Source organism: Garra rufa, chromosome 3 (assembly GCF_049309525.1).
Source record: "Garra rufa chromosome 3, GarRuf1.0, whole genome shotgun sequence".
NCBI lineage: Eukaryota > Metazoa > Chordata > Actinopteri > Cypriniformes > Cyprinidae > Garra > Garra rufa.
The window spans coordinates 15,336,287-15,408,375 of NC_133363.1; the positions used below are offsets into that span (position 1 = coordinate 15,336,287).

General features: G+C 47.3%; 1 protein-coding gene across 1 annotated transcript; it reads right to left on the reverse strand.

The window, feature by feature from the left end:
- Positions 1-1,837: 1,837 nt before the first annotated feature.
- Positions 1,838-30,353, reverse strand: LOC141330949 (guanylate-binding protein 1-like). Its single transcript, XM_073835762.1, has 11 exons — positions 30,221-30,353; positions 27,656-27,873; positions 27,441-27,568; positions 27,252-27,361; positions 26,967-27,160; positions 26,603-26,845; positions 25,441-25,589; positions 25,001-25,132; positions 3,295-3,507; positions 3,089-3,191; positions 1,838-2,921 (listed from the first exon to the last, which is right to left on the reverse strand). Exons 2-11 carry the CDS (start codon positions 27,843-27,845, stop codon positions 2,527-2,529), a joined length of 1,857 nt encoding a protein of 618 aa, XP_073691863.1. The 5' UTR covers positions 27,846-27,873; positions 30,221-30,353; the 3' UTR covers positions 1,838-2,526.
- Between the last annotated feature and the right edge of the window lie 41,736 nt (positions 30,354-72,089).

Below are 72,089 nucleotides of genomic sequence, written 5' to 3' on the forward strand. Positions count from 1 at the left end.
ATGGAAAAAAAAAATAGCAATGGATACATGCTGGATTTATATAATATATTATTGCCATTACTACTACTGTTATTATTATTACTTATTTCTTACATGTATTGGAGGATGGGGGAGTATTGTTATTCAACACATTGCATGTATGTCCATTTGTCTGTCATTTGGTTTGTTTGTTGTTTATAAATTATATTGTCTTTTGTTATGTTTATTGTCAATAAAAAAAAAAAAAAAAAAAAAAAAAAAAAAAAAAAAAATTAAATTCTGCTCTCATCCTACTGCACCTCAAACCTACAGTATTCCGCCAGAGAGGACTGTGGCTGCAGACGCATCGTTATTTGGATTACTTTTTTGTACAGCTGTTGACATTTTTGCAATAAATAAATGATTATGATTGCACTTTCCTGTCTTTTATATTTTTATTACTGTACAGTCATAGTTAACGTTAGGTTTAGTGGTAGGAGTGAGATTAGCAACTTTAAAAAATATGTTTAGATATATTTGAGATATAATTTCAGATTGTGCGTATATGTATTGTACCTACTCTGTAACTTCGTTGAACAAGGGGGTAACAATCGCCACTTTAATTTACAGCCCGCAGATGTCTACTTACCCTGTAACTTCTTTGAACAAGAGCGGAACAATCGCCACTTTAATTTACAGCCCGCAGATGGCGCACTTACCCTGTAATTACATGGAACAAGAGTGTATTTTACCAGTAATTTAAAAAAGCTTACGTGTAAATACACCAAACGTATGATTTATGCCTGGCACAGTAATAGAGATACCTGTTAACACCGTAATTTAGGTTTGCTTACAGTTTTTTGCAGGTCGCGTATCTGGTTGTTATTCAAATTATAAAAATGTAACATATGTTCTCCCTACACGTACGTGCTTTAATACTGTAGGTACATTATAATTACAGAAACGTACACCGTAATTTCAGTATAGTTATGTAGTTCTTTGCATGTTGCATATCTGGTTTGTTACCCCCTAATTACACAAATTTAACATATTCTTCCCTTATACCTACATGTTCGTTATATATAGGTACACTATAATTACAGAAACTTACACCGTAAATTCAGTTTACTTACGTAGTTCTTTGCGGGCTGTAATCTAAAGCGTTACCGATTTCTTCACACCAAGCTGCTTACCTATTGCAGATTTAGACTTCCCAGCCTGGTGCAGGTCTACAATTCTGTTTCTGGTGTCCTTTGACAGCTCTCTGGTCTTGGCCATAGTGGAGTTTGGAGTGTGACTGTTTGAGATTGTGGACAGGTGTCTTTTATACTGATAACGAGTTCAAACAGGTGCCATTAATACAGGTAACGAGTGGAGGACAGAGGAGCCTCTTACAGAAGAAGTTACAGGTCTGTGAGAGCCAGAAATCTTGCTTGTTTGTAGGTGACCAAATACTTATTTTCCACCATAATTTGCAAATACATTTTTTAAAAATCAGACAATGTGATTTTCTGTATTTTCTTTTTTTCTTTCTCATTTTGTCTCTCATAGTTGAGGTATACCTATGATGAAAATTACAGGCCTCTCTCATCTTTTTAAGTGGGAGCACTTGCACAATTGGTGGCTAATGCCCCACTATATATATATATATATATATATTTTTTTTTTTTTTTTTTTTTTATATATATATTTTTATATCTAGCCTAGCTAACAACAAACCTCTCAAGAAGCTTGAACAATTCCTGCCTTCTGAGTATGTTTCTTACCATGGCTGTACATTCCTGAATGTAGTTGCTGAAAATGTTGTAAAAATATCTATTTGGTATTAAGCCGCCTTAAAATACTTCAACTACTACTAAAAAATACAACTCATGCAGAATGTTTTATTTATTTTTTATTTTTTATATATTTGAATCATATGTTTAATAAAATGCTAAAATACAACCAAAACAAAGTTCTGTGGCAAAACTGCCAATGGCATAAGGACTACAACTACAAAGATGCACTTGACAACCATTGAAGTTCTTGCATTAAAAGTTGCAATGAAAACAAAAAGGTGGTATGACTATGTAGTTTCTGTAGAACAGTCTCTTAAAATAATGTTCACCAAAGACCTTATTTTACACATAAACTAAAAAACCAATAGGACATTCCTGAGAACACCTATGAAAATGTATGCCACTATGTAAGGATGACAAGATGTGGTCATTTCTTGTATCCTGTTCATAGTAAAGTTAAATCATATTTTATCTGATAAATTTAATTGTTAAAAGAATGCAATGCTGACATCTAAACAAAAACCGTGTGACACAATGTGAAATAGAAATCTACTAAACACTAACATAATTGTGAACTTGTATGTTTTACTACTTGCTAAAAACTATAGATTTCCCCATCACCAGCAACAAAGTACATTCTTTTAGGACACAGCATACAGTACACCAAGTATGTGAATTAATTCACTACTCATTAACAAACAAAACACAGTCCTACTAAATACTTTGTGACTTGTAAGCTATATGAATAAATCAATGTGTAATGTAAAAGAGATTTGCATTGAAGAGGTAATTATACTTTTTTGAGTCCTTTCATCAGCACTCTATAATTAAGGAAAGCTGGAAGGAGTTCTGTCACAGTTCCTAAAAGAGGCATTACATATTCCTTCATAAAACCACCGGAACTTTCCTTTTCTTTTTTTAGACTCGTTATCTCTTCATTCAGGAGATCAGCTCTCTCATCAAAGCCTTTCTTTACCATCTCCTGCTGCTCATTTAGTTTGCACTCAATGGCTTTCTCCATCTCCTGCTGCTGCTGCTCCAGCTCCTTGTTGAACTTCTCCTGCATCTGCTTAATTTGGTCCTCCTGCCGCTCCATCTCTGCCTTCCTCATTCGCTCACTCTCGATGCGTTTCTCTTCTTCCTCTTTCAAATTCTGTTGCAGCAGAGCATTCTTTTCCTTTTCCTCTGTCAATCAAAATAGAAAATGAGAAACATGACTTGAAATATGATGCTACTACCAAACCTCCTGAACTCCAAGAAGCCCTAGAAATGCTCTTGAGTAAGGTTTTCGGTTTGGTTTCCATTTCACATGCAATTTTTTTCTAATGAAATGCAAATAAAAAAAGATTTACCTTGAATCTTTCTGTCATTTTCAGTGATTTTTGTGTCTGTGTAGAGGATGCTGTTTGCTTCAGGTCCTCGCTCATTCAGAAACTCATTCAGCATGGCCTCAGCCTGCACATAAATATATATTAGAGTACCTTTACAGTATAGGGCCCCTCATCCCTTTATTTATATTCAAAGAACAATCTCACAAAAACACTTTAAGCATCCTTACCGAAACACCTTTATTGGGTTCTCTGCGGTACTGCTGAACGATGGTGTCTCTGTCTCTGCAGTAGAGTTTATATCCTCCAGACTGACTGTACTTTCCCTCCTGCAGTCGCTTATTCATGTCAGAGAACAGATCCTTCAGCAGACCTCTGCACTTTCTCTCTGATGCCATGTCATTCTCTTGCAGCAGACACATATAGTACGTATCTATGTCTTCCTAAACATACATAAATATACAGACACATACATCACATATACATGCTGGAACAAGTCTAACTGACTACCATAGCTGAGTTACTGTTTAAGGAATGCATGATCTGTGCACTTCTCAGGCTTTCGTAAAATAAGGGCAATATTTAAACACTTCTATCATCACAAAACTATTATTTAAAATAATGCATAATGAAAAATAAATGAACAGGGCTTTGCATTGTAGGATTTCAGCGCGAATCAGACAATTTAAGAGAGTCTATTAGAAGTTAGAACACTTCTACAGACGTACATTCCACAAGAGGCCCGTCATAAATCTGACGTTTCATAGCCTGGCGCCAGAACGCCAGCCTGAAGCAGACCTAACTAACCAAGAACTTGCAAAATTAACACAAAGACACTTCTTCATAATCAAATCCTTCGAATAAGGAGATTGTCAAATTTGGAGCAAGTAACCAAGATTAATGGTCAAAGAGATGCACATTTTGAACATCACATGATTAAAGTCATTAGCGATATGGTTGGTTTTCCCCCACACACAGGACACAACGGAAATTCCTTCCCTAAACTTTTGACCTCCCAGCTTAGAGAACAGACCCTCACAGAAGGGCACAGAAAACTGTCTATTGATGTACATATGCGCCTAAAATGTGCTAAAGAACTAAGGAGCAACTCCTCATTTCTATGTATAACTTCCTATCATATATGTAACCCACACATTTGTCTATTATGTTTTAATCACTCATTGTGTATGTCCCTTTTGATAACTATTGAATAGTTTAATGGTTTATATTGATGTTTGATATGTCTGAGTTGGAAATCGCATTCTCAAAATGTTCCTGTAATTCAATTCTTTGCGAAATGTATTATAGTCTTGTTATAGAAATCATGTCCAAATTTATCTCTGCAAAGAGCGGGAATTTGGGATCACGGGACTAATAAGATAACATTGGGATTTATGGTTGGTAGGAGGAACCAGCAGTCCACCGGACTTCGGACATTGTTCTAATTGGTCAAGACACCATTTTGGGGTGTGTCCAAAGGCTGAGTTTAAAAACTCAAGGACACCCTCAAATCTCGCTCTTATCTCTTGCAACTCTTCTTACTCCTTACAACGCTCTTCACGCGCTTCGCGCCGCCGCGTCTTGACGCCGCCTGGCCTGCATGCCAGCCTCCTCTAAAGGAAACATGAGGAGACCATTCCACTGCTGTCTTTTACTTTAATTCTTTTTATTTCTTTCCGTTGAGAGTTTCGTGTCTAGTTAAGTTTGTGCAAGCCGCGACCGACCTAAACGTCTTCGACCTAGACTCTTCTCTGACCTCAACTTCAACAGCAAGCAACTCTCATATCCAGCCAACGCCCAAGAAGACATCACATTGACCGACCACCGACCAATCAGCAACCTCGGGAAAACCCTTTCTGGAACGAGCGACGAAAGGAATTCCCTTCACAGACAAAGGCAACGCAAGTAACTTCCAGGTTCTAACTGAACTGGTGCATTTGATAAAGTTTAATAACCTCTTTGAGAGACTCAATATGAGGGTTAATTAAGTGATTGATGGTTGTTCAGGTCTAAGCAATAGCACATATTGCTAACTTGGGACCTATATTTTCATTCCTTTAAACTCATTCTTTCCTCACTTTCTCTTTCTGCAACCTGTGTGAATGCGTGTGTTTATGTTAGTTTAGTTTGTATGTGTTAGGTTTATCCATTAAAATCATATTTTTATTAGAAAAGATAAGTATCTTGTGTTTTGTGCTTACAAATTAATGTCTTAAACTGCTGATTTTGCTACTGTGCTAATATATAGTGTTTTCACTATATTCTGGATAGTAATATCCATCGCAGAGTTTCTGTTACGGCTTGTGAATGAATCGCAGGTCGACTCTTGAACAGCCGTAAAACAGCGATTCTGTAGAAATTCCCTATTGAATCATATTCGATTTCCCTTTGAGCTAAATTATAAATTATATGTGTAATTAACCCCTTTTACAATCTTACATATATTGGTGGAGGACGCGAGACAGTTTAATCTAAATTGTAAGCACAACCAAGTTATTTAATATTTTCTATTTCTGTGGATGAGAGCGTCTGAGTCTAGACTGTATGTGCGTGTGTGTGTGTGACGTAAGCAGCGCGGCCGCCCGCTTGAATGAATGAAACCTAGAGTGAATGCAGAGGACGGTAACTCGAGAACGTCTCTCTACCTTTTAAACTGTAGTAAGTGAGTTTAAAGTTAAGGTCTGAGATCGTACAATAAGGTCGAAATTGAGCGTGTCCCTCATTTTCTGTAATGCCTTATTTATAGTTGAATTAATGTCATTGCGTGTTCCAGTGCCATTCAATTGCTATATCTCAGCCACCGTTAGCTGAACGGAACTAAACTGCAGTCATTAAAAGGGAAAATAAATTGACGAATAAAGGATAGTTTGAGCGTGTCCCTCAATCTATTTAAAGGCCTTATTATTCATAGTTTAATTGTCAATGCGTGTTCCATTGTCAAAGCAACTATGTAATTTGACTCCCCTGGTTAAACATTAGAAATAATGCTTGCCTGTTTGTGTCTGTTCACTAAGTGAAACAGTGCGATTTAAACGGGAGTGTTTTAAATCTTGATCAAGTAAAGTTTAACTCTAAACAACAGCGAATAAAATCTGTTGTGTCTACGTGCTCAGAGAAACTGGCACGGAGATTTATGATCCGCCGAGATCATTTATTATTTTGTTTCCTCATTTGCAGCGCCAAGCTGCCACTTAAATAAAGTTTAAATCCAACTCTGAACGAACTAAGAGTTTAAAGCGCCACATCGCAAAACCAACTAGAAGTGGTCTTGTTATGTGTACAGTGTTGAAATGCGCTGCCATTTCATGTAACATTCTTAACTGAACTTGCAATGTAATGCTTCATGTGCTTAGCTCACTATAGTTTGTTTTGGTTGCCGTAGCTACGATGGTGACTCGGAAGTCTTAACCTACTTCCGGAGCAACTCTGAACTGCACGCGCAGCACAATGACGTCATACCATAAACAAACTCCACGGTGTTGCTAAGCTAACGAAACTGTTGCTTTTACATTGAAGTCTATGCTAAAGATTAGCCTCAAAGGTTAGCAGTTAGCATTAACATCCAGTGGTTGAATAAAGTGTGTGTGGGCAAAGCTAAAGTGATTTAACCCTTTAAACCCCTGAACTAATACACCTGTTGGTCTATTTTTCTGTCCTATTTCTCAATTTTCTAACTTTACCACTTTATATGCATTTTACTAGAAAGGGGAATATTACTTCACAATTATTATTTGTGACAAATTCACATTTATTTCAAACATTAAATGTATTTGGACTCATTTGAATTTCCTCATCTGGTCATTTCATATGATCATTATTTCTAGTATTCTCTCTTTTAGGTCAATCATTTTAGGTACTAATAAGCCTTGAACTTTGAAAGTTAAGGGTAACTTATTTTACCTAATTGATTTGTTACCCCTATCAACAGATTCTATTCAGAATCACACTTACTCATTTCTTTAATTGCGTTTTTACCCCTATTTCTTTCTCTCTTGGTTATACAATTAACCTCCATTTTTATTTTATTTTATTTTATTTGTTTATTTATTTTGTGTTTTTCCTCCTGCACTTAATTTCATTTTGATTATTTTGCCATTTATTACCTTTAATTTCACTTTACCCTACCTTTCTCCTTTACCTCCTTGTATCCTAGCTTGGGAACGACACACCTGAGCTTTAATAGGAGACATTGTTATCCCTCACTACGAGTTCAAATAAATTAGAAAGACAACTCTCTTTCACTCAAATTTTATTGGTGTTTCATTAGTTGTGCAGCAACTATAAACGACACCCTACTCATAGTCGGGTATAACAGCCACGCAGCCTGTGAGTGGACCCGATCCACTCAATTTGCTGAGTCTCCTTCCTTTCCCTTCTACTCAAATCTCTCCTGCTTCCTTCCTTCTTTACTCCTCACATTTGCAGGGACCTGTAAGAACCATCAATCGATTCTAAGTGAATGAAATGCAAAATCTTGTCAAAGAACAGTAATCATCCTTATGAATTTGATTGTAGACAAACTCTCCTTCGTTCTTCCTAACCTCCCTGAATTTGAAAACGCATTCCAAAATTTGGCATCTCATCCCATACTGAGATCAATTATTAGAGATAAGTGTTGAACACCAGTCGCTTTCGAAGCCTCCTTGGTAAGCGGTCCAACTGTAAGGTGTTCGGTGTCAATCCTGTCAGACTAAGAAAAGAGATACCAGCATTATTATTATATTCTCACGTCTCGAACAGAGATATAATAATATTGTTTACCTTTTTACAAAATCTAAGCAACATTCCTCCCATTGGAAAAGGGAATTGTTTTATTTCACTGAAGTGTTTTCACCTTTTTCTCTTGTTTTCTTTCCTCTTCCTCATTAGAGTGACGAAGTCTTCACATCCCTAGTCTACCTAGACACCCTGAGACCAACACTATCATCGCCACACTTCATTAGGGGTTCACAATCACTGACACAACACTTAGTTGTCCCACCACACATAGGCTTCTACCTCACACAGATCTGTGTCAGTCTCCCTTCTCCTCAGCGTGCCAACATGCCACAGACTGCAGATCCCCTTGCCCACGGGGAAGATGTGAACACTTGGCTGAGAGGCATGACGGACAGCCTCACCCCCAAGACCTTTGAACTGTTATTATTCTTAATGAGAAGGTTCCTGACACAAGATTCAAGCCAGAACAACAACCACGAAGAGCTAGTCAAAATCACCAGCTCCTTAAGTTATGCCTTCACCACCCAGCTGAAACAGAGCGACAAGCACATCACCCATCTTCAAGAGGAGCTGTCACGTGCTCAACGCCGCATAGACAAGCTGGAAGTGAAAGTTCAAGATCAACTCAAAGCACCCAACGAGAGGGAGCAGGAAACAACGGAACAAGTTAAAAAGCTCCAAGCAGCCCTGGCAACAGCTCAACTTGACCAGCAACAAGCAAAGGCTGCCCAGAGAGACCTGGTAAACAGACTCAAGTATGCCGAACAGCTACTAGAGAAAGCCGAGAACGACATCAGCGACAAGAATGCTGAAATCAGTGCCTTAGAAGACCACCTTGAAAGGTACAGCACTGAAATAGACAATCTGACCCAACATCTACATGATGTCAACGATGAGCTCTACATGGTCAGAAAAGAACTCAAAGATGCTTGTGAGCTGAAACAAGAGTCAAGAAGAGCGAAGCATCTCTCAGCCTCACCACTGCTGAGCAGAGCTAAGTCTCACATCCAAGAACTGGCATCCAATGAAAGAAGCGAAGGGCCACCACCCAAAACCTCACTGGCCTTCGCCACACAGCTCTTTCCTGTCACCGAAAGCAGAGACCCCATCCAAGCAGACCTTGGAGCTGCACATGGGTTGACCATCAAAGACCTCAACAAGCTGTCTAAAAGCATCAGCCAGTTTGACCCGAACTCCAAAGAGGGCCACGACATCCAGGCCCACCTGCAAGATATTAATTTTCATTTAGAAATGAGACCTCATGTGACTGACAGAGACAGGTTGTACCTCCTAAGAGCAACGTCAAGTGTCGAGGTACGAAACTTCATAGATCGACAACTCAGTCACACAAAGTCAAACTACCAGCTACTTTGTGAGGTCCTGATCAAAGAGTTTACAGACCCTGAGTCTGAATATGGACTGTTAACTGCCTTGGAGACCGAACAAGGTCGACAAGAGACGCCACAAGCCTACTATAACCGGCTCCGAAAAGCCTACTTCGGTGCACACAACAAACCTGACCTTGAAGAAGAGGTGAGCTTCAAAAGCCTTTTCCTGAAAAATCTGCACCCTGGAGTCAGTCGTCATCTCGGTGTCATGGCCTGTCCGCGCTCCATGACCATCCAACAGTTGCGCGATCTAACACAGAAGGCCTACACCAAGCAAAAGTTGACCTCAAAGAAAGGTAACAAAACCTCCACACTCTTGAACTCTGTAACCGAAGACTCAAGCCTTGCACTGGACGACACCCAGTGGCATCACAACACCGGAGTCTTCCATCAAGAGCAAAGAGAACGTGAGCCCCATGTCCACAACAGCTATCAGCCCAACCGCTGGGAAAAGCCATGGGACCAGCCACACTTCTCAAGAAGCCCAAAAGAAAGGATCAGCTGGAAACCTAACTGGACGTGCAAAGCCAAACGACCGGCTTGTCCAACAACAACTAGAGTGGGTAAGCAAAGACAGAACCCACATCAGCACCACTTAGACACCCACAGTGCTAAGTCTACACAAGAACAAGACTGTTCACCCTCAGAAGACATGGAACAAGTCATGAAACAACTGAAAGAGTTCCTTGAAAACCAGCTAGACACGAATGACTAGAAACAGAAGTCATGCTCGCTGTGACCAGCGACAGAACGGAAGGCCGACAATCACCTGGTACACCACCGCATCAGAGATGACAAGCACCTGTTCAACAACCACCCAGAACAAACAAGTCTCTCACGGCCAACCGCTGATGAAAACTCTGAGGTACCAAAGAACATCGCCTCAGTCACCCATCACTTCCAAAGAAACTGTCAAATGAACTTCAACTCCATGAACCACATTCATGTCTGTGCAACAGCAACCACTAAAGCACAGAAGGTCAGAAAGTCTGCCACAACCAGAAGGCATCACAAGTGAAATGCAACATAGGAGACAAAGTTTTGCACCCCAGCTTCACACAGCCATGCCAAACTACCTCCGACTGTCTGCTAAAGAACTTCCTGCCTTGCTGGACTGACCCCCATCTGAACACACCCTCACCCAAGCCAAGGATGCAGAGAGCATCTTCACCGACCTACAAGAAAAGGGGGAGCCAAAACAGACTGAAACAGATCTGACCATACATACACTACACAATTAACATTCACAACCCAGAGGTAACCACACCTACTGATAACACCTTTGACAAACATATTCTTCCCACGAGTAGAATATTCAAATCTCAGCTTAACATAGTTTTACATCCACCAGGAAGGAACATGCAGCTAGCCTCACCCCAGGTAGAACACCTGACACTATGTTAAGGTACATGACACATCAGCTGCACCTGCCATCCTAGCTCAATAGTACTCGCAACCCTGACTAGGAAAACCCGCAGCTAATTTTCTTTGTTTTGTTTTTCCTCTTGCCTATCTCTTCCCTTCCTCTCTTAATTTAGCAGGTGAAACTCCTAGCCACCCTACAAGGGTCAAAGGTCTGATATTAGGATTGACTTGCCACACCTAATATCCGTAAACCATTCTGAACTGAATGGGAGCCAGAGAGCTCCATGCAAGATAGGTCAAATCATTTTACCACAGATGTCACCAGAACATCTCTAAATTTAAAACCTTAAATAAACAAACAAATTTAATCACAAAATTTGATCAAAGCATCATTATACGAAAACAAGTTTGAACAACAATATCTAGGTGAATTCGACCATTTTCCAGGTACTACATGTACCCGAATAACGTAATGCCATGCACCGGTACAGTAACTGCCCTGGAAGTGTTGTCTTGTTGTTTGCTGTGTTTGTGTCTGCTTCTTCTGCCTTTGTTTCTCCAGCGCTCGTCGATGTCTTCTGCCAACAACACATCACCGATCGAAAGGGGGATGTGTAGGATTTCAGCGCGAATCAGACAATTTAAGAGAGTCTATTAGAAGTTAGAACACTTCTACAGACGTACATTCCACAAGAGGCCCGTCATAAATCTGACGTTTCATAGCCTGGCGCCAGAACGCCAGCCTGAAGCAGACCTAACTAACCAAGAACTTGCAAAATTAACACAAAGACACTTCTTCATAATCAAATCCTTCGAATAAGGAGATTGTCAAATTTGGAGCAAGTAACGTCTTGGTTACGTATGTAACCCTCGTTCCCTGAAGGAGGGAACGGGGACGTCACGTCGGAGACCGACGAATTGGGATATCGCTTTAGAGATACCAATCCTCTTCGTGTGTAAACTAAACGAGCCAATGCACATTGGCATGCATGATTGCATCCAGCTGTCGCGGATCACAGCGTGAGCATAAATACACAGCAGGTGCAATGCATAGACAGGATTTCGCTGAGGAGCCGAGCTTGGGTCCGGCCGCACAGCGGTGGTACAGCAGCTGAGGCGACGGGACGTGACGTCTCCGTTCCCTCCTTCAGGGAACGAGGGTTACATACGTAACCAAGACGTTCCCTCTCAGTCGGTCTCTACGACGTCACGTCGGAGACCGACGAATTGGGATCCCTAGCAAAGCGCCGCAGCTGCTGCCCCCCTCCAGTGTCCTGAGCAAGCCACCTGGCCTCCAATTTTTGCTAAGGCCAAGGGCGGATCAGAAAGACCAGTCACTGTATAACATAGCACTACCTACTTAGTGAAGCTGGAGCACTGGGAACGTGCGGAGCTCCCACCCATCCCGCAGGAGGTTCGGAGCAATACGCATATGGCTCAATTAGGACATATGGAAGAATGGAGGTGATTGAACCCTCGTGAAGATGGTAGAAGGTTACCGGGGAAACACGGTCTCTGTGGGTACCGTGGAAGACATATGGGATTCACTTAAGTCTCTCATGTATCCTAAGCCTTCTATCGGTTCTAAAGATTCATCGAGAGAGGCCTGGCGCCTAGACGCTCCGCAACGTCTGGAGCCGAGGAAGGAGGACTCGACAGGGTCTTCATGGACACTCTGGAGAAGATAGCAAGCCGACCTGAGCCAGTGCCTCTCAGTGCTTCTACCCGTTTGAGGTGAGAACACAGGAGGAGACTGGCTCTACACGAAGGCTATAAAACCTAGCGAACGTGTTAGGGGTCGCCCAACCCGCAGCTCTACAAATGTCAGATAGCGAGGCGCCACGAGCCAGCGCCCAGGAGGATGCAATACTCCTAGTAGAGTGAGCTCGCAACCTGAGCGGGCAGGGCACGCCCTGAGCTTGATAAGCCAAGGCGATGGCATCCACTATCCAGTGTGCCATCCTCTGCTTGGAGACGGCCTTCCCCTTCTGCCGTCCTCCGTGACAAATAAAGAGCTGATCTGAGGTCCTGAAGCTTTGCGTCCGGTCGACGTAGCATCTTAATGCTCGGACGGGACAAAGCAAAGCTAGGGCTGGGTCTGCCTCCTCCGGGGGCAGCGCTTGCAGGCTCACCACTTGGTCCCTGAAGGGAGTAGTGGGAACCTTGGGCACGTAGCCAGGCCGGGGCCTCAGGGTTACCTGGGAATCTGCCGGCCCGAACTGAAGGCACGAATCGTCGACCGAAAACGCCTGCAGGTCCCCTACCCTCTTGATGGAGGCCAATGCCAGCAGGAGCAGAGTCTTCATAGAGAGATACTTTAGCTCGACTGACTGTAAAGGCTCAAAGGGGACCCGCTGTAGTGCTGTGAGCACCAGAGACAGGTCCCAAGAGGGTACGGAGGGGGGCCTAGGAGGATTTAACCTCCTGGCTCCCCTGAGAAACCTGACGACCAGGTCATGCCTACCTACTGACCTTCCTTCAACGGGGTCATGGTTTGCAGAAATAGCGGCTACATAGACCTTAAGGGTGGAGGGTGACAGCCTACGCTCCAACCCTTGCTGCAAAAAGGTAAGCACGACTCCGACCGAGCATCTTCGGGGATCCTCATTTCTTGAGAAAGCCCATTCGACGAACAGGTTCCACTTCAAGGCGTAAGCATGTCTCGTGGATGCAGCTCTCGCCGAAGTGATGGTGTCTACCACTCCTTGGGGTAGATCACTCAGAACCTCCGCGTCCCGTCCAGGGACCAGACATGTAGTTTCCAGAGGTCTGGACGCGGGTGCCACAGGGTGCCCGTCTCTGAGTCAGTAAATCCTTCCTCAGAGGAATCCGCCAGGGAGGGGCTGTCGCGAGGAGCATCAGTTCTGGGAACCAGGTCCGAGTAGGCCAGTAAGGCGCCACTAACAGGACCTGCTCCTCGTCCTCCCTGACCTTGCACAGTGTCTGTGCGAGAAGGCTCACTGGGGGAAACGCATACTTGCGAAGGCCCCGTGGCCAGCTGCATGCCAGGGAGTCCGTGCCGAGTGTACCCTCGGTCAGGGAGTAAAAGAGCTGGCAGTGGGACGTCTCTGGAGAAGCAAACAGGTCTACCTGAGCTTTCCGGAAACGTCTCCAGATCAGCTGGACCGACTGGGGATGGAGTCTCCACTCTCCGGGAAGCGCAGCTCGTGAGAGCTCGTCGGCTGCACGGTTGAGCAAACCCGGAATGTGAATGGCACGAAGCGACCTCAGATGCTTCTGACTCCAGAGGAGGAGAGAATGGGTGAGCTGTGACATGCGACGGGAGCGTAGACCACCTTGTCGGTTGATGTACGCAACGGTCGCAGTGTTGTCCGTACGGACCAGCACGTGTTTGCCTCGAAGGCGCCCTTTGAGACGGTTCAAGGCAAGGCGTACTGCCAGCAGCTCTAGGCAGTTGATGTGCCAGTGTAGCTGGGGGCTCGTCCAAACCCCCGACACTGCCTGCCCGTTGTACGTGGCTCCCCAACCGGTGGTGGAGGCATCCGTGTGTACCACAGCGTGCCTGGAGACCTGTTCTAAGGGAACTCCTGCCCGAAGAAAAGCTAGGTCTGACCACGGGGTGAAGGTTAGGCGACAGGCCGAGGTTACTTTGACCCGGAGAGTGCCGCGCTGCCACGCTCTCCTCGGGACTCGGCCACGAAGCCAGTGCTGAAGTGGTCTCATATGGAGCAGGCCAAGCGGTAAAACTGCCGTAGCTGCTGCCATATGCCCCAGGAGCCTCTGAAACTGTTTCAGTGGGACCACTTCTCTGCTCTTGAACGTATTCAAGCAGTTCAGCACCGACTGAGCCCGCTCTTGCGTGAGGCGAGCTGTTTGGCTGACCGAGTCCAGTTCCACACCAAGAAAAGAGATCCTCTGCATGGGGGAGAGTTTGCTCTTTTCCCAGTTGACCCGAAGGCCCAAGCGGGCGAGGTGTGCCAACACCAGGTCCCTGTGTTCGCATAACTGCTCTCGAGAGTGTGCTAGTATCAGCCAGTCGTCGAGGTAGTTGAGGATACGAATGCCCTGTTCCTTGAGGGGAACAAGGGCCGCCTCCGCGACTTTCGTGAAGACACGGGGGGAGAGGGACAGCCCGAAGGGCAGGACCTTGTACTGATATGCTCTGCCTTCGAACGCGAACCGCAGAAATGGTCTGTGGCGCGGAAGGATCGAAACATGAAAGTACGCGTCCTTCAGGTCGATCGCTGCGAACCAATCCTGGGGACGAACACATCTGAGGATGTGTTTTTGTGTGAGCATTCTGAAAGGTAGCTTGTGAAGAGCTCGATTCAAGATGCGCAGGTCCAGGATCGGTCGTAAACCGCCGCTTTTCTTGGGTACTATGAAGTAGGGGCTGTAAAACCCTGTCTTCATATCGGCTAGAGGGACCGGCTCTATTGCTTTCTTCGCCAGCAAGGTAGCAATCTCTGCCCGTAGGACAGGGGCATCTGCTACTTTCACTGTAGTGAAGTGGATGCCCCTGAACCGAGGCGGACGCCGGGCGAACTGAATCGCGTAGCCGAGCCTGATGGTCCGGAGGAGCCAGCAAGACGGACTGGGAAGCCCTCTCCAGGCCCCCAGCCAACGTACAAGAGGGACCAGCGGGACCACTGACGTACCCGCGGGGGGGCAGCGAGGTGGAACGCAGGGACCCCGCTCGGGCGTCTCTATGCCGGTCCGAAGCGGGGTCAGAGTGTCTGTGTGTGGTGTGTGCAAGACATTTACCTGCGTTCTGGCAGCTGGTGCGTGAGTAGTCCGTCTTACCGCACTCTCCAACCGCCCAGCGCCATTTGCTGGCGGGAGGGGAGAGGGGGTGAAGCCCGGGGCTAACCCGTGCAACACCCGCCGTGCAACACCGCCCAGAGATAGTAGAAACTGCTCTTTTATTGAAAATTTGGGTGTCACCGACCGTGAGGCCGATGACGGGTTTCTTAAAAGAAACTTTTTTAAAGGAAACAAAAGATTCTCCGCCTGGCCCTCCTCCGGGGGAGGGAGTGGTGCGATCACCATCTCCCGAAGAGCAGCTTCCTCCATCTCTGGGTCGCCCGTCTCAGGGACGCTTGTTCTTGCGTTTCCCACTGGTCTTGGTGGGAGCCTGGACGGGCGGGGCGGCCGCCCTGGGACCGGCTCCACGGCGCCGCCGTGAAGGCTGCTGCGCAGGCTGCTGTGGAGCGGGGGCGGAGGCAGGGGGCCGCCCTCGGCGACAAGCAGACCGAGGTGCCGCCGGCGGCTGGGTGGAGGCAGCAGCGGGAGCACGCCGGGGCAGGATATGACTGATGGCCTCAGTCTGCTTCTGGGCGGCCGAAAACTGCTGGGCGAAGTTTTCGGCCGGTCTGGGACACGGGGGCATTCAGGAATCTGACCTTGTCTGCTTCCCTCATGTCGGCCAGACACAGCCAGAGATGGCATTCCTGGACCACCATCGTGGACATCGCACGACCCAGAGACCGCGCCGTAACCTTCGTCGCTCGTAGCGCGAGGTCCGTAGCGATACGGAGTTCACGTAGAACTTCCGGGTCGTGACCACCCTCGTACAGGTCCTTCAGTGCCTGGGCCTGATGGACCTGTAACAACGCCATAGCGTGTAGGGCGGAGCCAGCAGCGCCACAAGCCGTGTAGGCACTGCCGATCAGAGCCGACGAGTGCCTACAGGCCCGGGAGGGGAGCAACGGGCTGCCCCGCCAAGTGGAAGCGGCGCCGGGACACAATTGCATCGCCACCGCACGCTCCACCGGCGAGACAGCCGCGTACCCCCGCGCTGGTCTGCCATCAAGGGTGGTGAGGGAGGACGTGCCACTGGAGCGGTTTCTGGCAGTAAAAGGTGCCGTCCACGTCCCAGTAAGCTCATCATGCACCTCCGGGAAGAAGGGCACTGGGGTGGGACGCTGAGAACCAGCGCGGGCCACCCCAAGATACCAGTCATCCAGCCGAGAGGGGTCGGGACGTGATGGAGGGTTCCATTCAAGCCCTACCCTCTCGGCGGCCCGGGAAAGCATAGCCATCATCTCGGGGTCGGTATCCGGCACCGCTGACCGCCCAATGGACGGCAGCGATCCGGAATCGTCCTCCCCCGAGAAGTCTGGCTCACCCCCCGATGCAGCGATTGACATCCGGTCGTCAGGGGGAGCCCCAAAAGTAATGAGCGGTACCTCACGAGGAGGACCCGAACACTCTTCTGGGAGCTCCAGATGGAACGGACTGTCGGTGGAAGGAGGAAATTCCCCACCGTCACCGTCAGACCAGACCGTTTGCCGGGGGGAACGGTAGATCTGGGCAGAGGAACTGGCACCCCGCCCCTTTGCAGGAAGCGGAGTCTGGTCCGCAGCTCCGTGATGGACATGCCGCCGCAATGACAGCATGACTCATCCACAAACGCCGCCTGAGCGTGCTCAATACCCAGACACGTCAGACAGCGATCGTGACCATCACCTGGCGCCAGGTAACGACCGCATCCAGAAACGCACGGGTGAAACGGCATTGTGTTTCAAACACCTCGTCTTTAAAAAGACGTTCACCCGTGATACTCTTTTAGAAACTGCTCAGTGCTGAAGCACACAGGGGAGATGGCCGCTGCGACACAGAAGGCAGGTAGTGCAATCCTTGACTGCGCGCTTTTTCCCACCCACAGGAGACCACCACCGCTGACGCGCCGTACCGCCAACACCGCAGAGAAGAGTTCTTTGTTTAGAATGGCTCGTTGCGTCTCTCATTGAGAAGATCGGCTCCGATGCGAAATGCTGTCTATGCATTGCACCTGCTGTGTATTTATGCTCACGCTGTGATCAGCGACAGCTGGATGCAATCATGCATGCCAATGTGCATTGGCTCGTTTAGTTTACACACGAAGAGGATTGGTATCTCTAAAGCGATATCCCAATTCGTCGGTCTCCGACGTGACGTCGTAGAGACCGACTGAGAGGGAACCAAGATTAATGGTCAAAGAGATGCTCATTTTGAACATCACATGATTAAAGTCATTAGCGATATGGTTGGTTTTCCCCCACACACAGGACACAACGGAAATTCCTTCCCTAAACTTTTGACCTCCCAGCTTAGAGAACAGACCCTCACAGAAGGGCACAGAAAACTGTCTATTGATGTACATATGCACCTAAAATGTGCTAAAGAACTAAGGAGCAACTCCTCATTTCTATGTATAACTTCCTATCATATATGTAACCCACACATTTGTCTATTATGTTTTAATCACTCATTGTGTATGTCCCTTTTGATAACTATTGAATAGTTTAATGGTTTATATTGATGTTTGATATGTCTGAGTTGGAAATCGCATTCTCAAAATGTTCCTGTAATTCAATTCTTTGCGAAATGTATTATAGTCTTGTTATAGAAATCATGTCCAAATTTATCTCTGCAAAGAGCGGGAATTTGGGATCACGGGACTAATAAGATAACGTCTAGGTTACGTAGGTAACCCTCGTTCCCTGAAGGAGGGAACGGAGACGTTACATGGGAATTCGCTTAGAATCCAATCATCTCTGAGCCTTATACAAAAGGCCAATGAAAATTGGCGAGTGGCATTTGCATGACGCGCCACGCCCCGTACATACGGGTATAAATAGCGACGTCATGCGACGTCAAGCGACGTCAACGTCTCCGTTCCCTCCTTCAGGGAACGAGGGTTACCTACGTAACCTAGACGTTCCCCTTCAGTCGAATCACTTCGACGTTACATGGGAACTGACCCTATGGAACAAGCCACGTCCCTGCGCCGCGTTACGCAACGACCACGTGCCGGCAGGCGGACGTGTCAACAGGCGGACGTTAACGTAACCTTCCCAACGCCCTGGGGCCCGAGAAGGGGGGCCCCCAGGGATGCCAGAAACTGAAGCAGGGGTTGGGGGGGCGGAGACATGAATTCTGTCCATGTGAAAGTAAGAAATTCAATATATCCATAAGGGGGTTTTAGGGATATACGAGGGAAACAGAGGCCTTCTGGTTGACCCCTGGAAAAATATAGAGAAAAATAGCCACAACCTGCGGGGCGAAGGAGACCCGGCAGGAGCACAGTCAAGAGCTACTCCGCGTCTAGCCCGGACTGAGGGGCATGGAGGACCCAGGTTCGCCGGAGGGAACAAACTGGGAGATAGCGCACGGATCCACGTGGGAATGGCGCAGCAAGCCGACACTAGCCGTCCTCCCGGTCACCTGTCAGAACTCGGGAAGAGACGGCCTCTAAGCGAAGGTTGTAAAACCTGGCAAAGGTATTTGGTGTCGCCCAGCCGGCAGCTCTGCAGATGTCCGCTAATGAGGCGCCATGTGCCAACGCGTAGGAAGATGCAACACTCCGTGTGGAGTGGGCATGCAAGCCTAAGGGGCAAGGCTCTCCCTGATATAAGTAAGACAGGGAGATGGCTTCTACCACCCAATGCGCCAACCTCTGTTTGGAGACAGCATTCCCTTTCTGCTGACCTCCGAAGCAGACAAAGAGCTGCTCGGTGCGTCTGAAGTGCCGAGTGCGGTCTACGTAGGTGCGCAGAGCACGGACTGGACACAACGATGCTATAGCTGGGTCTGCCTCCTCCAAGGGCAGAGCTTGCAGGTTCACCACCTGATCGCGGAAAGGCGTGGTGGGAACCTTGGGCACATAGCCGGGCCGGGGTCTCAGGATGACGTGAGAATCGCCGGGCCCGAACTCCAGGCACGCTTCGTCGACAGAGAAAGCTTGCAGATCCCCCACCCTCTTGATGGAGGCCAACGCAGTCAGGAGCGCTGTCTTTAATGACAGAAACTTAAGCTCAACTGAGGCGAGGGGCTCGAAGGGAGGTCCCCGCAGGCCCTGGAGGGCGACGGAGAGGTCCCAAGAGGGTACGAGGCGCGGTCTGGGAGGATTGATCCTCCTAGCGCCTCTGAGGAATCTAACGACCAGAGGGTGCTTCCCTAGGGATGATCCATCCACTGCATCGTGATGTGCGGCAATAGCGGAAACATACACTTTGAGAGTCGAAGGGGACAGCCTGCGCTCCAACTTCTCTTGCAGGAAGGAAAGCACTACTGCAATCGTGCATCTCTGTGGGTCCTGTTCTCGTGAGGAACACCAGTCGACGAAAAGACCCCACCTCAGTGCGTACGCCTGCCTTGTAGAGGGGGCTCGGGACTGAGTGATGGTTTCTACCACGGCCTGTGGAAGGCCGGCGAGGTCTGAAGCGTCCCGTCCAGGAGCCAGACGTGCAAGTTCCATAGATCGGGACGTGGGTGCCAGATAGTGCCCATCCCCTGAGAAAGAAGGTCCTTCCTCAAGGGGATTTTCCAGGGAGGGGCTGCCGCGAGGGAATTGAGTTCTGGGAACCAGGTCCTGGCAGGCCAGTATGGGGCGACCAGGAGAACCTGCTCCTCGTCCTCCCTGATCTTGCACAGGGTCTGTGCAAGGAGGCTCACTGGGGGAAAGGCGTACTTGGGCCCCGGAGGCCAGCTGTGGGCCAGAGCGTCCCTGCCGAGGGATACCTCGTTGAGGGAGAAGAACTGCTGGCAGTGGGAGGATTCGGGGGAGGCAAACAGATCTATCTGGGCCTCCCCGAAATGCCTCCAAATCAGCTGGACTGTCTCGGGGTGGAGTCGCCATTCTCCAGGGAGGGTGGACTGCCGTGAGAGCTGATCGGCTGCACGGTTGAGTTCCCCCGGAATGTGAATGGCACGTAGCGATTTCAGCCACATTTGACTCCAGAGGAGCAGACGGCGGGCGAGTTGTGACATGCGACGAGAGCGGAGGCCGCCCTGGCGGTTGATATAAGCCACAGTCGCAGTGCTGTCGGTACGCACAAGTACGTGCTTCTGACGCAACGTCGGTCGGAAGCGACGAAGGGCCAGAAGCACAGCCAGCAACTCGAGGCAATTGATGTGCCACTGCAGTCGAGGTCCTGTCCAGGAGCCCGAAGCTGCTTGCCCGTTGCACACAGCACCCCAACCCGTGGTGGAGGCATCCGTGTAAACCACGATGTGCCTGGACACCTGCCCCAGGGGTACTCCGGCCTGGAGAAAGGCAGGGTCTGACCACGGGCTGAACAGGCGGCGACACTGCGGGGAAACGCCAATCCGGAGTGTGCCACGGTGCCATGCCCGTCTCGGGACTCGGTCGTGTAGCCAGTGCTGAAGCGGTCTCATATGAAGCAACCCCAGCGGCGTTACCGCGGCCGCAGCTGCCATATGCCCCAGGAGCCTCTGAAAAGTTTTTAGAGGAACCGCTGTCTTGTGCCTGAATAAATCTAGACATCTCAGCACCGACTGAGCGCGCTCGTTGGTGAGACGGGCTGTCATGGAGACCGAGTCCAGCTCCACACCGAGAAAAGAGATCCTCTGCACTGGGGAGAGTTTGCTCTTTTCTCGGTTGACCTGAAGGCCCAGGCGGCTGAGGTGCTGAAGCACCAGGTCCCTCTGGTCGCATAGCACCTCTCGAGAGTGGGCTATCAGAAGCCAGTCGTCGAGATAGTTGAGGATGCGGAAACCTGACAGCCAAAGAGGGGCCAGGGCCGCTTCCGCAACCTTGGTGAAAACGCGAGGAGAGAGGGACAGGCCGAATGGGAGAACTTTGTACTGGTATGCTCGACCCTCGAACGCAAACCGAAGAAAGGGCCTGTGGCGAGGAAGAATCGAGACATGGAAGTACGCGTCCTTCAGGTCGATGGCTGCAAACCAATCCTGGGGACGAATGCATGTGAGCATGCGCTTCGTCGTGAGCATCTTGAACGGCAGCCTGAGAAGGGACCGATTCAGGACTCTGAGATCCAGGATGGGTCTTAACCCACCACTCTTTTTGGGCACGATGAAGTAGGGACTGTAAAACCCTGACCTCATCTCGGCTGGAGGGACAAGCTCGATCGCATCCTTCGCCAGTAGGACTGCGACCTCTGCACGCAGGACAGCGGCGTGGGTGTCTGAGTGGACACGAGTGTGAAGGACACCTCTGTACCTGGGCGGAGCTTTGGCGAACTGAATCGCATAGCCGAGACGTACCGTCCGTATCAACCACCGCGAGGGGCTGGGGAGCTGAAGCCAGGCCCCCAAGCGCCTCGACAGGGGTGTCAAGGGAACGTTGACCGACGTGACCGTGGTGGGGCAGCCTAGGGGGGGAACAGGAAGGGGAGACAAGCTGCTCTGAGCAGGGCCTACCTTCTTCCCAGGTTCCCGCGCTGGCGAAAGACAGCTCCGAGTCCGGCTCCGAGAGGGCATCCTGGTGCCGCCCGGAACGGGAACACGGGGCCGAGGCCCCGGAGGTGAAGGAAATTGCTCTTTTATTGAAGTTGTGGGTACCGCCGACCCGTGGGCCGGCGGCAGCGTTAAAGTGCACAACAACCCCCGGCCCTCCAGCGGGAGCGGGGACGTAGAAGTTCTCGTCCCCTGAAGAACAAACTTCTCCACCTCCGGGTTGCCCGCGTCAGGGACGTTTCGCGGCTCTTTTGCGGGTGTTCTTTGCAGGTCCCTGAGAGGCGGGCGGCGCCGCACCCCCGCGGCCGGCTCGACGTCGGGCCGTCTCCTTCTTGGGTTCAGCAGGCGACGGAGCAGGTTTGGTGGGGGCCGCGGGGGGGCGCCCTCGGCGACGAGCGGGGGGAGGCTGAGCCACCGGCGGCGGGATGGGTCTAGACTCGCGGCGGGGCAAGATGTGTTGAATGGCCTCCCTCTGCTTCTGGACTGCCGAGAACTGCTGGGCAAAGTCCTCGACAGTGTCGCCGAATAGGCCACTCTGGGAGATAGGAGCGTCAAGAAAGCGAGCCTTGTCGACGTCTGCCATCTGGGCCAGAGTGAGCCATAGGTGTCGCTCCTGGACCACGGCTGTGGACATCACCTGACCAAGGGAACGCGCCGTGACCTTCGTCGCCCGTAGGGCGAAGTCGGTGGCGGCGCGGAGTTCTTCCATAACCCCCTGGTCGGGACCACCCTCGTGCAGCTGTTTCAGGGCCTGGGCCTGATACACTTGAAGGATCGCCATAGCATGCAGGGCGGTGGCGGCCTGTCCAGCGGCGTGGTAAACGCGGCCCGCAAGAGCGGACGAGCGCTCGCACGCCCTGGACGGGAGATGCGGACGATCCCTCCAGGTGGCGGCGCCGCGTGGGCACAAGTGCACCGCCACAGCGCGCTCGACCCGGGGAATCGCTGCATACCCCCTGGCCGCCCCGCCATCGAGGGTGGCGAGGGGAGAGGAGCTGGGGCGGGGCCGTGATGAGAAGGGGGCCCGCCAGGATCTGGTCAGCTCCTCGTGCAACTCCGGGAAGAATGGGACCGAGGGGGGGCGAGGTGGAGCCGCGGGGGCCCTCCCCAGGAACCAATCATCCAGCCTAGAAGGATCGGCCGGGGGCGCCTGGGGCACCTCCAAACCGATCCCCCTGGCGGCCCGGAGGAGCATAGCCGATAGCTCGACGTCCACCTCAGACGGAGCGGCCACCTCTGGAGGGGGCCGCGCCGCCGAAGCGTCCGCCTCGCCAACCGACTCTCCCTCTGATGCTGCGGTCGACATCTCATCCTCCGCAGGAGCACCGAAGGAGACGCTCAGCCCGCTGGGCGGGGAAGCGTACTGCTCCGGGAACTCGACGGGACCACGCTGTGTGACAGAAGACCGCAGGGCTTTCTGGGCCGGCGGTGCGTTCTGCACGGTGACAGTTAAGTCCCCCCCGCGTCTCGCCGCGGTGGCCGAAAAGCATTGACGGCTTAACGACAGACCGCGAGAGGAAGGCGGGGGGAGCCGCCTCGCGAACGAGCGGCGGGACTTCAGCGTGCTCATGGTCATGCATTCGCAATGAATGCATTCACCATCCATGAACGCTGCCTCAGCGTGCTCACTCCCCAAACACGTGAGGCAGTGATCATGTCCGTCCGCAGGAGGGAGGAAACTACCGCATCCTGAAGCGCACGGCCGAAAAGCCATTCTGAAAAGAACGTCTTGCGGCCGCGAGAAATTGCTCTTTTAGCTCCCGGTCTGCCCAGGGAAAAAGCCGCGGGGCGGCTGTGCACTCAACGGGACTTTCTCGCTGGAATGCAGTGCGGCTGTAATGGCCGTGAAAACGGCAGCCCGCAGGAGATCGCTGACGGCCGCCAAACAGAAAGCTCTTTTAGTCTTGGCAGCACGTCAGGAGAGAGAGCAGGAACTCTTTTGAAGAACTCTTTGTAGTAGAAGTCTCGTAGAGAGAGAAATAGCAGGCTCAACATCAGACGGATCTGAAGCGAAGAAGCTGTCTGACTGGCGCATGACGTCGCTATTTATACCCGTATGTACGGGGCGTGGCGCGTCATGCAAATGCCACTCGCCAATTTTCATTGGCCTTTTGTATAAGGCTCAGAGATGATTGGATTCTAAGCGAATTCCCATGTAACGTCGAAGTGATTCGACTGAAGGGGAACATTGGGATTTATGGTTGGTAGGAGGAACCAGCAGTCCACCGGACTTCGGACATTGTTCTAATTGGTCAAGACACCATTTTGGGATGTGTCCAAAGGCTGAGTTTAAAAACTCAAGGACACCCTCAAATCTCGCTCTTATCTCTTGCAACTCTTCTTACTCCTTACAACGCTCTTCACGCGCTTCGCGCCGCCGCGTCTTGACGCCAGCCTGGCCTGCATGCCAGCCTCCTCTAAAGAAAACATGAGGAGACCATTCCACTGCTGTCTTTTACTTTAATTCTTTTTATTTCTTTCCGTTGAGAGTTTCGTGTCTAGTTAAGTTTGTGCAAGCCGCGACCGACCTAAACGTCTTCGACCTAGACTCTTCGCTGACCTCAACTTCAACAGCACGCAACTCTCATATCCAGCCAACGCCCAAGAAGACATCACATTGACCGACCACCGACCAATCAGCAACCTCGGGAAAACCCTTTCTGGAACGAGCGACGAAAGGAATTCCCTTCACAGACAAAGGCAACGCAAGTAACTTCCAGGTTCTAACTGAACTGGTGCATTTGATAAAGTTTAATAACCTCTTTGAGAGACTCAATACGAGGGTTAATTAAGTGATTGATGGTTGTTCAGGTCTAAGCAATAGCACATATTGCTAACTTGGGACCTATATTTTCATTCCTTTAAACTCATTCTTTCCTCACTTTCTCTTTCTGCAACCTGTGTGAATGCGTGTGTTTATGTTAGTTTAGTTTGTATGTGTTAGGTTTATCCATTAAAATCACATTTTTATTAGAAAAGATAAGTATCTTGTGTTTTGTGCTTACAAATTAATGTCTTAAACTGCTGATTTTGCTACTGTGCTAATATATAGTGTTTTCACTATATTCTGGATAGTAATATCCATCGCAGAGTTTCTGTTACGGCTTGTGAATGAATCGCAGGTCGACTCTTGAACAGCCGTAAAACAGCGATTCTGTAGAAATTCCCTATTGAATCATATTCGATTTCCCTTTGAGCTAAATTATAAATTATATGTGTAATTAACCCCTTTTACAATCTTACAGCATGTTTAAGACATTCAAGTAACAGCTGCATGTAATCGTGTGCATTTCAAACTCACCTTCAGTTTATTCAGGTATTCTCTTTTTTCATCTTTAAAGGAGCATTTCATAAACTCCCTGGTGGCCAGACTGCTGAACTTTTGGTGTTCTGAGGAAATATCATCCACACCTACTGGGAACTTGTTCTTCACCTGCAAAAAGCAGCATGCTTTGTCACTGAATAGCTTTAACAATTCGGTTTCAAAAAATGAATAACTCTGCGAATCAAAAGAAGAGCTTCATTTATTGACTGAATGTTATCATATTAAATGGTTAAATTGCCTGCCCAAGTGATCTGTATATTAATGTATAATTTCAAATAATAATAAGTTGCTTCCATAATACTCATTTTAACTAAGACAAAAAAAAAAAAACACTAAAGACAGGCAACATTGGTAAAAGTAAAATACAGCCTGAAAAGTACCAGCACTGACTAAATATGAGATTTAATGTGTCTTACCTCTTCCATCCCACTCTGATACACTTTCAGAGCTTCTTGAACAGCTGTCTGGTTCTCTTGATTTGCAAGAGCAATAACTGCATTGTCCAGACAGGGAACTTTGCCACTGTTGATTGTGTCTACATAAATCTCAACCAGATGCCCGAGTACTGACAACACACAAACACATAAACAAATTTACCTGGTAATTAACAGGCCATTCTACAGAATTGATGCAAACTGCTGTCCCCCAACCAAAAAACACATTTAAAAGGCATTTAAGTATTCAATACTTAAAATATTAACCCCTAAATTTCAAGTTATGAAAATGATATCAAAATAATTTTTGTATTTTCTTTCCATTATTGGTATTATTTATTTAGTGTCCAAAAATGTGATTAGAATCTTTAAGCTGAAATATCTAAAATTTTAAATACCGAAACAGTCACTACCGAAACATATCATTATTGTTTCGGTAGTGACAAAAGAGAACACATCTTCGTATTTGTGGGAAATAAACTACATTTTTAGTACAGTTATGCAATTTTTGCGTATTTCAGTATGTTTCAGTAGTGTTTTAGTATGTGAGTTAAAATTCTGTAATGTGATGTGGTGGCTACCAAAACATAACTGTCACTACCAAAACATGGGATGTTTTGTTTAAAAATAAAGTATATGTTATGATAGTTTTTGGTTCAATGTATATTCAGAATAATGAATCCTTAACTTTGAAATCAGTATGATCAACTTTTTTCCTTTGACAAAGAAAAATCGGATTCAAAATCTCAACTAATCTCATAAATTACACAATTAAAAATGTAATTGTTTTTAAAAATGTAATTGATTTACCTCTAACAAAATGTTAATAAAATAGAAAAAAAACATATTTACAATCTATATGTAAGCAAAATCTTAACAGGTCAATATAACCCTTCTAATAACATTTTTACTGTTTTGTTAGTGACAAATTTGGGGAGAGGACAAATATTCCAAAACTTTCTGAATATACGATATGAGAATTAAATGCACAATTACTAGAAATGTGTACCTCGGATATTATACGATTTGCATACATAATTTTTTTTTAGAAAAAGACTTTTTTTTCCAACTCTGACTTTGGACCAATTCTTTAAAATGGAATTGAAATGTTGTAATATCTCTGTTAAATTGGTAAAATACTCACATTTGCCAGTAACTTTGTGTCCTCCTTTCAGTGTTTTCACAACACTATTGTAAAAAATGTGTTTACAGAAATGACTCGTGATCTCCAGAAAGTCAGGTACAAGGTCTCGTTCTTGCAAGCTTTCTAAACGTTTCATGTTTTCAGGCGATGCTGGAGATGGGAATACAAAACAGTTCCGGGATGGGAAATAGCTTCGGATGCATTGACGAGGCAGGTTGTAGTTGTTGATTTTGGAGCTCACACCTAAATTAGTTTTTATTTTTAGGAAAAATAACACATTTTTAGGGAAGCTTGACAAAATTGTCTTTTGTCATTGTTTATTTACATACATTTCAAATACTATGTTTATGTCTCTCTTAAATACCTTTCTTCAGCTGGAGGGCAAATTCAAGGTACTCGTCCGCAGTCACTGTTTTTTTATCAATTACCAATTCCAAGGTGAAATCTCTCACAGCCCAAATGAATGATGGGAAAAACTGCACATACTTAGAATTCTCATCTTCCTCCTCATCTGCTGTCGAACTGATCTTGATTTTGTCAGCAAGCTCAGCAACATAGCTGCAGTGCATTAAGAAATAACGGCATTTCGTAAAGTGTATGTTTGTACATGTGAAAGAGGAAGTGGCTTATGTGGCAGGTTAAAGGATACTGCAGATTCTCCAGTGCATTGTTATCGATGGTGCCGCGGCTGTTGTACACCAGAGTGCTGCTGAGTAGAACAGCCAGACAGAAGATCCAGCTGTCATTCTTAGAGTCACCCTGGAACACACAGTGGCTTCAGATCAAATCATCCACACATTACAAAATTAATGAATCCACAGCTTATCCTTGTCCTTACCTTGTCCACATCACCTAGTCCCTCCGTGTCCAACAGCACCAGAGTGTGTCCTTCTTTATTTGGGTGAGGGACACACCACATCCAGATGCCTTTGGTTTTCGACTCAATAGTATTGCCAAGAGCAAAGCCTGCGGCAAACACATTTTTATTATTATAATCAGCATGATGTAGCTATATGCACAAATTAAGTTGGCATGTTTAGACGGTTCTCTTACCTGACTGTTGTCCTGCCAGGCGGTTCATAAGATAGGATTTCCCTGTACGGTAGAGGCCCACCACAGACACCACCACCACCGGCTCATTGATCCTACTCAGAAACTCAATGGCGTCCTTACAGACGTTAAGTGATCCATTCACATTCTCCACCAAACATATAGGCGAAGGCATTAGTCTGGCTTCAGACATGCTGGCTATCTCTAGCCCTCCCTGTTTGCTAAAGTAAAAAAATATTATTTGTATAAATATTACATACAGAATTCTGTATGAAATAATACTGTACTGTAAACAAAACAACTAATTCTTCACTGACTTTCAAGTATGTCATTCCATTTGCATCCTGTTAGCCAGTATTAACCTCAATAAAAATAGTACAAAATCGTCTGTATTTTTAGGGGTGGGGTTATTTAGGGCTGACAACTTGTGCATTCAGCGTGAGACTCACGCAATTGTAACTGCACCCTCAAACAAACGCAACGTCAGCTCAGTTAATACAGGTTTGGCAGCCTCTCCAGTGTGTATGCGCTCTGGAGAGCATCAAAATTTTCTGCTTACAACATGTTTTTGCAGCGTTATCTGTTCATTCTTAAAGGGATAGTTCACCAAAAAATGAAAATTTGATGTTTATCTGCTTACCCCCAGGGCATCCAAGATGTACACTGCAAAAAAATGCTTTTCTAGCTTTGATTTTTTTTGTCTTGTTTCCAGCCAAAATATCTAAAAATTCTTAAATCGAGAAGGATTTTCTAGATGAGTAAAAATTATTGTCTTGTTTTCAGAAAAAAAAAGTCAAAATTAAATGCAATTTTGCTTGAAACAAGCAAAATAATCTGCCAATGGAGTAAGAAAAATAATCTTGTTTTCTGTTTGAAATAAGATTTTTTTTTGCTTACCCCATTGGCAAATTATTTTGCTTGTTCTAAGCAAAAACTCACTTAATTTTGACTTGTTTTTTCTGAAAACCCTTCTTGTTTTTAGAATTTTTTGAAATTTTGGCTGGAAACAAGCCGGTGCGTGACGCATCAACATGATCTGCCATAGTAGCTGCATGCGCGGAAGCAATCTAAGTGTATACATCACTCATTGTTTACATAGTGCATATTGGCCTCTCAAAATGGTCATTACTTGTGCTTATCCTGATTCTGGCAACCAATTAAAAACTAAAAGATTACGCTTCCATGTGCGAACTTATCTGGGAGTGTTGACTTTTCACCAACTACATTGCCAGATCACACGTTGCGCGCTTGCTGTTGTGAACGCGCTCCATACAGCTGAACGTTCCGGTGGATCAAAGGTAGATGATATAAATACTGTTCAGTTTCTTGCACAGACCGATTGTTATGTGTCTTAAGACCTTAATGTGTTGTCACGAGCCGCAGGGTTTAATTTGGTTTTGTCTGTGTATGTTTTTTTTTACTCTTAAAGATTTGGTAACCATTATATGACTGACAGACTGCAATGGTTTGAGTTAAAAATCTTCGTTTGTGTTCTACTGAAGAAACAAAGTCACCTACATATTTGATGCACTGGAAGTAAGCAGATAAACAAAAGTTTAATTTTTGGGTGAACTATCACTTTAAACACCCTCTGATCGTCAGAATTTACTTGCTGTTCAAAACACTAGATTTTTTTAAGACTCCGGAGTTCTGCATGCTCGCGAATCCTCTTAATATAAATCAAAATTAATAGACAACGTAAATAAAAGACTCATTGAGCAGTGTAGGGAGCTTCAATGATTATACCAGAACTTTGTGATATTGCAATGAACTGAAGTGAGTGACAGCTTTTTAGTGATCTTTAGGCTCTAATCCATTAAGAACTTAAATAAAAGTTTTGTTTTTTTCATCTGAACCAACAGCCACATACACTGTACACACAGTAAAGTTTCGGGAGTGACATCTAAATCCCTCATCCCTCATAAATGGGATATTTCACTTTCATCTGTAATGCAATTGCCTTGTAATGCATTTTGCTCACTATATATTGTTTTTTTTCCCCTGCTGAATAGCACTGCAAGTGTTTTTTTTTTTTTTTTTTTTTACATATAACCTTATGATAAAACCACAGTACCAGTCATTATGAAGTTAACTACTAGATGTCTAGCTGTCAGACAAAACTCAGACAGTTTTTTTAACAAAACAACCCAAACAAACCACAACTCCACCCTCCTTGGGAATTCTGAGTCTCCTCCTTGGGAGTTGAACTTAGTTGGCAGCCCTGGGTTATGGGTGCGGCAGATCTGACCTTTAGCTTCGTATCATGCAGGTTAGAAGCACAACAGAATGATACAACAAACGTCCTGAGGTTTGAATGTTTTTCTGTTAGGTTTTCCGAGCCCGTTGATTTCAAAGTAACCACAGTCCTTCACAATTAGAGTGTGCAATTAAAAGTTAAAATAAGCGTTAAATGTTCATTAAATGTAAATATAATGCGTATACATGTAATTATAAAATCAGACTGTAAACAAAATGTACGTTTGCACAATTTAAAGTTGTGAATGGGCATTCTACATTTGTTTCTGAATAAATGCCTAAGAAATTAAAAATTAAATAAAGTTCACTTACGTAACGCTTTGTTTAAAAAGACTCTACTGTAGAGTAGTAGGTCGAGGCTCTCCCTCCGCGACAATCATTGGACAGTGAATGGGATCGCAGGCCTTTATCTACCACAACGACGTTGTTGTTTCTCAGTGTCCGCCCATATCGTTTCTATAGCTGACTTGACGTTAACCAGTCGATTTCTGGGAAACCAATTATATATTAACCTAACCAAATCGAGCAGTTGTTGTTTCACTTTTAGTTTCACTTTTTGTAAGCATCACTGATTTGCCAGTGAGAGAACACGCCTCCCCTCCTCACCATTTATGGTGGAAAAAACAACAGCAAAATATCGCTGGAACCTGTGCTTGCAAGCCTTTTCCTCCAATTGTTTTGAGAATCCAATGGTTGCTTAGCCAGTTGTTGTTTAGATTTTGTTATTATTGTGACATTTAAACCTTTTTTTTTTTTTCGGGAACCAATTCCTAATGTTTGAGAATTAGTCTTCTTAGCATTTAGCCTATGGGTCATTCCGGTGCCTTTTATGTCCCCAGTAAAGATCATGATGTTATTGGCTTAGAATTTTCAACAATTGTCTTTGACATGTATAACACCTTTTGAACTCTAAGCATATATTTTTAAGCAATTCTAAACATTTTACAGCATTTTAAACCACCAAATATCACAATTTCCATGTCCACCCAGTATTCTGTGCATTTTGGACATCATAACACTTTTAAAAAAATAAACACATTTTTTAAAAATCAATTCTTTTGTAAAAAAAAAAAAAAAAAAAAAAAAAAAAAAAAACTAACACTGAAGGTCTGTCAAACAAAGGATTGTATGTTTTTAAAATGTTACTTAATAGGAATATAAGAAATAAGAATATCTATTTACTTGTCATATTTAACAAAATTAACAAAACAGAGGCTCTCCCTCACCTTCCCCAGTTGTTTTCACTCTAATGAAATTATGTCAGTCATTTTATATGGTGTAATTTCCTTTTTCCAATTTTCATTTAAAGAGCCAGAAGTTGAATATAACAGGGTGGACAATATTTTGAGGGACAAGTATTGTGAAATCTTAAGAAATCTTATGGTATTTTACTCAATATGGTATTATTTTACTCAAATATATAACATATAGTTATAAAAGTAATCAATAGACTGATCAATATGTTGGTTATTACAATACGTCTAAGTACAGATTGTGATCTTAAGGTGCCTGCCATTAGGCAGCATGGGTATTTTCCACTGGACTTTACCAGTGAACTTAAGTGAACCCATGAACTTTGGATAATCTCCTGCATACGACAGGTGTGCGCGTAAACAACAATGATGTATGTCCCATGTAACCACCGCACCCAAACAATTAAAAAGGTGCTTAAAAGGCACCTCTGAAACAGGGGGGTGTTGTGACACTTTAAAAAATGGATGATCTAACCAGATTCCACCACTGAAGATGAGCCAGATGAGAAAGTAGGCATAACCAATTAAAAACCGGAACTACTTATATGGTTAGCGCAGATGGGTATAAGAATAGAAACCTGGACAGACAGAGACAGATATGCGGCAATCGCTGACCTGCCTTTGTTGCTTTGTTTAATAAAGTCTTATTTTGACATCTGGAACTCTGCCTCTCGAGCTTCAATGACTTCTACATTGAGAAATTCATCTATTGCCCCACACAAGCTAAAAACCTTTATTATTTCACATGATCGCAAAACCCTGAAGTAGCTACCAACCATGCAATTAATAACACCTTTTTTTCTGTGATTAATTACCTTTATACTTGAGGTTAAATGGCCAGAGGAAGACTGAGCCTGTTTTCTCTCCATTTTTGTCACAGATTGAGTTTTGGTTCCTTGCCATTATTGCCTCTGGCTTGATTAGTAGTTGGGGACACTTATTTTCTGGCAATATTGGCGACTTGATTCTACAGATAGGCCTACTATTTGAACTGAACTGAGCTAGACCATAACATCCCTGTGTCACAGTCTGGCTGGGTTGAGGAGTGGGAATGGATGAGGAGAACCGGAGTAGAATGAATATAAACAGTTTATTAAAATAAAACACTGAATATAATACAAAACAAACAAAAACCGGGAGCAAAACAGAGAACGTGTAACTTCATCGACGGACAGCGGGGAGTGATCACAAACAGACTTAAATACACAGAAACATGGGCGTGGTGACAAACAAGCTAACAAGGCTAACGAGGGGGAAATACAAATATGGGCAAGACTAAACCAAAAGGACTAAACCAAGAGGGGGAGAACAAGGACTAAACCAAATGAACTAGAAACATGAGGGGAAAAACACTTGGAAAACCAGACAGAACAGGACAAAACACAGACAAGATCCTGACATTACTCCCCCCTCCCCAAAGGCGCGTCTCACGCCTAATAACATCCATAGGGGAGGGAGGGTGGGCGCCCTGGAGACCGCTATGTAGGGATACAGGGGACAAAGGATACAGGTGTGGTCTCCAGGGCAGATCAGGGAGCTCAGGTGGCCATGGCGGGTCAGGAAGCTCAGGGGGCCATGGCCGGGTAAACAGTCCAGGTGGCCATGGCGGATCTGGGGGCTCAGGAGGCCATGGCTGGACAGGGGAGTAGCCCCCCCAAAATTTTCTTGGGGGAACCTAGGGTATAGTCCACCCAGGAGAGCACGGAAGGGCGCGCAGGAGAGAGCTCCGGCTCCGGAGGGCGCGCAGGAGAGAGCTCCGGCTCCGGAGGGCGCGCAGTAGAGAGCTCCGGCTCCGGAGGGCGCGCAGGAGAGAGCTCCGGCTCCGGAGGACGCGCAGGAGGAGCGGGCTCCGAACGGCGCTCTTGAGGAGGCGCCTCTGGAGGACTGGACGACCCCAGCGGAGACTCTGGAAGAGCAGGCTCGGGCGAGCGGTCACTGGAGGGCGCTCTGGCGGCGCAGACTCTGGAAGGCTGGGCGGAACCAGCGGAGACTCTGGAAGGCTGGGCGGAACCAGCGAAGACTCTGGAAGGCTGGGCGGAACCAGCGGAGACTCTGGAAGGCTGAACGGAACCAGCGGAGACTCTGGAAGGCTGGACGGAACCAGCGGAGACTCTGGAAGGCTGGACGGAACCAGCGGAGACTCTGGAAGGCTGGACGGAACCAGCGGAGACTCTGGAAGGCTGGACGGAACCAGCGGAGACTCTGGAAGGCTGGGCGGAACCAGCGGAGACTCAGGCTTGGCGGCCATCTTGGCCGGGGACTCAGGCTTGGTGGCCATCTTGGCCGGGGAATCAGGCTTTGCGGCCATCTTGGCTGGGGACTCAGGCTTGGCGGCCATCTTGGCCGGGGACTCAGGCTTGGCGGCCATCTTGTGCGAAGATGCGGCGGCCATCTTGTGCGAAGATGCGGCGGCCATCTTGTGCGCAGTCTCTGGCGTGGCGGATGACGGGCTTGAGCGCGGGGAGGAGGCCGCCCGCATCGGGCTTGAGCGCTGGGCGGCGACCGGCAGACTAGAGCGCGGGGTGGCTGCCGGCTGAACTGAGCTGAGGACTCCGGTGGAGCTTTGGCAGACTTGGGGACACGTGGGAGGCAAGGAGGGAATGAGGTCGCTGGAGTGATATGTGGAGGGCTCTGGCTGTTGGTGAGATGGGGCAACTGCATGCTTCCAGATGGGAGGAGGACTACCATCCTCCACCATGACTTGGAACGAGGAATTACACAAATCTAGAACAAAATTTATGAAATCTGCTACGGGACGGTAGCAATCACCAGGAGTAATCAAATTAAACAAACTATCATCGTTTAGTCCCATCTGGAAACATGCATTCACCATTTTGTCACTCCATCTCACCAGATGGTAAATGCTCAAAAACTCCTCCACATACTCCTCCAGCGAACGCTCTCCTTACTGGAGGTTCATGAGTTTGTCCTCAGCCCAGGTCATCTTCTGTTTTTGGTCTGTCGATCTGTCACAGTCTGGCTGGGTTGAGGAGTGGGAATTGTAGAGAATTTTGGTTAGCTCAAAGAATTTAAGATGATCAATATATGTGTGTATATGCATGAGACCGTTTCTCTCATCACATATACACTGCAAAACTCCACCAGGTCTTATGACCAATGAATAGGATGAAATGAGTTATTTAAAACATACATTTCAGTCAGGGAAAGTAGTTTAACTCACAGGAAATCGTGTATAATAATCGTCATTAAATATACGCAATTTCCAGTTTCTGATCAGTAACAGTAATAATGATATCGACTGGTTTCTTTGTCCAGCAAAATGTTTCAGTGATACCCATTACTCTGACGTTGGCCCGTCGTCACGGCAACGCATTTTTACTAACCAGAACGGAGTTAAAACAATTGAACAGAATAGGGCTTAAGGTAGCAATATGAGATCGAAACAGTTTAAGTGACTTTTGTAATGTAAGCATTCAGCACAGAGAATCATTATATGTGAATATATGGTTGTTTATTAAACTATTCTACTTACAAACGATCGCACATAGACAAACGTACATAAAACACAAATAGACAGAGAACGCGTGAGAGAGAGAGAGTAAGAGAGAGAGAGAGAGAGAGAGAGAGTAAGAGAGAGAGAGACAGAAAGTGAGTTTGCAAAGGGACAGGAATGAAACGGTTCTGAACAACCTGAAATCGTTTCTTTTATAAAACGCCTTAAACGCAGCTATCTAAGTTTGTAGAAAGGACGGATACTTGCAAGCTTGTTGTTGTTGTGCATTGGTTACGTATGTGTTAAGTTCAGAAAGTCCTTTCCAGTTCCTTGAGAGTATTGCAGGCCTCATCATCTCCATTGCTAGGTGAGCCCCCCCCCCCCCCCCCCATGGATCTGGGGGGAGGTGCGGGTGACGTGTCTTTGTGTCCAGAAGGCAAGAGCGTGAGAGAGAGATGAGGGAAGGTTTATAAACCTGTAGGTCGTTCACGCCCACAGTTGGACCTTGTCCAATCCGGTTGATCTGAGTTTTGGAGGGATGATTGAAAGTCTTTGTCTCTCAAAATGGTGTTTCGCATGTGGAAGCTGATTGGTTGTTTGGCCACAAAACTTTCAAAAGTTCAATAATACATATAAAGCAAGGAGTTATTAAGATGCCACAAACATTAACATTTAGGGAATAATAAATGCTGCTCATAGACACCAAACATGATCTATGAATCTTCTCGGTTGACTGAGTGATTCTAAACGTGAGTCTTAGCATGCACAATAATTCACCTATTGCGGATTAATGTTTGAGGCCGACATACATAACAGAAACAACAATATAAGAAAAGGTAACACATTGATACGTGTACATTTCTATATAACTGTATGTGGGACTGCATGTCTGAATAAGGAAAGTCTATCTTTCCCTGCATTCCTGTAGGAGTCTTATCTTGATGGTGGGGGGATGAGCTGGATAGTGACCAGAGGTCTGGCTCATAGCACATAGGTGTTAATCATGGGGGAGAAGTCATTTAAGGAATATAACTAGTTATTTCATGTCTGATGGGCTCCAGGCACTACATATCCCCTCTTTCGAACGTTGTTGTCCGTCCAACAGACAACAGCGAGCGACGTCAAAGGTGCGGAACAATCAGGCATGCACCTGGCACTCCTGGCTGGAAGAGAGAGGTGGCTCTCTGGAGGTTGGTGCTTCAAGGAGTGGCTGTGGTGCCGTGGTCGACGTTATCAGGTGTGATAATATAGACAGTGGCAAGGTATGGGTCCTCGAGCTTTGTGCAGCAGGTGTCGAGGCACTGTCACTTGTCATCCTGACCCAGGTTGGTCTGTGTCAGGTGGTTGTTATCTAGTATCTCTGGTCCCTGCAGTCTGGAATCGCTGGTTGGACTCTCACTTGTGAGAGGGCAGGTAGTTCCAGGGTTCGCAGAGAATTGTCGTAAAGATTTTGTAGTGTAAAGAAAGTTTCCGACGGACCCGGTTAGGGTGCAGGAGGGCAGCAGGTGTCTGTTATCCCGCTGTTTTGCTCACATGTCATCAGGCGTCTGATGTTGGGGGTGTCGACACTGACTTGAGCGGGTCTGAGTTGTGTTGGTAGGGGTTTTGCTGTTGGGCCTGTGGGCCCGTTGCTCCATTCAACATTGTCTGGCTGCTCCTGAGGTGTCGGCTGGTCTTATGGGATGCTTTTTCCTTTTAGGAAGTCTAATGCGGTGTTGCGTTGGGCAAGGAGTCAGAAGTTTATCTTTCAGTACTTCTCAGTGGAGTTTCATTCAAGGAGCTCTTTGTTAGCATCAGAAACTCTGTTCTGGAAAAGCAGGCGTGTCCAGCTGTCCTTGTGGGTGTCGGTTAATTTTGGTACTCGGAGACTTGCAGGTTCAGTTCATTTACCTCCTGTCTGAGGCCCTTGAGGGTGTGGGCCAAGGAGAAGACGATGCTGCTCAGCTCCTGGTTGTCCAGGCTGGATGTGAGTTGTCCATTTGTCGCAGTCCTGCTGTTCCTTTCTCTGCCATTGCAGGCCGTTGGCTGCTTTAGGCTGAAGGATGCCGTTCTCTGTACTCTGCTGAGTCTCCAGTTGGTCCTGGTGAGTGGCAGGGCTGGATGTCCGAGACACGCTGGTTCACAGTTCCTATTGTGAATCTCGCTGGCTGCGGCATGCTTTTGGCTTCCTGCGCTCTTTGGATGCAGGTGTCGCACTCGGGCATGTTTCACTGAAGTACTGGTGAGCAATGTAGGTGGTGACAAGGGTGGTCTCTTAGTTGACACGGGTGTCGTTTCTGGTGCCATCTGGTGGTAAACGTTCACAGATGTTTCTCGTCGACTGACTGCTTTGCATCGTAGAGAGGCTGTGTCGTTTGAAATCCGCTGGTTTCGAGCTGGCATCAAACTTAGCATATTCTGATGTCCTCTGTCACTGTATGCTTGGCAGTGCGCCACTTTTGCATTGGTAGTGGCTTTGGCACTCTGGTGTATTCTGCACGGTGCATCTTGGGCATACATCAGCAATGACCCCCCTTTGTTCCTGGAAAGCTGGGAGCTGTGGCGGTGTTTGGTTATCAGGAACAAATGTGAGGATGTGTCATCTAGATGCGGCATGTGTGTGACATCACTGAGTTGTTTTCGGCTTAGTGCCTTAGTGTGGTCGGACAGTGCAAGGTTAAGTGTCAGCATTGCTTGGGAGCAGTGGAGGCTGCTTTAGCAGAGCTATTTTGTAGGTGGAGCCAGTGTGCATGGGTGTGATGCAGGCGGCGTAGCAGCGTGAGGGGTTTGCTTGTGGCTTAGAAGCGATGCTTGGGTTGGGTGGGTGGGTTTTTTGTTGTTGAAAACCTTAGGCAGCCACAAAATCCCTCAGTTTTTTCTGGGCCTTTCACTGTTTTTCCACGAATAGCATGTAAATGTTCTTATTATGATGGCAATGCTTGTCTGGAACAGTTGTTGATGCTCGTCTGTTTCAAACTGAGTGGTGTTGTTTGAAACTGAGCTTAGCCTACTTTGAGTCTATGCAGGTTAGTAATTTTCAGAGGGAGTTCTTGCGACTTGCTGTGACACAAGGGTTGATCCGATTGCCGTCACTCGTGCTGTGATGTCAGGTGGCCCGGCTTAAGGTGTTGCAGTGGGACAGGCTTGTCGTTTTCCACTAGGTACCTGCTCTGGGCGTGTCTTGCCTCGCTCTTGGGTCTATGAGCACATGGGTTTGTGTGCGTGGGATCCTTGGTCTGCAGGCATTGACAGTTATAAACATCACACAGTGGTGGCAGGTCTCTGTGATTCCCTTTGTCTTCTGGTGTGCTTGGCACATCGCTGGATGGCTTGTGCGGCGCAGCTGTTGTCATCTGGGTGCTGGGCTCTGCCGAGAGCCGCTGCAGGTGTAATCCACCCCCCTTCTGGCCGCGCTGTCAGTGTGGACCATGTACATGACATTAGTTCTGCATCATCGTCATATGTGGAGAGCAGCTTTGGCACCACTTCTGAGTGGCCATTTTCCCTTAAGCTCTTCATGACGGAATTGTTTAAAGTCTTTGAAATACCTGAATGGTATGTACACTGCAAAAGATTACTTTTCAGAAAGGGGGTGTGGCTTCTAGAGTGGGCACTGCTTCACGTATTCCATTGAATGTGTGTGCAGCGTTAGGGTTTTAGCCACACTGTGTTTTGAGCCGAACAGTGACCCCTTTTGGCGAATGCAGGTAGTTCGTTCGCCAGAGTGTAAACATCTGGGAGTAATCTTATCTAGCAAGGCTTTCTCGCAGTTGAGGGAGTATCGTAGGGCTGTGAGAAACAGGAAGTAGCAGGTTTTGCATTGTCTATTCCAGGTTAAGTTCAGAGCACAGGTGTCCTCAGTGTTGGCCTGCACTGATCTCAGATCACTCCCACACAGTGATGTCGCTGCGTGTTCAGCTCCCATACACCACTGTATGTTTGTTCACCTTGGTCAGTCAGACGTCCCCCCTTGGCATGGGGCAGCTGGACAATCACTTTGCTAATCTTTATTGCCTTCTGGTGCTTGGCTGTTTTCCGGCGGTCTGTAGAGTCCGCTGAATCGAGCGATCGCTGTACGGAAGAAGGCTGTAGCATTTGGGTGGTGACTCACAGTGTGATGTGGATGTCTGAGGGGAAAGATTTTCTGGCGTTGATGCCATCTTCCCTTGGTGCCTGTCGCGTTGTCTCACGTAGGCTCAGATGCTGGTCGTAGCAGTCATGTTCTTAGCTGCTGTATTCAGTTTTGACAGCTGGTACAAATGGCTGGGGTCCTGTTAGCTGGAGGTGGAGCTAAGCAGATCTGTCTCGTGGTCACACTGGGCAATGTTCTTGCTTAAAAGTCAATGTTTTGCAGACAGGCGTGTGTTGTAGCCTACTGCAGTGTTCAGGAAGACAGCGTTTTGTGGTGACAGCTGTCAGATTCCCGGCCAGCTTGCTGGCGTGTGAGGTGTGAACGGTGGGCTGTTAGGCCCGGGAGAGATTTTGTGTTGAGCTCTCCTGTTTGTTCATATTGTTATCTGCAAGCATTTGAGTTCTTTAAGGTGTGCTGGGTTCAGCTCACTTTGTGTTTCTTTGCGAAGTCGTTACTTGAACTTCGGCGTAGGCTGCTTGCAGGAGGCCTTAAAAGGCTTTGGCCGTGGCATGAGTGCTGCTGTCTGCCTGGGTCCATTGTAAAGAGAGCTTCCGCTGTTTAGGAGTGTTCTCCTGTACTGCTCTCGGCGCTCAGTCTGTGGGGGTGTTGCAGGCGTGTCTTGAAGCTTTTCTCCTCTCTCCTCGTGTAGGTCCTTGTCCTCTTCATCCGCTATCTCTGAACATCCAGATGGTCTAGGCGGTTCTGCGCGCTGTCCTGGTTCCGTCGTGGGTGAAGCTTTCTCCGCTGCGGCTTTAGTCAGACGATCTTGTTGAGGGCGTGGTCACTGATGGTCCGGGCTGTAGATGAGTTGATTGGTTCTCTGCAGCCGTAGCTCTTGACTGGATCGTGATCCATTCGCCTGTGTGCGTGGTCGTCCGGCTGTTCTCCGCTCAGGGGCTGTAGTCACTAGACCCAGGGCAGGATGGCATCTTTGCCTTGTCTGGACTGGATGGCGAGACTGGATGGTGACATGTTGACACAAATAGAGAGGGAGAGACAAAGCACAACGAGCCAATGCAAGTCCGTACAGAACTAATGAGCTAAAATGTTGCTATGTGTTGCGCACTTAACTGATGTCATCAGATGGTGACGCAAACTAAACGCTTATTATCCTAGCTGTAAAGAAGGGGTCAGATAGTTTGTGTGGGTAAACACAGGAAACTATGAGTAAACTTAATGATGAGCGATTAACTTTGGAGCTATTCAGTTCATCGGTGTAGTTACCAAAAGATTTCACTGATGTTCAGACAGGTTCAGTCTCTAATAGGGAGAAAAATAAAAACAAAATCCATCAGAAAGAGAGGTATAAAGGGTTAAAGCAAAAGAGAGAAAGTGAGCTGACTGCCAGCCCTGGGATCAGTGACGGGGCCCACCGGGTGGGGGCGCTATGGAGTCGTCACACCTGGGAAATGGCAGAGCTGAGAGAGCAAAAGAGAGAAAGGCCCCCCTGGGATGGGCCGAATTACTCGGGGTAGTGAGAGTGCAACTTGATCGATTTGGTCAAAGTTTAAATTTAAATCAAGACTGTTTAATCAAAAATTTAAAATGAGCAAATACAATTATAATTGCTAAAGGGAGAGTTGAATCTAAGGCGGTGAAATAATTAAAATTAAATCACACACAAAAAAAAGAAAACATACATTATGTTAATTATCATTATGGTTTAAATAACAATAATTAATAATGTAAAAAAAAAAAGGAAAAGAGAAGGGAGAGACTGACTATCCATAAGCGTTGTTGCTCAAAGAAAACAAAAAATATGAAATCAGGCATAGGTATCGGAAGAGGTTTTAGACAGACTTCTATCTTTTAATAGAAGGAAATACCTTTTATGCGGGATTTCAGATTCCACCTTGTGTGGATTTAAACGCGCATCTAAGCGCAGTTACCATGGCGACGCGTTATCGCGGGTGTATATTTCTTGTGTCCGTTTTACTGAACACAGGTACATGTGTTTGCAAACTTTAACTTAATAGGATGGTTACACTATTAAAAGGTTGCTTAGTTACGATGCGTGCACCTTGATCTTGAGTCAGCCTGCTGACACAAGACTTGTGTGTGCTTTGCACAAAACAAATAAATAACACTCCATCAAGATTTGTACAGTAATAACGCGAAGTTGTTTACTATATTAAATCTATTCGATGAGCAAACGGGGTCAACCTAATCAGTTAGCTAAGCTGAGGTTTTAACCCAAAGGAGCAAGATAGCTGATTAGCATTGGAGTGCACATCAATGGCTAATCTATCTACACTCAAAATATAAAGATATGGCCTTTGTAAGGTGAAAGAGGAACATCGCTCAATCAACTTCTTCACGCAAAAAAAGAGGGTTTCTTCGCTCAATTTAGGGTGGCTTTAGGACGCGCTATATAAGATTTCTTCGTTTTATAGGGTCAATATATAAACTGCAGTTAAGTTACATCTTCAACAGCGGTTGAGTTTCTCTGTGCGAGAGGCTCAAGCATCTGTTGAGGTGTCAAAGGTGGGCTGGTCCACACCGTTCTAACACACACACACTAACAAAAGAGACGCGAGTCGCGAGCCGAGTTTGAATAAACAAGCATGCAGACACACAAATTATTCCTGAGCCGCTCACATCACATAGTTTAAAACTGCCCGCATTCTCCACCAATTAATGTAGAGAATTTTGGTTAGCTCAAAGAATTTAAGATGATTAATATATGTGTGTATATGCATGAGACCGTTTCTCTCATCACATATACACTGCAAAACTCCACCAGGTCTTATGACCAATGAATAGGATGAAATGAGTTATTTAAAACATACATTTCAGTCAGGGAAAGTAGTTTAACTCACAGGAAATCGTGTATAATAATCGTCATTAAATATACGCAATTTCCAGTTTCTGATCAGTAACAGTAATAATGATATCGACTGGTTTCTTTGTCCAGCAAAATGTTTCAGTGATACCCATTACTCTGACGTTGGCCCGTCGTCACGGCAACGCATTTTTACTAACCAGAACGGAGTTAAAACAATTGAACAGAATAGGGCTTAAGGTAGCAATATGAGATCGAAACAGTTTAAGTGACTTTTGTAATGTAAGCATTCAGCACAGAGAATCATTATATGTGAATATATGGTTGTTTATTAAACTATTCTACTTACAAACGATCGCACATAGACAAACGTACATAAAACACAAATAGACAGAGAACGCGTGAGAGAGAGAGAGTAAGAGAGAGAGAGAGAGAGAGAGTAAGAGAGAGAGAGACAGAAAGTGAGTTTGCAAAGGGACAGGAATGAAACGGTTCTGAACAACCTGAAATCGTTTCTTTTATAAAACGCCTTAAACGCAGCTATCTACGTTTGTAGAAAGGACGGATACTTGCAAGCTTGTTGTTGTTGTGCATTGGTTCCGTATGTGTTAAGTTCAGAAAGTCCTTTCCAGTTCCTTGAGAGTATTGCAGGCCTCATCATCTCCATTGCTAGGTGAGCCCCCCCCCCCCCCATGGATCTGGGGGGAGGTGCGGGTGACGTGTCTTTGTGTCCAGAAGGCAAGAGCGAGAGAGAGAGATGAGGGAAGGTTTATAAACCTGTAGGTCGTTCACGCCCACAGTTGGACCTTGTCCAATCCGGTTGATCTGAGTTTTGGAGGGAAGATTGAAAGTCTTTGTCTCTCAAAATGGTGTTTCGCACGTGGAAGCTGATTGGTTGTTTGGCCACAAAACTTTCAAAAGTTCAATAATACATATAAAGCAAGGAGTTATTAAGATGCCACAAACATTAACATTTAGGGAATAATAAATGCTGCTCATAGACACCAAACATGATCTATGAATCTTCTCGGTTGACTGAGTGATTCTAAACGTGAGTCTTAGCATGCACAATAATTCACCTATTGCGGATTAATGTTTGAGGCCGACATACATAACAGAAACAACAATATAAGAAAAGGTAACACATTGATACGTGTACATTTCTATATAACTGTATGTGGGACTGCATGTCTGAATAAGGAAAGTCTATCTTTCCCTGCATTCCTGTAGGAGTCTTATCTTGATGGTGGGGGGATGAGCTGGATAGTGACCAGAGGTCTGGCTCATAGCACATAGGTGTTAATCATGGGGGAGAAGTCATTTAAGGAATATAACTAGTTATTTCATGTCTGATGGGCTCCAGGCACTACAGAATGGATGAGGAGAACCGGAGTAGAATGAATATAAACAGTTTATTAAAATAAAACACTGAATATAATACAAAACAAACAAAAACCGGGAGCAAAACAGAGAACATGTAACTTCATCGACGGACAGCGGGGAGTGATCACAAACAGACTTAAATACACAGAAACATGGGCGTGGTGACAAACAAGCTAACAAGGCTAACGAGGGGGAAATACAAATATGGGCAAGAATAAACCAAAAGGACTAAACCAAGAGGGGGAGAACAAGTACTAAACCAAATGAACTAGAAACATGAGGGGAAAAACACTTGGAAAACAGCTTCCTATAAACCCAATGAAATACAATCCCAAACATGCACAAATACACATATTCAAAGCCTGAATGTACTGCACTCCATGTTTTATATTATTCAATTATTATAATACAAAATGAAAAGAAACTAAAATTAACTTCAAACAATAATTATTATCATATGTGACCCTGGACCACAAAACTACCCTGGAAATCCAGAGCTCTCGCGAGAGCACAGTTTGAATTGTCTCTGCAAGACACTCTGGCATCGAGCAATGATGCACGTTACTGCATTACGTAAGCAGTTCTGGGAACCAATCAAATCGCTGTATCTGATGTAGGCGGGCCAGAGGCGAGCTAAGCTGATGACTACAACGCTGCGACGTCCGGAATCATTTAGTAAACATTGAAAGATGGCTACAGATGAACACCGTTGTTTGAAACGGCTTTGGCCGCTACAATGAACGAGTTAGACTGGCTTGTCATATAAAAGAGGAACAGAAAACCGCGCTCGACTCGTTTCTTTGCAAGAAGGACGTTTTTGCTGTTTTGCCGACTGGATACGCAAGAGTTTAATCTATCAATTAGCTCTGCTGGTAGCTAAGCGTATTTGATTGGCCGTGGCGTTATCCAATTCCCTTACGAAAATTAACCATGGTTTTACTATAGTAAAACTGTGGTTTACTATGACCATAGTAACCGCGTTTTTTTGGTGCGGTTTTTTGGTTTTAAAAAACCATGGTTCTGATACCATGGTTTTACTACAGTTATATTGTAGTAATACTATTGTGAAACTGTAGTTAACCATGACTGTAGTAACCGCGGTTTTTTGGTGCGGTTTTTTGGTTTTAAAAAACCATGGTTCTGATACCATGGTTTTACTACAGTTATATTGTAGTAATACTATAGTAAAACTGTAGTTAACCATGACTGTAGTAACCGCGGTTTTTAAAAAAAAACATGGTTCTGATACCATGGTTTTACTACGGTTATATTGTAGTAATACTATAGTAACCCTTGTCAAAAAATCCTACAGGATTCCAATAGGAATTCTCTACAGGATTCCAGTTAGAATTTCTATCATATTTTGGAACCGTTCCTAAAGGATTCCATTAGGAATTGTCTTATAGGATTTTCTTATACAAGACATAATAATCCTGTAGCATAATGTCTACAGGATTTTAATGGGTTTTATTTTAAAGCAGCTTTCAAGAATTTTGAAGAATCCTAACTGTACACTTTTTTTATAACACTAACTAATAGTTTAGTGTCTTGCAGTTTACTTTAACTCACCTCGATGTACATTCCAATAGGAATCCTCTACAGGATTCCAGTTAGAATTTCTATCATATTTTGGAACCGTTCCTATAGAATTTTGATAGGAATAGTGTTAGGATTTATTTATTTTTATTTTTTTTAGAAGACAGGATCTCATTAAAATCCTGCAGAAATTATCCTACAGAATATTTATGTATTTTCCCATAAGAAAATCCTATAAGACAATTCCTATTCCAATAACAATCCAGTACAAGTTTCTTATCAGAATCCTTTAGGATTCTTTGATAAGCAACATACAATGAACAACGTCTACACCAGGGTGATGTCAACAGTAAACTGAAAGTACTTTTTGTTAGCAAAACAAGAACAGTGGAAAAGTGCACCTTCAGATAAAAGTTTCTATAAAAACATAAACCAGCATCCAATTAGATCCCATAAAAAAATCCTTTAGAACTGATCCTACCGAATATTTATGTCTTATAAGAATATTCCTATAGAAATGGTTCCAAAATATGATAGAAATTCCAATAAGAATCCTGTACAAAATTCTTATTGGAATCCTTTAGGATTTTTTGACAAGACATAAATATTCTGTCGGATGGTTTCTTTATGGGATCAAATTGGATGCCTGTTCATGTCCTTTTTTCCCTTTTTGTAATCTAAAGTGCACTTTTCCACTGTTTTTATTTTACTAACAAATAGTACTTGCAGTTTGTCGTTTTACATCACCTTGATGCAGCACAGCTTTAGCGCAAACACACAAACACACAGAGAGAGAGGGTGTATGTAACACTTGTCCTTCAATGCAAATACTACACTGGAGCAGTTCTAGACTTGAGTAAGGGAGGTAGATATAAAACTTAGAGAACACCAGAAGTTGGAAAGAAAAATAACTCTTTACTGAAAGACCAAAAATACCAACAACAAAAAAAGCAACAAAAGGTAAAACACAGTCTTTTCTAAATTAGTGGTAGTTTAATTTAGCAAATCCACCTGGGCTGGATGATTAGTTAATAGTAGTTAGAATTAAATCTAAAATTAAATTCTAAATCTAAATGTCCTAAACCTATTTTTCTGTAGTAACTCTTTTTTTTCTTAACAAGAAAAATAACAACTCTGTTGTTCTCAAGACAAAGCAAATAGACATCACAAATTATTTCCTTCATTTTTATTAAAATATTTGAAAAGGGAAAAATTAAGACTGCTGTCTTTTATAGTGTTCACTAGCCTAATCACACATTGGCGGATGGAGTGTAAATAGCCTCTACCAACAACGTGTGCTATTTGCACTTAAAGTATAGTGACGCTACAAAGCTGTAAAGCACAACATTAATTAAAACCGCTACAAATGGTGGCAGAATAGTCACTACTCCAATGTTCCCTCTCAGTCGGTCTCTTCGACGTCACGTCGGAGACCGACGAATTGGGATATCGCTTTAGAGATACCAATCCTCTTCGTGTGTAAACTAAACGAGCCAATGCACATTGGCATGCATGATTGCATCCAGCTGTCGCTGATCACAGCGTGAGCATAAATACACAGCAGGTGCAATGCATAGACAGCATTTCGCATCGGAGCCGATCTTTTCTATGAGAGACGCAACGAGCCATTCTTCAAAGAACTCTTCACTGCGGTGTTGGCGATACGGCGCGTCAGCGGTGGTGGTCTCCTGTGGGTGGAAAAAGCGCGCAGTCAAGGATTGCACTACCTGCCTTCTGTGTCGCAGCGGCCATCTCCCCTGTGTGCTTCAGCACTGAGCAGTTTCTAAAAGAGTATCACGGGTGAACGTCTTTTTAAAGACGAGGTGTTTGAAATACAATGCCGTTTCACCCGTGCGTTTCTGGATGCGGTCTTTACCTGGCGCCAGGTGATGGTCACGATCGCTGTCTGACGTGTCTGGGTATTGAGCACGCTCAGGCGGCGTTTGTGGATGAGTCATGCTGTCATTGCGGCGGCATGTCCATCACAGAGCTGCGGACCAGACTCCGCTTCCTGCAAAGGGGCGGGGTGCCAGTTCCTCTGCCCAGATCTACCGTTCCCCCCGGCAAACGCCGGGGGGACTCTACCTCTGGCAGAGGGCTGACTGGTCTGACGGTGACGGTGGGGAATTTCCCGGCGGATGATCCGCTGGGGGTTCCTCCTTCCACCGACAGTCCGTTCCATCTGGAGCTCCCAGAAGAGTGTTCGGGTCCTCCTCGTGAGGTACCGCTCATTACTTTTGGGGCTCCCCCTGACGACCGGATGTCAATCGCTGCATCGGGGGGTGAGCCAGACTTCTCGGGGGAGGACGATTCCGGATCGCTGCCGTCCACTGGGCGGTCAGCGGTGCCGGATACCGACCCCGAGATGATGGCTATGCTTTCCCGGGCCGCCGAGAGGGTAGGGCTTGAATGGAACCCTCCATCACGTCCCGACCCCTCTCGGCTGGATGACTGGTATCTTGGGGTGGCCAGCGCTGGTTCTCAGCGTCCCACCCCAGTGCCCTTCTTCCCGGAGGTGCATGATGAGCTTACTGGGACGTGGACGGCACCTTTTACTGCCAGAAACCGCTCCAGTGGCACGTCCTCCCTCACCACCCTTGATGGCGGACCAGCGCGGGGGTACGCGGCTGTCCCGCCGGTGGAGCGTGCGGTGGCGATGCAATTGTGTCCCGGCGCCGCTTCCACTTGGCGGGGCAACCCGTTGCTCCCCTCCCGGGCCTGTAGGCACTCGTCGGCTCTGATCGGCAGTGCCTACACGGCTTGTGGCGCTGCTGGCTCCGCCCTACACGCTATGGCGTTGTTACAGGTCCATCAGGCCCAGGCACTGAAGGACCTGTACGAGGGTGGTCACGACCCGGAAGTTCTACGTGAACTCCGTATCACTACGGACCTCGCGCTACGAGCGACGAAGGTTACGACGCGGTCTCTGGGTCGTGCGATGTCCACGATGGTGGTCCAGGAACGCCATCTCTGGCTGTGTCTGGCCGACATGAGGGAAGCAGACAAGGTCAGGTTCCTGAATGCCCCCGTGTCCCAGACCGGCCTCTTCGGCGACGCGGTCGAAAACTTCGCCCAGCAGTTTTCGGCCGCCCAGAAGCAGACTGAGGCCATCAGTCATATCCTGCCCCGGCGTGCTCCCGCTGCTGCCTCCACCCAGCCGCCGGCGGCACCTCGGTCTGCTCGTCACCGAGGGCGGCCCCCTGCCTCCGCCCCCGCTCCACAGCAGCCTGCGCAGCAGCCTTCACAGCGGCGCCGTGGAGCCGGTCCCAGGGCGGCCGCCCCGCCCGTCCAGGCTCCCACCAAGACCAGTGGGAAACGCAAGAACAAGCGTCCCTGAGACGGGCGACCCAGAGATGGAGGAAGCTGCTCTTCGGGAGATGGTGATCGCACCACTCCTTCCCCCGGAGGAGGGCCGGGCGGAGAATCTTTTGTTTCCTTTAAAAAAGTTTCTTTTAAGAAACCCGTCATCGGCCTCACGGTCGGTGACACCCAAATTTTCAATAAAAGAGCAGTTTCTACTATCTCTGGGTCCCCAGAGGGGACGGCGGGTGTTGCACGGGTTAGCCCCGGGCTTCACCCCCTCTCCCCTCCCGCCAGCAAATGGCGCTGGGCGGTTGGAGAGTGCGGTAAGACGGACTACTCACGCACCAGCTGCCAGAACGCAGGTAAATGTCTTGCACACACCACACACAGACACTCTGACCCCGCTTCGGACCGGCATAGAGACGCCCGAGCGGGGTCCCTGCGTTCCACCTCGCTGCCCCCCCGCGGGTACGTCAGTGGTCCCGCTGGTCCCTCTTGTACGTTGGCTGGGGGCCTGGAGAGGGCTTCCCAGTCTGTCTTGCTGGCTCCTCCGGACCATCAGGCTCGGCTACGCGATTCAGTTCGCCCGGCGTCCGCCTCGGTTCAGGGGCATCCACTTCACTACAGTGAAAGTAGCAGATGCCCCTGTCCTACGGGCAGAGATTGCTACCTTGCTGGCGAAGAAAGCAATAGAGCCGGTCCCTCTAGCCGATATGAAGACAGGGTTTTACAGCCCCTACTTCATAGTACCCAAGAAAAGCGGCGGTTTACGACTGATCCTGGACCTGCGCATCTTGAATCGAGCTCTTCACAAGCTACCTTTCAGAATGCTCACACAAAAACACATCCTCAGATGTGTTCGTCCCCAGGATTGGTTCGCAGCGATCGACCTGAAGGACGCGTACTTTCATGTTTCGATCCTTCCGCGCCACAGACCATTTCTGCGGTTCGCGTTCGAAGGCAGATCATATCAGTACAAGGTCCTGCCCTTCGGGCTGTCCCTCTCCCCCCGTGTCTTCACGAAAGTCGCGGAGGCGGCCCTTGTTCCCCTCAAGGAACAGGGCGTTCGTATCCTCAACTACCTCGACGACTGGCTGATACTAGCACACTCTCGAGAGCAGTTATGCGAACACAGGGACCTGGTGTTGGCACACCTCGCCCGCTTGGGCCTTCGGGTCAACTGGGAAAAGAGCAAACTCTCCCCCATGCAGAGGATCTCTTTTCTTGGTGTGGAACTGGACTCGGTCAGCCAAACAGCTCGCCTCACGCAAGAGCGGGCTCAGTCGGTGCTGAACTGCTTGAATACGTTCAAGAGCAGAGAAGTGGTCCCACTGAAACAGTTTCAGAGGCTCCTGGGGCATATGGCAGCAGCTACGGCAGTTTTACCGCTTGGCCTGCTCCATATGAGACCACTTCAGCACTGGCTTCGTGGCCGAGTCCCGAGGAGAGCGTGGCAGCGCGGCACTCTCCGGGTCAAAGTAACCTCGGCCTGTCGCCTAACCTTCACCCCGTGGTCAGACCTAGCTTTTCTTCGGGCAGGAGTTCCCTTAGAACAGGTCTCCAGGCACGCTGTGGTACACACGGATGCCTCCACCACCGTTTGGGGAGCCACGTACAACGGGCAGGCAGTGTCGGGGGTTTGGACGAGCCCCCAGCTACACTGGCACATCAACTGCCTAGAGCTGCTGGCAGTACGCCTTGCCTTGAACCGTCTCAAAGGGCGCCTTCGAGGCAAACACGTGCTGGTCCGTACGGACAACACTGCGACCGTTGCGTACATCAACCGACAAGGTGGTCTACGCTCCCGTCGCATGTCACAGCTCGCCCGTTCTCTCCTCCTCTGGAGTCAGAAGCATCTGAGGTCGCTTCATGCCATTCACATTCCGGGTTTGCTCAACCGTGCAGCCGACGAGCTCTCACGAGCTGCGCTTCCCGGAGAGTGGAGACTCCATCCCCAGTCGGTCCAGCTGATCTGGAGACGTTTCGGGAAAGCTCAGGTAGACCTGTTTGCTTCTCCAGAGACGTCCCACTGCCAGCTCTTTTACTCCCTGACCGAGGGTACACTCGGCACGGACTCCCTGGCATGCAGCTGGCCACGGGGCCTTCGCAAGTATGCGTTTCCCCCAGTGAGCCTTCTCGCACAGACACTGTGCAAGGTCAGGGAGGACGAGGAGCAGGTCCTGTTAGTGGCGCCTTACTGGCCTACTCGGACCTGGTTCCCAGAACTGATGCTCCTCATGACAGCCCCTCCCTGGCGGATTCCTCTGAGGAAGGATTTACTGACTCAGAGACGGGGCACCCTGTGGCACCCGCGTCCAGACCTCTGGAAACTACATGTCTGGTCCCTGGACGGGACGCGGAGGTTCTGAGTGATCTACCCCAAGGAGTGGTAGACACCATCACTTCGGCGAGAGCTGCATCCACGAGACATGCTTACGCCTTGAAGTGGAACCTGTTCGTCGAATGGGCTTTCTCAAGAAATGAGGATCCCCGAAGATGCTCGGTCGGAGTCGTGCTTACCTTTTTGCAGCAAGGGTTGGAGCGTAGGCTGTCACCCTCCACCCTTAAGGTCTATGTAGCCGCTATTTCTGCAAACCATGACCCCGTTGAAGGAAGGTCAGTAGGTAGGCACAACCTGGTCGTCAGGTTTCTCAGGGGAGCCTGGAGGTTAAATCCTCCTAGGCCCCCCTCCGTACCCTCTTGGGACCTGTCTCTGGTGCTCACAGCACTACAGCGGGTCCCCTTTGAGCCTTTACAGTCAGTCGAGCTGAAGTATCTCTCTATGAAGACTCTGCTCCTGCTGGCATTGGCCTCCATCAAGAGGGTAGGGGACCTGCAGGCGTTTTCGGTCGACGATTCGTGCCTTCAGTTCGGGCCGGCAGATTCCCAGGTAACCCTGAGGCCCCGGCCTGGCTACGTGCCCAAGGTTCCCACTACTCCCTTCAGGGACCAAGTGGTGAGCCTGCAAGCGCTGCCCCCGGAGGAGGCAGACCCAGCCCTAGCTTTGCTTTGTCCCATCCGAGCATTAAGATGCTACGTCGACCGGACGCAAAGCTTCAGGACCTCAGATCAGCTCTTTATTTGTCACGGAGGACGGCAGAAGGGGAAGGCCGTCTCCAAGCAGAGGATGGCACACTGGATAGTGGATGCCATCGCCTTGGCTTATCAAGCTCAGGGCGTGCCCTGCCCGCTCAGGTTGCGAGCTCACTCTACTAGGAGTATTGCATCCTCCTGGGCGCTGGCTCGTGGCGCCTCGCTATCTGACATTTGTAGAGCTGCGGGTTGGGCGACCCCTAACACGTTCGCTAGGTTTTATAGCCTTCGTGTAGAGCCAGTCTCCTCCTGTGTTCTCACCTCAAACGGGTAGAAGCACTGAGAGGCACTGGCTCAGGTCGGCTTGCTATCTTCTCCAGAGTGTCCATGAAGACCCTGTCGAGTCCTCCTTCCTCGGCTCCAGACGTAGCGGAGCGTCTAGGCGCCAGGCCTCTCTCGATGAATCTTTAGAACCGATAGAAGGCTTAGGATACATGAGAGACTTAAGTGAATCCCATATGTCTTCCACGGTACCCACAGAGGCCGTGTTTCCCCGGTAACCTTCTACCATCTTCACGAGGGTTCAATCACCTCCATTCTTCCATATGTCCTAATATGAGCCATATGCGTATTGCTCTGAACCTCCTGCGGGATGGGTGGGAGCTCCGCACGTTCCCAGTGCTCCAGCTTCACTAAGTAGGTAGTGCTATGTTATACAGTGACTGGTCTTTTCTGTTCCGCCCTTGGCCTTAGCAAAAATTGGAGGCCAGGTGGCTTGCGCAGGACACTGGAGGGGGGCAGCAGCTGCGGCGCTTTGCTAGGGATCCCAATTCGTCGGTCTCCGACGTGACGTCGAAGAGACCGACTGAGAGGGAACGTCTTGGTTACGTATGTAACCCTCGTTCCCTGAAGGAGGGAACGGAGACGTCACGTCCCGTCGCCTCAGCTGCTGTACCACCGCTGTGCGGCCGGACCCAAGCTCGGCTCCTCAGCGAAATCCTGTCTATGCATTGCACCTGCTGTGTATTTATGCTCACGCTGTGATCAGCGACAGCTGGATGCAATCATGCATGCCAATGTGCATTGGCTCGTTTAGTTTACACACGAAGAGGATTGGTATCTCTAAAGCGATATCCCAATTCGTCGGTCTCCGACGTGACGTCTCCGTTCCCTCCTTCAGGGAACGAGGGTTACATACGTAACCAAGACGTTTTATACAATGAAAATTAGTAGCATAAACATATAACCTTATGACTATCGTTATTAATATCAGTTAACGTTATACAGATTCATAGCTTTTGACCATTTGACAAAATAGCTGACAAGATAGCTGCTGTGCTATAATCAGCAGATACAATCAAACGTGAGTTCAACAACTCACCAATATCACCCAAAATAGTTGGTTTAGGGGCCGTTCACATTAAGCGTCTTTTGTGCGCGCAAGTTCGTTATTTCAAATGGAGACGCGCGGCTTGCGCGCCCATATTGGAAGTGACGCGGTGCGACGCACTCGTTTTTTCCAGGCGCGTCCGCGCCGCATCGATTTAAAAACATGTCGCAAGCGCACCGCAGGTCATGTGACATGAACTAACCATTCAGCTTCCTCACGTTTTTCCGTTACATTGAAACCTCAGCAGAAACATGGAGGAGCAGCTCATCATTGTGGTCCAGGGATTTCCTGAACTTTATGATTTGTCAAGCCCCCATTATTTTGACGCTAATAGAAGAAACAATGCATGGAGACGCATAGGCTTGGAGCTAGAGCGCAGCTGATGGTTGCTTAGAAACGGCAGACACTTCCGGAGCGCTAGCGCCCGAGCGCTTTGTTGATAAGGAAGAAAGCGGCGCGCCTAGCGTTTTCCACGCGTTTTTAGGCGAGACATGTGAACGGCCCCTTAGGAGACAGACCAGGTAAATGTTACTATTTCGCCATTTTTGCCGTCTTTCAAATCAAATTTAAACAAATTAAACACCGTTAATCACTCACTGCTTTTCCTCTTCGACCGTTATTTTCAAATGATGCGCGCTACAGCAGGCGCGCTACGTTCGGATTTCTTAAAGGGGCCGCGTCAGGACAATACCGTATATAGATGTTCGTATTTCTGTGAATTCTTAGTCACATGTAATACATTTGAACTCATTCGAACATTATGAAATATCATATTTATTATCTTTACCTTACTTTAATATTATGAATTTCAATGAATACATATTATATGTTTATATTTGTGTGTATTCATATAGGCTGCAATTTATTGTGGGTTACCATGGTTTATTTTGTAGTTACTATAGTTTTACAACAACCAAAAAAAACCTTGCAGTTTAAATATGGTTATTGTAGTAAAACCATGGTATATTTTGTAGTTATATGTTTTTACAACAAAAAACATATGGCGCTTTTCCACTACACAGTACCAGCTCGCCTCAGCTCGCCTCGGCTCGACTCGACTCGGCTCTGTTTGGTTTTCCACTGTGTAAAAGTTGTACCTGTACCGGCTTCCAGGTACTTTTTTCGTACCACCTCCGGCGAGGTTCCAAGCGAGCTGAGGCGAGCTAAGGCGATACTAAAATGTGACGTGAAAACACAGCAGACTGCTGATTGGTCAGAGAGAATCGTCACTATTCACTGCGTCATCATTGCACGCGCCAGCAATAGTATCCAGAATAACCCCGCCATTTTTAAAAAGTTTGGCCAGAGATTGCGTGACATATCCAATCCATTACATATTATGGCAACTCGGAAGAATACGCCATGGTCAAACGAGGAGGTGCAGACAGCGGGTGTGTGTCGCGTAGAAGATTACATCACGGCAGTTTCTTGCAGCATCGCTATGACAACCAGGTACTATTGTGGAGGTACAGGTACAACTTTTACACAGTGGAAAACCAAACAGAGCCGAGTCGAGTCGAGCCGAGGCGAGCCGAGTCGAGCTGGTACTGTGTAGTGGAAAAGCGCCAATAGTTTAACTATGGTTACTATAGTAAAACGTCTCGGGTTACTATTGTAACCTTAGTTCCCTGAGGGAACGAGACGCCGCGTCTAGAAACGCTATGGGGAACGCCATTGGCGGGCCGCACTCTGAATCATGTCTTGCAACCAATGAACGACGGGGGTGACATCACAGGCGCGGTGACGTCACCGACCAGGAAGTATAAAGCACGTGCGTTTGACGCCCGCGGCAGCTCTAGCATGAAGCGAACGCCGCAGGGGGCGGGAATTATGGTCAGAGACGTGGCGTCTCGTTCCCTCAGGGAACTAAGGTTACAATAGTAACCCGAGACGTTCCCTTCCGGGAACTCGAGCCGCGTCTAGAAACGCTATGGGGAATGAGACTACCTACGTCCCCATAATTTCTGAACCCTGCGCAGTGTCTGTGCCAGCAGGTGGAAAGGTAAAGAGCCTTTGTCTAGCATTCCGCGGACAAGAGGCCCTGTAGTCCTTGGCCCTAGGGCACACGAGGAATGGTAGTCTTCCTCTGTCAGGTCGCCAGCCAGAGCGAGAGGTACTCCGCGGCCCTCAGGCACACGCAGAGTCTTAGTCCTTTGTCTGGGAGTCAGCCAGAACAAGAGGGACCGAATGACCACTGTCTAGCACTCGGCGGACAGATGGTATATGGAAGTCCTCGGTCCAAGAGGACACAGCTCTGGGGCTCTGGGGTTTCAGCCATGACAAGAGGGACTGAAAGCTCGGTCTGTTAATAGTATCAGAACGCGAGAGTAAGAGCCTTTGTCTAGTTTTCCACGGACAACAGGCTAAGTATTTCTTAGTTTGTTTGCAGATCTCTTTAGTTTGGCGAAACTAACGTCTCTTCTTTCCGCAGAAAGATGCGCCTTGAGAAGTCTTTTCCTGGCTAGGGAGGTGGCTGACTCTCTAGGCCTAGCGCACTAGGCCGAGAGTACAGCGGAGCCTGGAGCGGCTCTGAGGTCAAGCTCATAATACCTGACGAATGTCAGGGGCGAGGACCAACCCGCAGCATTGCAGATGTCTTGTATGGGGACACCTGCCGTCAGAGCTCTCGAGGCACTCATACCTCGAGTGGAGTGAGCCTTGAGTCCCAATGGAGAAGGGAGATCAGAGGACTCGCAAGCAGTAGTTATGGCATCTATGATCCATCTACTAATTGTGGGCTTTGAAGCCGGGCTCCCCCTCTTAGGGGGGCCGTAACAGACGAACAGTTGTTCTGTTTTACTCCACATGGCAGCTCTGTGGACGTATGCGTCTAAGGCTCTGACTGGGCACATGCAATTCAACTTCCTGTGACCTTGCTCCACGTATGGAGGAGGATAAAACGCCTGCAGCGTTATTGGCTGCGGTGCTAGGGAGGGGACCTTCGGGACGTACCCGACCCTGGGATACAAAAAGGCCTTGGCCATCCCTGGGGCAAACTCTAAATGAGACGGGGCCACTGACAGGGCCTGCAGGTCGCCTACTCTCTTGAGGGAGGTGAGTGCTAACAGAAGCGCTGTTTTTATTGTGAGGATGCGGTTTGTAGACTCCTCTATGGGCTCAAATGGGGGCTCACATAGAGCTTCTAGCACCACAGCGAGGTCCCACGCGGGGACCCTGGGTGTCACTCGAGGCCTCAACCTGAGCGCACCGCGGAGGAACCGTATGACCAGGGGCTCTCTGCCCACTGAGAGTCCACCTAGAGGGGCGTGGTAGGCACTTATAGCCGCCACGTAAACCTTCAGGGTGGAGTGAGCTAGCCCTGCGGACAGGCGAGACTGTAGGAACTCCAGAACTGTACCGACCGGGCAGTTGACTGGGTCTAAGTGGCGCTCGCGGCACCATCTCGCAAACAAGTTCCACTTGAGGCCATACAGTTTCCTCGTAGAGGGAGCTCTGGATTGGAGAAGAGTCTCAACCACCTCAGTAGGGAGACCCGCTCCTATGAGTTGCGCCCCCTCAGGGGCCACACCCATAACCTCAACTTCTCCGGGTGGGGGTGGCAGACTGCACCCCCAGCCTGGGACAGGAGGTCCCTCCTGACGGGAATCTCCCATGGAGAGCCGTCGAGGAGAGATACCAGGTCCGAGAACCATACTCGTGCCGGCCAGCGCGGGGCTACTAGTAGCAGCCGCACTTGAAACCGACGGACCCGTTCCAGAACTCCCGGGAGCAGAGCGATCGGGGGAAAGGCGTACAGACGCAGCCTCGGCCACGTCTGTGCCATGGCGTCCAGCCCCAGTGGAGCTGGAGGCACTAGAGAGTACCAGAGGGGACAGTGCGATGTCTCTTGAGTCGCAAACAGGTCCACCTGTGCCTGGCCAAAAACTCTCCATATCTGCTCCACCACCTCTGGGTGAAGCATCCATTCCCCGGGCCTCGGCCCCTGCCTCGACAGGACGTCTGCTCCCACATTCAGATGTCCAGGAATGTGGACTGCTCTCAGGGAGAGGAGTTTTACTTGAGACCACAGGAGGATCCGATACGCCAGCTTGAATAAGGGGCGTGAGCGGATCCCTCCTTGATGGTTTATGTAATAAACTACCGCTGTGCTGTCTGTACGAACGAGGACATGACGGTTTCTTAGGTCTGGTAGAAAACTCCTGAGGGCCTGGAACACCGCCAGCATCTCTAGGCAGTTTATGTGCCATGAGAGGTGGTGCGGGCTCCACAGGCCTTGGGCTGAGCGGCCACTCATGACCGCTCCCCATCCGGTAAGGGATGCATCTGTCGCTAGTGTGACACGGCGGCATGGCATCCCCAAGACCGGTCCCTGAGAGAGAAACCAGGGTTTCTTCCACATGACCAGGGCACGTAGGCAGCGCCGCGTGACACTGATCTTGCGGAGTGGGTTTCCCCTCGGGGAGAACCCCCTGGTTTTGAGCCACCACTGTAGTGGTCTCATATGCAGCAGTCCAAAAGGTATCACGTTGGAGGCGGCTGCCATAAGACCTAACAGTACTTGGAACTGTTTGACAGTGAGTGACTGGCCTAGCTTGACCGCATTTACTGCAGTGAGTATGGACTCTATCCGAGCAGGTGACAATCGTGCCCGCATCGTGGATGAGTCCCACACCACGCCCAGATAAGTAGTCCTCTGTAGTGGAGAGAGGACGCTCTTCTTGGCGTTGAGTCTCAACCCTAACTTCTGCATGTGAGCGAGAACAACACCTCGATGCTGAACCGCTAACTGCTCCGAGCTGGCTAGGATCAGCCAGTCGTCTATATAATTGAGTATGCGGATGCCCTGGAGTCGCAGTGGAGCCAGCGCAGCATCCACACACTTCGTAAAAGTTCTGGGTGAGAGAGCTAGGCCGAACGGAAGAACCCTGTACTGGTACGCTTCGCCCCTGAAAGCGAACCTGAGGAACTTCCTGTGCTGAAGAAGGATGGAGACGTGGAAATAAGCGTCTTTTAGATTTATCGTGATGAACCAGTCCTCGGACCTGATCTGCGACATGACCTGTCTGACAGTAAGCATCTTGAACTTCAGTTTTCTGACTGAGCGGTTTAGAAGCCTGAGATCTAAGATGGGCCGAAGCCCCCCATCCTTCTTCGGAACAATGAAGTAACGGCTGTAGAACCCGGATTCCCTGTCTTGAGGAGGGACCACCTCGATGGCCTCCTTCCTCAGAAGAGTATCTACTTCTTGCTCCATTACCAGACCCTGCTCGGGGCTTACTAATGTTGGAAATACCCCGCTGAAAGGTGGCGGCTTGGTGCCGAACATAACCTTTCTCTACAGTACGCAGGACCCACTTTGTAATATTTGGCAGTAGTTTCCACGCTGCCAGAAAATTTACTAAGGGTACCAGCCTCTCGAGACTGGTGTCTGGATTTACTCGAGGAACTAACTCGGAGACCTGTAACAGTGAACTGGCAGGACGCTCCTGAACTAGCTCCTCTGAGGACCCCCGTGGGGGTTGCGAACTCTCCAGGGCCGCTACGTTTTCGGGCGGGACAGCTAGAGGGTGTTCGCGGGAGATCGCCGCGCACTGTAACACTGGCAGGGTTAGCTGACTCATCTCCTGAGGGCCTTGAGGGGGTTTGAAACCCGCACCTGGGGGTACGGTGCAATTCCGCTCGCGAGGGGCTGCCCTCAACGGCCCTGAGCCACAACTGTCAGGGCCGCTTAGCCGCGGACTTCCTCGACTGAAGGACGACCCTCAGGTCGGGCCTTCTGTCGGGGGCCCTTGGCTTAGAGCGTCGCCGTCCCCGCCCTCTAGGCTGGGCCGGAGGGGTACGGGTGGCAACGCTCTTTTTCTGTGCCTCACGATACGAGGAGCTCGTACACGGCTGGGGCTGCTCCCGTCCAGCAGCCCCAGAGGAGTAAACACGGCGAGGGAGGAAGGTCCTGAACGCTGCCGCCTGTCGACGAGCCTCCTGGTGCCTGGCGACAACTGTGTCGACCGAGGCACCGAAGAGGCCGGATGGCTGCAAGGGGGCGTCCAGGAGTGTGACCCTGTCCTTCTCTTTGACTTCGGACAGGGTCAGCCAGAGATGCCTCTCCGCCGCCACCAGGGCTGCCATAGACCGGCCCACAGCACGAGCGGTCTCCTTGGTGGTGCGGAGAGCGAGATCTGCAGTACGTTGCATCTCTGACACATTCACTTCCTCACCATCGCTCAACTCCTTCAGCAGGTCGGCTTGATAGGCTTGTAGCACTGCCATGGTGTGAAGGCAAGCGCCAGCCTGACCTGCTGCCGTGTACGCCTTGCCCATTAAGCCTTATGTAACCTTTAATGGCTTTGTGGGCAAGGGCGGAGCCTTCAGGGACGATGCCGAGCCGGGGGACAGATAGCCCGCAAGCGTCTGTTCGACCCGTGGCATCGCCCTGTATCCGCACTCCTCCGCGCCCGCGATATTTCTCAGCGGGGTTGAATAGGCGGAAGGAGTACGGCTTCTCCCACGATCTAGAAAGCTCTTTATGCAGATCGGGGAAGAAGGGAAGGTTCCGCTTAGGGGGTGCTGACTGTGTCCGCAGGAAGCGCTCATCTAATGCGCTTCGCTGCGGCTCATATGCTTTACGACTTTCTTCCGCGGGCCAAGCGATGTTGAGCTTGGCCACAGCGTTTGTCAGCACCTCCAATAGCTCCTCATAGTGAGGCGAGCGGGGCGGTGGTTGTGGCTCATCAACCGGAGCTGCAAGGTCGACCTCCTCGGAGGTAGTACATTATATGGGTTCGTGGAAATTTCCCCATTCATTTAAATTGCCATTGGGCAAATAGTGGTTCGGTGGGACCGTAGTGTGGATTTGGATCCCGTTTGCAGATTATTTAACTGGCCAACGGGACGTTTCGACTTACTTTTTTTTCCGTTGGGGTAGTCGGGACCAATAGGGCTGCGGACGCCTCTAGGGGGCGATGAGCCCCCACTGGCCTACCCCCCACTGCCCCAGCCCTCCCCCCCCCACTGTCCTTGAACCTATCATTCGTCCATTTTCCATTGCTTTGCAAGGCAAAGTGGGGAATTTGCTCCCACGAACCTACTATTTGTCCATTTCTCATTTGAGTGAATGACTGCGGTGGGGGTCTTCGTCCCAGCGACCCTCTATTTGTCCACAGCCCTACCGGTTTGATGGGGGGACCCCCGTCCCACGAACCCACTATTTGTCCATTTGCCCATTATTGTTACGGAACGGCCGCGGAACCCCCCGGGACCCCCTCCCCGGCCACTAGCCCCGCCCCCAAGGTCCCACGAACCCACTATTTGTCCATTTGCCCATTATTTTTACGGAACGTCCCCGGAACCCCCCGGGACCCCCTCCCCGGCCACGAGCCCCGCCCCCGAGGTCCCACGAACCTACTATTTGTCCATTTCTCATTTGAGTGAATGACTCCGGTGGGGGTCTTCGTCCCAGCGACCCTCTATTTGTCCACAGCCCTACCGGTTTGATGGGGGGACCCCCGTCCCACGAACCCACTATTTGTCCATTTGCCCATTATTGTTACGGAACGTCCCCGGAACCCCCCGGGACCCCCTCCCCGGCCACGAGCCCCGCCCCCAAGGTCCCACGAACCCACTATTTGTCCATTTGCCCATTATTGTTACGGAACGTCCCCGGAACCCCCCGGGACCCCCTCCCCGGCCACAAGCCCCGCCCCCAAGGTCCCACGAACCCACTATTTGTCCATTTGCCCATTATTGTTACGGAACGTCCCCGGAACCCCCCGGGACCCCCTCCCCGGCCACTAGCCCCGCCCCCAAGGTCCCACGAACCCACTATTTGTCCATTTGCCCATTATTGTTACGGAACGTCCCCGGAACCCCCCGGGACCCCCTCCCCGGCCACGAGCCCCGCCCCCCAGGTCCCACGAACCCACTATTTGTCCATTTGCCCATTACTGTTACGGAACGCCCGCGGAACCCCACGGAACCTCCTCCCCGGCCACGAGCCCCGCCCCCCTGGTCCCACGAACCCACTATTTGTCCATTTGCAGCTATTTTTGTAGTTCCAAGACGAAAGGTCATAGGGACCCAGGATTTGAGATTTGAGCATCTCGGGGACCCCACGCTCAGGCCCCCGAAGCACGAGCCCATAGCACCACGGGAAAAAAAGTGCGTTATCCTAGGGCCCCGCGCTTTCGGGGGCACGCTCGGGGAGGCCCCGGGAGCCGCCGTGCCGAGTTTCGTGCTCCTGGGACGTTTCTGAAAAAATCCCACCTGCAATTTATTTGAATGGGTTCGGCCTAGCGGGTTCGTGGACACGCTTCCGAAAGGGCCGATCGAGCTGAAATCGAAACCGTTGGCTCGAGGGGACCCCCTCGACCGGTCGCCAAAGTCCCGCGAACGTACGACCTTCTTTAGGGGTCAAAAGGTCAAAAAAGGGAGCGCGCGTCCACCAAACCTCTACGCGTTTAAATGGGAAGCGGGACGTCCCCAGTTCTGAGACGATGGGTGGTAGGAACCCGAGATTTGAGATTCTGGCATCTCGGGGGCCCCTCGCTCAGGCCCCCGAACATGGAGCCCATCGGACCGCGGGAAAAAAAGCGCGTCGTCCTAGGGCCACGCGCTTTCGGAGCCTCGCTTGGGGGGCCCCCGAGAGCCACCGTGCCGAATTTCGGGTCCCTGGGACGTTTCTGAAAAAATCCCACCTGCCATTTATTTGAATGGGTTTGGCCTAGCGGGTTCGTGGACGTCTCCCGTTCGGACACGCTGGGTCGTAGGGCCACGAGATTCGAGATCTGCGCATCTCTGGGGCCCCTCGATCGCATATGGATTCCACTGAGTGTGCTGAGTACAGTAGAGGTCTTTTTATCAACAATATTGGTGATGTTTATGTACATGACAGAATGTCCATTTCCAATTTATTCAGCCCCATCAAATAAGTTGTAGGTGGACATGCACCATATGTGGTGAAATACTCGAAAACTCAACGTGAATTCCCCAATTTTGTTCATTTGTATGCAAATTGTACAGTATTATGACATGAAACTTTCATCATTGGATTCCACTGAGTGTGCTGAGTACAGTAGAGGTGTTTTTTTTTTTTCAACAATATTGGGATGTTAATTGACATGACAAAATGTCCATTTCCAATTTATTCAGCGGGCCCTTCATAATGCTCCCGTGGACATTCATTTTTATGCAAATTCTACAGTATTATGAGATAAAACTTACATAAATGGATTCCACTGAGTGTGCTGAGTACAGTAGAGGTGTTTTTATCAACAATATTGGGATGGTTATTGACATGACGAAATGTCCATTTCCAATTTATTCAGCGGGCCCTTCATAATGCTCCCGTGGACATTCATTTTTATGCAAATTCTACAGTATTTTGAGATAAAACTTACATAAATGGATTCCACTGAGTGTGCTGAGTACAGTAGAGGTGTTTTCATCAACAAAATTGCACATACTTATTAAAAAATACACTTTATTGAAGTGTCCACAGAAGCAGTATGTCAGGCCCGTCAAATAAGTTGAGCGTGGACATAAAATTTGGGGGTCCGTATCTCCGGCCCCCGGGGGGGTAGGGACTTGGGGCAGGTGGCATCGGAAAGAGGTCCACGTGGTCTAATAATACCCTGAGTTTGGTGGAGTTTGCCCCCGTTTTGGGTGTGTTACAGCCGGTCAAATTTTGGTACTTTTTGTCTTTGGGGATCCGTATCTCAGGCCCCCGGGGGCCTATCGACTCGGGATTGGTGGCGTCAAACACGGCCCCTCGAGGGCTACAAACGAGCCGAGTTTCAAGTCTCTGGGACATGTCCTTCCGTTTGACCCCCTTAACTCTGGGGGGCCGTATCTCCGGCCCCCGGGGGCCAATCGACTCCGGACAAGTGGCGTTCGGTAGGCCTAGGGAGGGTTCAACTTTGACCCAAATTTCTTTAAGATTGCCCCCGTTTTGGGTGAGATATGGCCGGTCAAAATTTGGGACTTTTCACATAAGGAAACGTCCATTTCCAATTTATTCAGCGGGCCCTCCATAATGCTCCCGTGGACATTAATTTCTATGCAAATTCTACAGTATTTTGAGATAAAACTTACATAAATGGATTCCACTGAGTGTGCTGAGTACAGTAGATGTGTTTTTATCAACAATATTGGTGATGTTTATGTACATGACAAAATGTCCATTTCCAATTTATTCAGCCCCGTCAAATAAGTTGTGGGTGGACATGCACCATATGTGGTGAAATACTCGAAAACTCAACGTGAAATCCACAATTTTGTTCATTTGTATGCAAATTGTACAGTATTATGACATGAAACTTTCATCATTGGATTCCACTGAGTGTGCTGAGTACAGTAGAGGTGTTTGTTTTTTTTTCAACAATATTGGGATGTTAATTGACATGACAAAATGTCCATTTCCAATTTATTCAGCGGGCCCTTCATAATGCTCCCGTGGACATTCATTTTTATGCAAATTCTACAGTATTTTGAGACAAAACTTACATAAATGGATTCCACTGAGTGTGCTGAGTACAGTAGAGGTGTTTTCATCAACAAAATTGCACATACTTATTAAAAAATACACTTTATTGAAGTGTCCACAGAAGCAGTATGTCAGGCCCGTCAAATAAGTTGAGCGTGGACATAAAATTTGGGGGTCCGTATCTCCGGCCCCCGGGGGGGTAGGGACTTGGGGCAGGTGGCATCGGAAAGAGGTCCACGTGGTCTAATAATACCCTGAGTTTGGTGGAGTTTGCCCCCGTTTTGGGTGTGTTACAGCCGGTCAAATTTTGGTACTTTTTGTCTTTGGGGATCCGTATCTCAGGCCCCCGGGGGCCTATCGACTCGGGAGTGGTGGCTTCAAACATGGCCCCTCGAGGGCTACAAACGAGCCGAGTTTCAAGTCTCTGGGACATGTCCTTCCGTTTGACCCCCTTAACTCTGGGGGGCCATATCTCCGGCCCCCGGGGGCCTATCGACTCGGGACAGGTGGCGTTCGGTAGGCCTAGGGACGGTTCAACTTTGACCCAAATTTCTTTAAGATTGCCCCCGTTTTGGGTGAGTTATGGCCGGTCAAATTTTGGGACTTTTCACATGACGAAACGTCCATTTCCAATTTATTCAGCGGGCCCTCCATAATGCTCCCGTGGACATTCATTTCTATGCAAATTCTACAGTATTATGACATGAAACTTACATCATTGGATTCCACTGAGTGTGCTGAGTACAGTAGATGTGTTTTTTTATCCAAAATATTGGGATGTATATTGACATGACAAAATGTCCATTTCCAATGTATTCAGGCCCGTCAAATAAATTGGAAATGGACATGCACCATATGTGGTGAAATACTCGAAAACTCAACGTGAAATCCCCAATTTTCTTCATTTGTATGCAAATTCTACAGTATTATGACATGAAACTCACATAAACGGATTCCAATGAGTGTACTGAGTACAGTAGATGTGTTTTTATCAACAATATTGGTGATGTTTATGTACATGACAAAATGTCCATTTCCAATTTATTCAGCCCCGTCAAATAAGTTGTGGGTGGACATGCACCATATGTGGTGAAATACTCGAAAACTCAACGTGAAATCCCCAATTTTGTTCATTTGTATGCAAATTGTACAGTATTATGACATGAAACTTTCATCATTGGATTCCACTGAGTGTGCTGAGTACAGTAGAGGTGTTTTTTTTTTTTTCAACAATATTGGGATGTTAATTGACATGACAAAATGTCCATTTCCAATTTATTCAGCGGGCCCTTCATAATGCTCCCGTGGACATTCATTTTTATGCAAATTCTACAGTATTATGAGATAAAACTTACATAAATGGATTCCAATGAGTGTACTGAGTACAGTAGATGTGTTTTTATCAACAATATTGGTGATCTTTATGTACATGACAAAATGTCCATTTCCAATTTATTCAGCCCACGTCAAATAAATTGGAAATGGACATGCACCATATGTGGTGAAATTACCGAAAATCCACAATTTGAAATCCACAATTTTTTTCATTTGTATGCAAATTTTACAGTATTATGAGATAAAACTTACATAAATGGATTCCACTGAGTGTGCTGAGTACAGTAGAGGTCTTTTTATCAACAATATTGGTGATGTTTATGTACATGACAGAATGTCCATTTCCAATTTATTCAGCCCCATCAAATAAGTTGTAGGTGGACATGCACCATATGTGGTGAAATACTCGAAAACTCAACGTGAAATCCCAATTTTGTTCATTTGTATGCAAATTCTACAGTATTATGACATGAAACTCACATAAACGGATTCCAATGAGTGTACTGAGTACAGTAGAGGTGTTTTTATCAACAATATTGGGATGGTTATTGACATGACGAAATGTCCATTTCCAATTTATTCAGCGGGCCCTTCATAATGCTCCCGTGGACATTCATTTTTATGCAAATTCTACAGTATTTTGAGATAAAACTTACATAAATGGATTCCACTGAGTGTGCTGAGTACAGTAGAGGTGTTTTCATCAACAAAATTGCACATACTTATTAAAAAATACACTTTATTGAAGTGTCCACAGAAGCAGTATGTCAGGCCCGTCAAATAAGTTGAGCGTGGACATAAAATTTGGGGGTCCGTATCTCCGGCCCCCGGGGGGGTAGGGACTTGGGGCAGGTGGCATCGGAAAGAGGTCCACGTGGTCTAATAATACCCTGAGTTTGGTGGAGTTTGCCCCCGTTTTGGGTGTGTTACAGCCGGTCAAATTTTGGTACTTTTTGTCTTTGGGGATCCGTATCTCAGGCCCCCGGGGGCCTATCGACTCGGGATTGGTGGCGTCAAACACGGCCCCTCGAGGGCTACAAACGAGCCGAGTTTCAAGTCTCTGGGACATGTCCTTCCGTTTGACCCCCTTAACTCTGGGGGGCCGTATCTCCGGCCCCCGGGGGCCAATCGACTCCGGACAAGTGGCGTTCGGTAGGCCTAGGGAGGGTTCAACTTTGACCCAAATTTCTTTAAGATTGCCCCCGTTTTGGGTGAGATATGGCCGGTCAAAATTTGGGACTTTTCACATAAGGAAACGTCCATTTCCAATTTATTCAGCGGGCCCTCCATAATGCTCCCGTGGACATTAATTTCTATGCAAATTCTACAGTATTTTGAGATAAAACTTACATAAATGGATTCCACTGAGTGTGCTGAGTACAGTAGATGTGTTTTTATCAACAATATTGGTGATGTTTATGTACATGACAAAATGTCCATTTCCAATTTATTCAGCCCCGTCAAATAAGTTGTGGGTGGACATGCACCATATGTGGTGAAATACTCGAAAACTCAACGTGAAATCCACAATTTTGTTCATTTGTATGCAAATTGTACAGTATTATGACATGAAACTTTCATCATTGGATTCCACTGAGTGTGCTGAGTACAGTAGAGGTGTTTGTTTTTTTTTCAACAATATTGGGATGTTAATTGACATGACAAAATGTCCATTTCCAATTTATTCAGCGGGCCCTTCATAATGCTCCCGTGGACATTCATTTTTATGCAAATTCTACAGTATTTTGAGACAAAACTTACATAAATGGATTCCACTGAGTGTGCTGAGTACAGTAGAGGTGTTTTCATCAACAAAATTGCACATACTTATTAAAAAATACACTTTATTGAAGTGTCCACAGAAGCAGTATGTCAGGCCCGTCAAATAAGTTGAGCGTGGACATAAAATTTGGGGGTCCGTATCTCCGGCCCCCGGGGGGGTAGGGACTTGGGGCAGGTGGCATCGGAAAGAGGTCCACGTGGTCTAATAATACCCTGAGTTTGGTGGAGTTTGCCCCCGTTTTGGGTGTGTTACAGCCGGTCAAATTTTGGTACTTTTTGTCTTTGGGGATCCGTATCTCAGGCCCCCGGGGGCCTATCGACTCGGGAGTGGTGGCTTCAAACATGGCCCCTCGAGGGCTACAAACGAGCCGAGTTTCAAGTCTCTGGGACATGTCCTTCCGTTTGACCCCCTTAACTCTGGGGGGCCATATCTCCGGCCCCCGGGGGCCTATCGACTCGGGACAGGTGGCGTTCGGTAGGCCTAGGGACGGTTCAACTTTGACCCAAATTTCTTTAAGATTGCCCCCGTTTTGGGTGAGTTATGGCCGGTCAAATTTTGGGACTTTTCACATGACGAAACGTCCATTTCCAATTTATTCAGCGGGCCCTCCATAATGCTCCCGTGGACATTCATTTCTATGCAAATTCTACAGTATTATGACATGAAACTTACATCATTGGATTCCACTGAGTGTGCTGAGTACAGTAGATGTGTTTTTTTATCCAAAATATTGGGATGTATATTGACATGACAAAATGTCCATTTCCAATGTATTCAGGCCCGTCAAATAAATTGGAAATGGACATGCACCATATGTGGTGAAATACTCGAAAACTCAACGTGAAATCCCCAATTTTCTTCATTTGTATGCAAATTCTACAGTATTATGACATGAAACTCACATAAACGGATTCCAATGAGTGTACTGAGTACAGTAGATGTGTTTTTATCAACAATATTGGTGATGTTTATGTACATGACAAAATGTCCATTTCCAATTTATTCAGCCCCGTCAAATAAGTTGTGGGTGGACATGCACCATATGTGGTGAAATACTCGAAAACTCAACGTGAAATCCCCAATTTTGTTCATTTGTATGCAAATTGTACAGTATTATGACATGAAACTTTCATCATTGGATTCCACTGAGTGTGCTGAGTACAGTAGAGGTGTTTTTTTTTTTTTCAACAATATTGGGATGTTAATTGACATGACAAAATGTCCATTTCCAATTTATTCAGCGGGCCCTTCATAATGCTCCCGTGGACATTCATTTTTATGCAAATTCTACAGTATTATGAGATAAAACTTACATAAATGGATTCCAATGAGTGTACTGAGTACAGTAGATGTGTTTTTATCAACAATATTGGTGATCTTTATGTACATGACAAAATGTCCATTTCCAATTTATTCAGCCCACGTCAAATAAATTGGAAATGGACATGCACCATATGTGGTGAAATTACCGAAAATCCACAATTTGAAATCCACAATTTTTTTCATTTGTATGCAAATTTTACAGTATTATGAGATAAAACTTACATAAATGGATTCCACTGAGTGTGCTGAGTACAGTAGAGGTCTTTTTATCAACAATATTGGTGATGTTTATGTACATGACAGAATGTCCATTTCCAATTTATTCAGCCCCATCAAATAAGTTGTAGGTGGACATGCACCATATGTGGTGAAATACTCGAAAACTCAACGTGAAATCCCAATTTTGTTCATTTGTATGCAAATTCTACAGTATTATGACATGAAACTCACATAAACGGATTCCAATGAGTGTACTGAGTACAGTAGAGGTGTTTTTATCAACAATATTGGGATGGTTATTGACATGACGAAATGTCCATTTCCAATTTATTCAGCGGGCCCTTCATAATGCTCCCGTGGACATTCATTTTTATGCAAATTCTACAGTATTTTGAGATAAAACTTACATAAATGGATTCCACTGAGTGTGCTGAGTACAGTAGAGGTGTTTTCATCAACAAAATTGCACATACTTATTAAAAAATACACTTTATTGAAGTGTCCACAGAAGCAGTATGTCAGGCCCGTCAAATAAGTTGAGCGTGGACATAAAATTTGGGGGTCCGTATCTCCGGCCCCCGGGGGGGTAGGGACTTGGGGCAGGTGGCATCGGAAAGAGGTCCACGTGGTCTAATAATACCCTGAGTTTGGTGGAGTTTGCCCCCGTTTTGGGTGTGTTACAGCCGGTCAAATTTTGGTACTTTTTGTCTTTGGGGATCCGTATCTCAGGCCCCCGGGGGCCTATCGACTCGGGATTGGTGGCGTCAAACACGGCCCCTCGAGGGCTACAAACGAGCCGAGTTTCAAGTCTCTGGGACATGTCCTTCCGTTTGACCCCCTTAACTCTGGGGGGCCGTATCTCCGGCCCCCGGGGGCCAATCGACTCCGGACAAGTGGCGTTCGGTAGGCCTAGGGAGGGTTCAACTTTGACCCAAATTTCTTTAAGATTGCCCCCGTTTTGGGTGAGATATGGCCGGTCAAAATTTGGGACTTTTCACATAAGGAAACGTCCATTTCCAATTTATTCAGCGGGCCCTCCATAATGCTCCCGTGGACATTAATTTCTATGCAAATTCTACAGTATTTTGAGATAAAACTTACATAAATGGATTCCACTGAGTGTGCTGAGTACAGTAGATGTGTTTTTATCAACAATATTGGTGATGTTTATGTACATGACAAAATGTCCATTTCCAATTTATTCAGCCCCGTCAAATAAGTTGTGGGTGGACATGCACCATATGTGGTGAAATACTCGAAAACTCAACGTGAAATCCACAATTTTGTTCATTTGTATGCAAATTGTACAGTATTATGACATGAAACTTTCATCATTGGATTCCACTGAGTGTGCTGAGTACAGTAGAGGTGTTTGTTTTTTTTTCAACAATATTGGGATGTTAATTGACATGACAAAATGTCCATTTCCAATTTATTCAGCGGGCCCTTCATAATGCTCCCGTGGACATTCATTTTTATGCAAATTCTACAGTATTTTGAGACAAAACTTACATAAATGGATTCCACTGAGTGTGCTGAGTACAGTAGAGGTGTTTTCATCAACAAAATTGCACATACTTATTAAAAAATACACTTTATTGAAGTGTCCACAGAAGCAGTATGTCAGGCCCGTCAAATAAGTTGAGCGTGGACATAAAATTTGGGGGTCCGTATCTCCGGCCCCCGGGGGGGTAGGGACTTGGGGCAGGTGGCATCGGAAAGAGGTCCACGTGGTCTAATAATACCCTGAGTTTGGTGGAGTTTGCCCCCGTTTTGGGTGTGTTACAGCCGGTCAAATTTTGGTACTTTTTGTCTTTGGGGATCCGTATCTCAGGCCCCCGGGGGCCTATCGACTCGGGAGTGGTGGCTTCAAACATGGCCCCTCGAGGGCTACAAACGAGCCGAGTTTCAAGTCTCTGGGACATGTCCTTCCGTTTGACCCCCTTAACTCTGGGGGGCCATATCTCCGGCCCCCGGGGGCCTATCGACTCGGGACAGGTGGCGTTCGGTAGGCCTAGGGACGGTTCAACTTTGACCCAAATTTCTTTAAGATTGCCCCCGTTTTGGGTGAGTTATGGCCGGTCAAATTTTGGGACTTTTCACATGACGAAACGTCCATTTCCAATTTATTCAGCGGGCCCTCCATAATGCTCCCGTGGACATTCATTTCTATGCAAATTCTACAGTATTATGACATGAAACTTACATCATTGGATTCCACTGAGTGTGCTGAGTACAGTAGATGTGTTTTTTTATCCAAAATATTGGGATGTATATTGACATGACAAAATGTCCATTTCCAATGTATTCAGGCCCGTCAAATAAATTGGAAATGGACATGCACCATATGTGGTGAAATACTCGAAAACTCAACGTGAAATCCCCAATTTTCTTCATTTGTATGCAAATTCTACAGTATTATGACATGAAACTCACATAAACGGATTCCAATGAGTGTACTGAGTACAGTAGATGTGTTTTTATCAACAATATTGGTGATGTTTATGTACATGACAAAATGTCCATTTCCAATTTATTCAGCCCCGTCAAATAAGTTGTGGGTGGACATGCACCATATGTGGTGAAATACTCGAAAACTCAACGTGAAATCCCCAATTTTGTTCATTTGTATGCAAATTGTACAGTATTATGACATGAAACTTTCATCATTGGATTCCACTGAGTGTGCTGAGTACAGTAGAGGTGTTTTTTTTTTTTTCAACAATATTGGGATGTTAATTGACATGACAAAATGTCCATTTCCAATTTATTCAGCGGGCCCTTCATAATGCTCCCGTGGACATTCATTTTTATGCAAATTCTACAGTATTATGAGATAAAACTTACATAAATGGATTCCAATGAGTGTACTGAGTACAGTAGATGTGTTTTTATCAACAATATTGGTGATCTTTATGTACATGACAAAATGTCCATTTCCAATTTATTCAGCCCACGTCAAATAAATTGGAAATGGACATGCACCATATGTGGTGAAATTACCGAAAATCCACAATTTGAAATCCCCAATTTTTTTCATTTGTATGCAAATTTTACAGTATTATGAGATAAAACTTACATAAATGGATTCCACTGAGTGTGCTGAGTACAGTAGAGGTCTTTTTATCAACAATATTGGTGATGTTTATGTACATGACAGAATGTCCATTTCCAATTTATTCAGCCCCATCAAATAAGTTGTAGGTGGACATGCACCATATGTGGTGAAATACTCGAAAACTCAACGTGAAATCCCCAATTTTGTTCATTTGTATGCAAATTCTACAGTATTATGACATGAAACTCACATAAACGGATTCCAATGAGTGTACTGAGTACAGTAGAGGTGTTTTTATCAACAATATTGGTGACGTTTATGTACATGACAAAATGTCCATTTCCAATTTATTCAGCGGGCCCTTCATAATGCTCCCGTGGACATTCATTTTTATGCAAATTCTACAGTATTTTGAGATAAAACTTACATAAATGGATTCCACTGAGTGTGCTGAGTACAGTAGAGGTGTTTTCATCAACAAAATTGCACATACTTATTAAAAAATACACTTTATTGAAGTGTCCACAGAAGCAGTATGTCAGGCCCGTCAAATAAGTTGAGCGTGGACATAAAATTTGGGGGTCCGTATCTCCGGCCCCCGGGGGGGTAGGGACTTGGGGCAGGTGGCATCGGAAAGAGGTCCACGTGGTCTAATAATACCCTGAGTTTGGTGGAGTTTGCCCCCGTTTTGGGTGTGTTACAGCCGGTCAAATTTTGGTACTTTTTGTCTTTGGGGATCCGTATCTCAGGCCCCCGGGAGCCTATCGACTCGGGAGTGGTGGCGTCAAACACGGCCCCTCGAGGGCTACAAACGAGCCGAGTTTCAAGTCTCTGGGACATGTCCTTCCGTTTGACCCCCTTAACTCTGGGGGGCCGTATCTCCGGCCTCCGGGGGCCAATCGACTCCGGACAAGTGGCGTTCGGTAGGCCTAGGGAGGGTTCAACTTTGACCCAAATTTCTTTAAGATTGCCCCCGTTTTGGGTGAGATATGGCCGGTCAAAATTTGGGACTTTTCACATAAGGAAACGTCCATTTCCAATTTATTCAGCGGGCCCTCCATAATGCTCCCGTGGACATTAATTTCTATGCAAATTCTACAGTATTTTGAGATAAAACTTACATAAATGGATTCCACTGAGTGTGCTGAGTACAGTAGATGTGTTTTTATCAACAATATTGGTGATGTTTATGTACATGACAAAATGTCCATTTCCAATTTATTCAGCCCCGTCAAATAAGTTGTGGGTGGACATGCACCATATGTGGTGAAATACTCGAAAACTCAACGTGAAATCCACAATTTTGTTCATTTGTATGCAAATTGTACAGTATTATGACATGAAACTTTCATCATTGGATTCCACTGAGTGTGCTGAGTACAGTAGAGGTGTTTTTTTTTTTTTTCAACAATATTGGGATGTTAATTGACATGACAAAATGTCCATTTCCAATTTATTCAGCGGGCCCTTCATAATGCTCCCGTGGACATTCATTTTTATGCAAATTCTACAGTATTATGAGATAAAACTTACATAAATGGATTCCACTGAGTGTGCTGAGTACAGTAGAGGTGTATTTATCAACAATATTGGGATGGTTATTGACATGACGAAATGTCCATTTCCAATTTATTCAGCGGGCCCTTCATAATGCTCCCGTGGACATTCATTTTTATGCAAATTCTACAGTATTTTGAGATAAAACTTACATAAATGGATTCCACTGAGTGTGCTGAGTACAGTAGAGGTGTTTTCATCAACAAAATTGCACATACTTATT

Coding starts and splice junctions, on each gene's coding strand:
- LOC141330949 (XM_073835762.1), bottom strand. CDS start 27,845: ATGTCTGAAGCCAGACTAATGCCTTCGCCTATATGTTTGGTGGAGAAT. Junction 25,133..25,440: donor ATCAGAGTGGGATGGAAGAG/GTAAGACACATT, acceptor TGCTTTTTGCAG/GTGAAGAACAAGTTCCCAGT. Junction 3,508..25,000: donor AATACCTGAATAAACTGAAG/GTGAGTTTGAAA, acceptor ATGTATGTTTAG/GAAGACATAGATACGTACTA.